This window comes from Notechis scutatus, chromosome 2 (genome assembly GCF_049901735.1).
Source record: "Notechis scutatus isolate UNSWTSFEM ecotype Mainland chromosome 2, rNotScu1.2, whole genome shotgun sequence".
NCBI classification, from domain to species: domain Eukaryota; kingdom Metazoa; phylum Chordata; class Lepidosauria; order Squamata; family Elapidae; genus Notechis; species Notechis scutatus.
Window position 1 is genome coordinate 246,590,079 of NC_142010.1, and position 55,362 is coordinate 246,645,440.

Here is a 55,362-nt window from a genome sequence, read left to right on the forward strand (position 1 = left end):
ATCTTTAGAAATCTATTAGTAGTGCCTGAACATATGTAAAGCCAAAGAAATATCAGAATCTCCAACTAATAGAAGGTGGAGGGTATTATCCAATACTGAAAATGGGAAATTCTAAATTTGAGAACCTAAAACCAGTGGATGAAAAGGATTGAATTTAGTGAAATTTGATGGGCTAAGGCAGGGGTCCCTAAACTTGGCAACTTTAAGACTTTGTGGATTTCAACTCCCAGAATTCTCCAGCCAGCTGGTTGGAGAATTCTGGGAGTTGATGTCCACAAGACTTAAAGTTGCCAAGTTTGGAGACCTCTGGGCTAAGGTATCAACTCAGTCATGACATGGGCTAGATCATGACATTTTTGCCTTTGCTGAGCCAGGGTGGCCTGGCCTGCGCATGACATATCCGGCTTGTGGGCCTCCAGGCCTAAGCTAAGGATTTTTTTCTCACAGGTCAGAGAAAACTTTTGCCTGATTTTGCATGGTATGTGTACCGTATAATCTTTTAAAAGTGAAATCTATAAGTGTTTCAGATGTCCATCTGAAGGAGTGATCTCCTTGATGTAGGTGAGGGGTGTCAAACTCAAGGCCCACGGGCCAGATCTGGCCCAAAGGGTGCTTAGATCTGGCCCACAGGGCTGCCCTGGAAACAGCAAAGGACTGGCCCGTGGTGCCTCTGCCAGCAAAAATAGACCTCCATTTCTGCTGGCAGAGGGTTGCAGGAAGCCGTTGCAGCAAAAACAGAGCTTGGGAGCCATTTTTGCTGGCAGAGCACTCAGGCCACCACAGGTGCCACCGACGCGAGTGATGTCGAGCTGTCCATACCCACCCCAGCCATGTTCACCCTGCCCCCCGAGATGAAACACAACCCTGATGTGGCCCTCAATGAAATCGAGTTTGACACCCCTGATCTAGGTAATTAGCTGTAAGTTCTAGAGGAACAGTGATAGTAAGCTTTTAGGAAAGTGTAGAAAGGACACATTGGCATTTCTAACGATTTAGGCAATGTGGATGGGAAGATTTGCACATATGCAATGATTTAATTGCCATATAATGTGATAAGGGCAAATTCATTATGACTCAAATATATGATTCAGCTTTTTATTAATGAGAAAAAATGGACAGAATTGGAGAGTGCCCTATATAATCAAACATTTTGCTCCCCTCAATGGCCAACAAAGATTTCAGAACTCCATCAGAACCTGTGCTAAATGTTGAATCTCAGCAATGATGTATATTGAGCATAGCATAATCAGTGCCTATATCAGGGGTGGGATTCTGCTGGTTCGGATCTATTCGGGCAAACCTCTAGCTCTGGAGATGATCTGGGAGCGAACTGGTTCACTCCGATGATTATGTGGGCCTGCTCCTGCACTGTACTGACCTTTATCGTCTCAGCTGATCAGCGTGGAAGAGTGGATTGCTGCTCCTCAGCTGTGTTAGTCTCCCAAAGTAACATAGTAGGTAAGTGTCATGCCCTTGTTAGAGTCGGACTCTGAGGGAGAGGAAGAACAGCCAACAGGAAGTGGAGGTGTGGCTCCAGAGGTTATGGAGGAGGCTGGGGAAGGGCAGAGGCTGGCTGGGCAGTCAGAGGAAGAACCAGGCCCATCCCCTCTTCATCCTACGACACGCAGGGAGGAACGGAGAAGGAAACAACTTGGCTTATGAGAGAGGAAGTGGCCATGATCCCCCTCATTGGTTGCAGATGGGGAGAATAGTATATAAGGGAGACGGTTAAAACACAGTGCTGCTAGAAGCAAAGTGTGTTTTATTTTGGGCTGAAGTTATCTTGGTTGGTGTCCTTCTAACGGACTGTGCCTTGAAGCTGGTTATTCTGGTTTGTTATTCTGGTTTGTTGTGGAAATTCCTTCGTTGTAGTTTGTTTTGGGTTTTTTTATTTTCACCTTTATCTGCTCATTGAGTTTGGACTGTATTGCTTTCTTTTGAAGACTATTTTTGAATAAGTTTAATCTCCAACTGAGAAGTATTGGACAGTGGGGCCAAGTTGGAGGCATTAAAGGACATTTATTTATGTTTTGGATTTTGTTACATTTGTGTTACACTCCAGGTCAGCACATTAAGGATTTTTGCATTGGTGTTCACACGCGCACAGGACACGAAGCACACAATCACCGAACTGGTTGTTATACCAGCAGCATCCCACCCCTGGCCAATTTGAGAGTACCATATTGAGTATAATAGTCACCTCCTCCATGAATTCCACTTCTAAAGAAATTGAATGGATTTAAATAAGGTTTTCCACTTACAATTGCCTCGTCTGCCATTCCCAAATTAATGTACAGTTTCTTCTGATTGTGCAGTGAGTCTGGAAATATCCTCAACTCATGATATGATCATTACTCATCTTGGGAATCCTAAATCATAGTTTGTGTAAGGAAGGTGGGAAGTATGGCTTCAGTCAATTCTGCCAATCTATTTCATCTAATAACATTTGAGTTGTAATAGTACCCAAGTATGACTGAAGTGAGCTTTTCTAAAACAAGGAATTGGCAGCTCTTTCAGCTGATGATTACCATCGAGAAAATTTACATATCAGAGATCTTATATAATAATGTAGCCTTTTTCTTTAAATAAAAGCTATTGTAAAATGTTTGAAATTGTAGCCATTGATATTCCCACCCTGAGATGTCAATATTATGAAGGCAAATAATATAAAACAGATGAGTTGAGGTTGATGATTTTGGTTCAGGGCCTATTTTGTTCAACACAGCCAGGAAAGGTTGGTTGATATTCCATTAGCACAGGGCTCTTCAAACTTGGCAACTTTCAGACTTGTTGGACTTCAACTCCCAGAATTCCTCCTCCAGTCATGTTAGCTCAGGAATTCTGGGAGTTGAAGTCCACAAGTCTTAAACTTGCCAAGTTTGAATGAAGACCCTTGTTTTAGAACAAAAGGATTCCTGAATTATCTAACTGCAACTTATTCTACCCCAGAGCTCAAGCAAACGCCTCTGAATAAGATCTTAAAGCAAGGGTCTTCAAAACTTGGCAAGTGTTAAGACTTGTGGTCTTCAACTCCCAGAATTCCTCCTCCAGTCATGTTAGCTCAGGAATTCTGAGAGTTGAAGTCCACAAGTCTTAAACTTGCCAAGTTTGAAGACCCTTGCATTAGCAGAAGCTAATCATTAAAGGAAGCATTCATGAGAGTTGGAACTATTTTTGAAATGGCTTACATATCCTTATCTAAAGAAGACGATTGGTTGCCTAGGTGGAGTCAGTGATAAGGGATCTTCCATTTCAAAGGAAGAGGCAGAGAAAAGTGAACCAAGGAGTTCTTGATTGCATTAGCCAGAACTGAGGATGCAATCTTGGGGAAAAAATGCTGGAATTGTTCTCCTGGGATATTTGTCCTGAAAGAGTATCATTGTTTCCCCACTGTCTGTATGCTTGTTCCTAACACATTTTCTCAACCCAAGAAAATCATCCTGCCCTTGAAACTTACTCACTGCTCAGGAATGTGAGGAATAACACTCTTAATTGTAATAATAGTTATGTGGTAATCCTGTTTCATGTGTGTTTCCTTACTATAATCATTGAAATAACTACATAAGACTTTTCCAACATGGAATCAGAGGTGGTATTCAGCAGGTTCTGACCAGTTATGGAGAACCGGTAGCGGAAATTTTGAGTAGTTTGGAGAACTGGCAAATACCACCTCTGATTGGCCCCACCCCAAATTATTCTCTGCCTCCCGAGTCCCAGCTGATCGGCTGGGTCTTCTTTTGTTGCCCTGCACAGGAGAACGGAGCTGGAAAGCAGGATAGTGGGGTGGGGAGGGAATGAGAATTTTGCAATATCCTTCCCTAGGAGTGGGGAGGGAATGGAGATTTTACAGTTTTCTTCTTCTGCCTTGCCCACCAAGTCACACCCACCAAGCCAGGCCCACAGAACAGGTAGTAAAAATTTTTGAATCCCACCACTGATGGAATCCCCAGATGTCTTAGACCAGGGCTCTACTAACTTGGCAATTTTAAGGCTTGTGGACTTCATCTATGGTGGGCTGAGGAATTCTGGGAGTTGAAGTCCACAAGTCTTAAAGTTGCCAAGTTTGAAGGCCCATGTGTTAAGACTGTAACTCCCAGTATTCCAAGTTTTGTTAAAGTGGATAATTAATCAATTATCAATCTTACATGTGTAAAATTGCAGCTGTTGTCATATCCTCTAATTGTGGATACCAGAAGTGCTTCTCAACTCTGGTCATTTTAAGATGTGTGGATTTCATGTTGTCTAGGAATTCTGGCAGTTGAAGTTCACACATCTTAAAGTGGCCAAGGTTGAGAAACACTGCCCTATGCTATCCTTGGCCTGAGATTTTTGCATGGTATAATACAAATTGCAAAAAAATAAAAACTATATAAATGGATAGAATTTCATGGAACTTTTTTTTTTAGATTTCCACTCACAAGCATTTCTTATTGCTTTGGTGCAAAAAAAATAAAATAAAAATAAAAATAAAACATTCCTCTAACTTCCAGGACATCTAACCCATAATTTACTTAATCAGGATTTACTCAGTCTGCTAGATTAACCTTAGTCTTTGAAGCATAAAAGAATTGCACCAGTTGGTTTCACATGTCCTGCCAGAATTTCCCTAACTACATTTGAGCCCGTCTAGTTATATGAATCCTGTCACTTGCCTGCTTCCTCCCCCCCTTTTTTTTTTTTTTTTTTTTTGTTTTTTTAAAAAAAATAATAAATAATTCAAAAAAAAAAAAAAAAAATTTTTGATGGGGGTCATTAAATGAAGATGATGATTTATTATTTGCTGGCAACACCAAATCAGTTAAAAAGGCAAGGCGCTGCATTCACACAACATGCTAAACTTGGTTAGCATTCACCTTGTGTTAAGTTTACACTTCTTTTGAATGCCAGGAGGGCAATTTAGCAGGTTGTGCCAAACCCAGCATGGGGTGGTGGGGTTCTGGCTAGTTGACAAATCAAGGTATTCTACCAATCTAATAAAAACTGAAGAAATCATCCATGGGATTGATTGATTGATTAATTAATTAATTAATTAACAAGCCAACACGTTGTTTGAACGCAGGCTGGGGTGCCAGGCGGAACCCTGCCAGTGTGGACATTCAAGGGATGCGCGAACTCGCAACCCCTGGAGTCGTTCACACAGCGGGAGCATCACGCGTCGTGCGAACGCAGCTCCTCCTCCTCCTCCTGCTGCTGCCGTCGTTTCGGCTCTTCTTTCCCTCCTCCTCGGCGCGGAAGGAGTTAAGTTTTGGCAGGCGAAAAGACACGGTAAGGGGGAGTCGCCCGAAGCCGAGGCAGGCAGCGCAAACATCGCGGCGCATTCCTGGGTAGCCCTCAGCTGCCAGCATCTGATTAAAACCATCTCTCTCGCTGTGAGTGGCTAACTAAACAGAAGGCTGGAGTACGGCTGCGTCTATTTAAGCCGAGTTGCCGGAGCTGCGTCTTCGCCGGCTCCAGTGTGGAAGCCTCATGAGCTAAGCGGGTCGGGGGTAAGCCGGGTAAGTTGGCAACCGAAGTGAAAGGCACGTCTTTGGGAGCCTCGGAAGGGCGAAGCTGCAAAAAAAATAAGGGGGTTCGCGGTGGGCTGCGCGTTTGGAAACGCCAAGTTGGGTTAGGAAGGGTGGCCACTAAAGGGTCGAAGCTTGGGAGGGAAGCGTCTTCCGCGGCTCTCTCTCTCTCTCTCTCTCTTTTTTTTTTCCTCCCTCGGCCCCCCAAAAGGGAATCTCCTTGTGGATCTATTCCTCCGGGCCGGCCGCCTGGCCGAAAGCGGCTGCTTGCGAAATAACGAGAATCTTTTCTGAGCTCCATCCGAGCTGTGGAGCACCGAGTAGACGCGCATGGATTATTTGCGGGCTATAAAAACCTCTACGGAGACAGATTTTTTTTTATAACCCCTTCTTACGTTTTCTAAAAGCTTTTTTTAAAAATTTGTTGCCTAAAAAAAATAATGGGGGAAGGGGAAGGGTGGAAGAGTGCTCTAAGACTTGTTCCAGGAATCCAGAAACCTCACCAATCTTGGGTAGGAAAAAGGGAGGTAACGAGAATGAATGGAAGCACATAGAGACCGACCCAGCTAGCTTTGTAAATATGGTGTTTTGGTATAGGAAACTTGGCTGAGAAGATTCCCTTTTCTGCATGGAAAATACCACCCTAAGAGTCCAGGATTTCAAATGGGGGGGGGGCATTGATTAAGAAAATAAGTATTGGCACAGCCTTTTAAAAAAACAGATGCTTGCAGCTGCTGAAAAGGAAAACTTGGAAGAGTTGTGGAATAAAGATTGCAATGAAATTTCAGAAGATGAAATTGCAAATTCCTCCAAACTGGAGGGGGAGAGAAAATAGATGGTTAGGAGTTGTAGGCCTTTCCTCTTAATGTAAACCCACTTGGTCATGTGCTAAAAAAAATATGTTAAATTGAGCCCTGGTACTTTGAGTCACTGGACAATGTTCTAAACTTAATAGCTTTGCCTGGAGCAGACTTTCCTCCCAGGTGTAACATTATTCCTGCAGCTCCTTCCTTGCCCAAGTGAAAACAAATAGTAACTTCTCCAAGCAGCCCAAGATGGAATATGTTTTTTTCCAACAGCAAGGGATGAATGGTGCTTTAGTCTGTGAGTAAACCAGTTATGTTGAAATTAACTTAGGCGTGCCTGGCTCATCTTTTGAAGATAAAGTATTGTTACTTTTAGTAGCCTCTGAAGGGCTTGTAGGATTCTGTTTGTTACGTGGGGAAGGCTAAACCTTTCTTATGGGATAAAATGCATATTTAGTATCAGCATCTGGAAGCATTTGTCTAAAAAACCCAATACTGACCATGTTATGTGAAATAATACATAGCCTGTGGTTTTAGTAAGATGTCTTGTTCCCCAGTGGAAGCAAAGATTATCTGGGGATTGCAGGATTAATTGTGGACAGCAGGCATGTTATGAAGAAAGTGGATTTGCCAATTTATCTGTTATTTATAATCCAGCATGTTGTCTGAATGCAGGCTGGGTGTCTGCCTTCTAGAGCTGAGTCCATACCAAGTTAGCTTCATTATAAGGAAAATTGCTTTCCTCACTGGCTTTGTATTTAGGAAGCCTCTAGCACACACCCTAATGTGTATTGATGCTGGCTGCAGGAAAAGCTGCTGGTATCTGGAAGGAAAATTGTCTCCAGCTGTATATAGCTGTATAATCCTGAAAAGGGTTAGTTGAAGCTAGAGCTAAGTATAATTGCCCTGTCATACAATGGTTTCTTGGGCTGTATGAAGCAAAATGAGAGACAGCTGACTCTACCCTCACAGGTGTGATAAGGAGTGCAGGATATAGGAGTCAAGCTATGTTGTGGCTTCTTTTTGATGAAATAAAATCTAAAGTAAGTAGGTTTCATGGTGTTCTGTGTGTAACCATGATTGGCTGAAATGCTTGCTATTCATTCTGCCTGTTTGATGTATAGAGTTAGCAACTACCAGTCAAGGAAAATAATTTTCAGCAATGCTTTTGTGACCTATGATACAAACAATGGAATTTTTCTCTTGGACTGCATGTCCAGGAAGACCTGGAAATTGCTTTGTAAGCAGAAGATTCTGTGAGTGAAAATGTAATGTTTAACTCTGGTTAAAAATGTCTTCAGCGGACTACTGAAGTTGGGAGCAATGTGGGATCAAGGAGTATAATGTAGATGGGAAATGTGATGGATACACTTTTATTAGCTACTTATGAGGAAGCTTGAAGACCTTGTTAGTCTCATTAGTAAGGCAGCCCCTTACAATGGTGGTGCAAAATATTCAGTACTCACTGCATTCTTTCTGTCATGTAAACGTTGAGTCATCTTTTCAGTCCCAGCAAGGGGCTGTAACAGCAAATAAAGATATAGAGGATAACTAGCTTAGCCTGCTTTGTACAGCTGAGATACAGCCAGCAGGAGGGTTTATCGGAAAGCTGGTTTCAGCAAGGTTTTTCTTGCAATCAGGTCTCCCAATATGATACCTTTCAGATAAGAGACTACAACTTCCTGAGGATGCCCAGGTATGGGCAAGGCAGATTATGGATAGTTTAAAATGTATGGATATATGTAATGAATGTGTAAATTTGTGGGATTCTTAAAGCAATGGGGATGATTAGTGCCAACTTCAGGTTATGCCAACCTTTTGGTGTGGAGCTAATTTCCTGGTGAAAGCTATTCAATAGGCAGTTGGCATCAAATCATGGTTATGCAGGCACTTTGCTTGAATGTCTTCATTTTTTAAAGACATTATAGGGCTGTCAGACTGCGTGCCTGGCCACGCCCACCCCTGGTTTAGCGAAGGGGATGTGATGATGTGAGTTTGACACCCCTATTCTAACCTATCATGCTGAGAGTGCCTTTTTCAATCCCTTGGAAAATTCCTGTAATAAATTCCAAAGAATCTCTAAAATGTAGAGATTGCAGCATGTTTTTCTGAAGAGTTGCTTCTACTGGAAATGATTGGATGGCTGTTGTGATGAGGATATGATTAATTTTTTAGCTTGATATAGTTTTTTTCACAAATGTTGCCAAGCAAGGTACATGAGGGCTTTGCTGAAAGGATATTGGATTAGGAAAGAAAGTGAAGAAAGCAGATGAGTCAGTTTGTCTTCTAGTCAAGTTGTGTTTGGCTACAATTTCTACAATCTGATGTTTTGGTTGTGCTGCCTGGAACTTTTGGGGACTGAAGTCTAAATCATTTACAGGTACCTGATTGCTTATTCCTAGGTCTTTCTTATATATTGTGTTAGTGGTTGAAGTCAATGACCTTAACCCATCTGTCCTGGGCCTCGCTGATTTGCAATAGCCCTTAGACTTATACACTGCACCACAGTGCTTTACAGCCCTCTCTAAGTGGTTTACAAAGAATAGAATAGAACAGAATATAATAGAATTCTTTATTGGCCAAGTGTGATTGGACACACAATGAATTTATCTTGGTGCAAATGCTCTCAGTGTACATAAGATACATTCATCAACTTAATAGTCATAGGGTACAATAAGCAATCAAATCATACTAGGAAACAGTATAAATCATAAGGATACAAGCAACAAAGTTACAGTCATAAAGTCAGCCTATTGCCCCCAACAATCTGGGTCTTCATTTTACTGACCTCTGAATCAAATTCCAGGAGTGAGCAATGAGTTAGCCTGCAGTACCGTTGCACCACCAGGCTCTGTACCGTTAACCATGGTATCTTTCTAGATCAGCTCAGTGAGTTGAAATGCATCATGTTGTGATGCTTCCCCCCCCCAAAATTCCGTTGGCTGCTGGGGGGAGTTTTCTCACCCTAGAATTCTGCTTTGCAGGGGTATCAGGGCTGTACCTTCTCCCCGCTTATTTTAAATATCTACAGGAAACTATTGGGAAAGGTCATTCCGCCACATGGTGTACAGTTTTATAGTATTATATTGTAGATCTTTGTCCTTGGCTAAACAGGTGTGGCTGTCAAAGTCCTGGCCTGGCATCTGTCTACTATAGGTCAGGGTTCTTCAAACTTGACAGCTTTAAGACTTGTGGACTTCAACTCCCAGAATTCCTCCTCCAGTCAGCTCAGGAATTCTGGGAGTTGAAGTCCACAAGTGTTAAACTTGCCAAGTTTGAAGACCCTTGCTATAGGTCTTTGGTTGAAGAAACGTCTTTCGTGAAACTTCAGGAGCTATGGTAAAAATTAGGACCCAGATTGTTGGGGGCAATAGGCAGACTGTAAGCTGCTTAGAGAGGGCTGTAAAGCACTGTGAAGCAGTAAGTCTAAGTGCTATTGCTATTTACCAAGACCAGGTTGTCCATTCTTGTTTCTATACTCCCCAACTCGAACTAATGTGCAATTGGGCCAGCCTCCTAGACTCGAGATGCTCCTGATCAAAAAAGTGGCCAGAAGTACTTTTGTCCCAACTTTGTCTTGTGCTTCAATCCAGTTGCTTCCCTTTCTGGATTGGGAGGCCCCACCCATTGCTTCTGAATGGAGTACTGCAATGTTCTTTATGTGGTGCTGGCCTCTAAAGCTGTTGAAAAACTCCCAACAGTCCAGTGATGGTATAGTTATGGATGCACCTCATATACACATATAGCATCACTAACTTTCTAAGCCACATCAGCTCCCTATGGTTTGATAACTTGGGTTCAATTTAAGGGGCTGGCTATTTACCTATAAAACCTTTCCTAATACAGAGCGGGGATATTTATAAGACCTCTGTAACTTTCTATCCTACACACTCTTAAGGATAGTAATGTTTGAGTCCCGTCTTTGAAACAATGCCATCTGATGGGACTGGCCTCTGGAATGATCTCACATGGCTTTTTCCTGTGGATTTTAACTGGGATTGTTTTGTGTTTTTTCTTTTTTTATTGTGCACCAACAGGAGTCATAGCGTTTTGAGTCTGGAGGCCATATAAATTCTTTAAATAACTTAAATAAATGAAAACCATATTATGGCTCAAAAGTGTATGCATCAAAAGATTTTGGCTGAAAATCATTATTTTAACATCATTGGGTTGCATATGTGAACTTAATTTATCTTGTATCTAAGTATTATTAGAACCTGAAATTCAGAGGAGATTATTATTACTTTTGTTATGGGCCTCCTGATGGAGGAAAGGGTGAAATTGGCAAACAAGGTAAACCTATGCAAAGGGCCTCCTGGCTGCAATTGCTACCACCCCTCCAAGATCAAGGATGGAAATGTCCCTAACCCAAGGGGGCTCAGTCAATCACAGCTACTTAGTTTTGTGAGGCTTGAGTTGAAGTCAGTTCCCTATCCAGTTGTTCAGATTAGTACACAGCTGGTTTCACCCATGCAACTTGGAGTTATAGTTGGGTGTCATCCATATACTGATGATACCAAAGCCTTAACTTTTAAATTCAGTTCTTAGTAAAAACCTCTACAACACATTGTATTGTCACTGAATTTTCATTTACGCTATGAAAATCCTATCCAGCAGAAATTGAGCAAAAAATTAGCGACTACAATACATATGTGCCACTTGTCTTAGAGCAATAGCAAACATCCTTTGCTATTGGTAATATACCAAGAGTTATCAGTTTATATATCTCAGACGTTCTGCGTTTATAGAGGAGGATACAGATTGTACAGCAATCTGGTGCAATACTGTTTTTCCTCCAACAATTTGGGGGAGTGTACCTATAACTTAATCTTCCCACAACAACTCTGCAATGGGTTGGACTGGGAGCTGGTCCAAAATCACCAAGTGAGCAACCATGAACTTGAATTTGGGATCTTAAGCCAATGTTCTGATCTCGTGGTTGCTAATTGAATACCCATGAGAAACACACAAGAAGACTGAATATTCTCTTGCATGGTTCCAGTAACATCAAACAAAGGCAGTGAGATAAAAATCAACAACCTCAACACAACAACAAGTGTATAATTAACTTTCACCTGTGAGTGCTGGAACCATCAACGGAGGATTGTAAATTAGTGGCGAAGAACACAATCCATCAATTGCTGTATACTTGACAGAGCAGGTTGCCTTAGTTCTGGGATCTATGTATTGGCCAAGATAAACCTTGCCTCACTAGACTGACTCATGGGTGAAACCAAGAATTTTTTGGCATCATTGCACTCAGCCTTGTGACAAATGCATAGCCTTGCAGACTAGCAAAAGTAACGCTTGCTGTTAAACTTCATACACTTTCCTAGCCTATAACCCATCAGTGCATATTATTCTTAAGGCCTTAATCTAGGGGTGTCAAACTCCATTGAGAGCCGCATAAAGGTTGTGTTTGCCCTGGGGGTCCAGAGGGCATGGCCATCATTTGTGTGGGGTTCCCTGTGGTGGCCCGAGTGCTCTGTCAGTGAGAACGGGCTCCTAAGCTCTGTTTTTGGCTGCGACAGCCTCCTGCAACCCTCTGCCAGCAAAAACGGAGCTTGGGAGGGCTGCCCATGGCCCTCCCGAACTCCATTTTCGCTGGCAGAGGCAGCACAGGCTGGTCCTTTGCTGTTTCCAGGGCAACCCTGCGGGCCAGATCTAAGCACCCCATGAGCCGGATCTGGCCTTGAGTTTGAGATCCCTGCCTTAATCCATGTTCTTTATGCTGTTTTTCCTCACTGGGGTCCTTACTTGGTCCTAGCATCTCTAAAGGGAAAGGATCCCGAATCATGTGTCAGGACGCCATGGACAAGCTTTTTCTGGTGTCCTCTAGATATACTGGGACAGTCAGCATTTATGTGACATCGTGAGATTCCGGTTCCGTGGGCGTGGTGTGGGTGTGGTTTGGTGGGCATGGTAGGGGAAGGATACTGTAAAATCCCCATTCCTTCCCCACCCCACTAACCTGCTTTCCAGCTCCGTTCTCCTGTGCAGGGCAACAAAAGAAGACCCAGCCAATCAGTTGGGACTTGGGAGGCAGAGAATAGATGGGGGCGGGGCCAGTCAGAGGTGATCTTTGCCATTCCGCTACCAGTTGTCCAGAACTGGTCAGAACTTGCTGAATACCACTTCTGTGTAACATGATGGCAAATATCATAATTTCATCTTTTTATCAGAAACAGCTGGGAAGATTTTGACAAAATCCTTGGGTTCACATGGTACTGAGAAAGGGTGTGAGGTTTACTTATTTCTTAAATTTATACGCTGCCCATAATTTCTCAACAGTGAGATTGGCAGCATATAAATTTAATATAAATTTAATAAATAAGTCTCACCCTTTCTCAGCACCTTGGGAAAAAGCCAAGCCACTGAAGCCAGTCCAGAAGGATACCATGGTCAATGGAATTGGAAACTGTTGAGACTCTCACATCACCTCTGTCTCAAACCTACCAGAGATCTTCCACAAGGATGACCCATGCTGTCTGTATATACTCTGAACCCAGTCTGAAAATGGTCCAGATAATAAATTATTGTAGGATTTGATATATCTTATTATTACACAATATGTCTTAGAAATAAACCTCTTCCTAAGGAAGTTTTCAAAATGTCTTAATAGCAATAGCGCTTATACTTATATACTGCTTTACAGTGCTTTACAGCCCTCTCTAAGCTGTTTACAGAGTCAACCTTTTGCTTCCAACAATCTGGGTCCTCATTCTACCCAACTCTGAAGGATGGAAAGCTGAGTCAACCTTGAGCCTGGTGACATTCAAACTGCCAGCAGCCAGCAGAAGTAGCCCGCAGTACTACACTCTAACCACTGCACCACCATGGCTCTTTAATAAAACAAAAAATTAAAAGGAGCATAGAATCGTGCTCTAGTGGCCCTCAATCTTCTGGCCTCAGTTTTTTGGGGAAATATTGTCTTCCATGGACCAGGCACAATCAGAGATGATGTTGGGGACCCCTGCTCTATATAGAGTGAATTTAGGAATTCAAACAAGTTTGGTTTGAATCCCGGTTCTGCTTGTTAACCTTTATAGACATACCTTCTCAACCTAATTCTCCTTGTGTGATGTGAAGATGTGGAGAAGAGTGATAGAAAATATTACTGTTAACGGTAGTTGACATAATTAGTGTATCTGCTGTTTTGAACACTAGAAATGTTGAAATGTAAAATCAATATTGGACTTTGAAGTTGTATAAATTTGAATGAGAACGTCATTCCCTTAATGCTCATATCCTCAGATCTGTTTATGATTCATTGATAGGAAAGGAATACAATTCCGTTCTTCAATGGAAGTATATTTGCTGATGAAGTGCTATGTAGTAAAATGTGCTGTATAAGCAAAAAGGTTTTGAGACAGGATGTTGTAGTTCATTTCACAACATCCCCTTTGAAGTATGTAACAATTCATGAGTTACCCTCTTCTTGACATACCCTTGACTCAAGGATATCACCATTCTTGGATGGTATGAATACGATAGATATACAAGTTTAGCAAATTCTTGGCATAAGATCCGAATACAGTGCTGTATTACTCATTCTATTCCAGTGGAATGCATTCAGTTATAATACTCATTGATGTGCATGGCAAAGGAGGAAAAACTATATATTTGTTACTAAATAAATGTATTCCTTCCTAGCTATTTCTAAATAATAAAAATCCAAGTAAAGAGTTGTCTTTCCTCCAAGGAAGAAGAGGAATTTTCTTGTGTCCTGTACTGATAAAAATAAGTTGGCTAAATTGTCTTGGATACTGAATTAATTCACCTGCCTGGGTTCTCGTAGTGTATTGAACAGTACCCTGATCAAATTGCAAAATAGGCAGCCAGATTTTAACAGTCTATTGGGTATACCTTTCAAGTGATTTAAAAATAAAAACCAATTGGAAGGAGCGAAAATCTCAAGGTTGTACATTAATTGATAGCAATAGATAGAATAAACTGATTTTCCTAATTAAGGTGAGATTTTTCTTTGACCCTGACTTCTAAATTTGCCTGCATCTTTGTCTATGACATCCCTTGTCTATATTTTGGTACAATGTATCAGGTAGATTGTACTAACTGAATTCCCTAAGAAATGGAGATTAGATGGAGGATAGCTTTTGATTGAATAAAGGACACCTTTTTAAAGAATGTATTTAGAACTACTGATATAGCTGCATGCAAATTGCTGAGTAAATGTTGGGTGTTTTTTTTTTTTGTCCTTGCTTTTAAATGTTAATCTTTATCATGATAACAAGGTAGTCCCTCAACTTATGGCTGGTCATTTAAAGATTTCAGAATGCTGATTTCACTAGCATTGAGGACCCAGATTGTTGGGGGCAATATGCTGACTCTGTAAACCGCTTAGACCTCAAACTAACCACTATTGACTTCACCCCATTCCTAAGAGGTATGTAAGGGGCATGCATAAGTGCACCATCGTGCTTACCATCCCTGTCCTATTGTCTCCATTTATCCGTACCTATTTCCTGTATTCTTTATGTTTATACTTATATCTATTATTTTGTAAGAGACTGACACATCAAATAAATAAACAAATAAAATAAAATAAATAAAAATAGAGAGGGCTGCCAAGCACTGTGAAGCAGGATATAAGTCTAAGTGCTATTGCTATTTTCTCCCACAGAGAGGAAGAGGGATGCTAGCGAAAGATATAGATTCCAAAAGATAAAATATGGAAGGCTTTTGAAAGGCTTTGAGTCTCAGTATTCTCAAATGTATGAAGTTGCTTAAAGACCATAATGGGGAGCTCAGATTGCTGATGTTGAGCAAAGCATCATATGGATATCTTTCTTAATGCTGCAGTGACTTAGGTCCAAAATTCTGGCTTCAATTGTGGTTCTCAGCCAAGGACTACACGTATATCATATTCTTCTCAAGGTGACATATATACATACGTGTGTGTGTGTGTGTGTGTGTGTGTTCTGCCTCTGCCTACCAGCATCCATCAGTATTCATCTGGGTAGCATCCTGTCAGTGTGTGAGAGAGTTGAGGGCTGTTTGGAAAGTGAAGCAGTATTTGCTGTGTGAACAAGGAGACAGCAAGGAGCCTGGGCATGGTTTAGCTGTTCTGTACTAAAGCTGCTTGGTGCTGTGAAACTAAAACTGAAACTCCTCTCCTCTGCTTGTGTTTTGCATTTACAACAGATTTCTTTTCAGGTGGGGAGGGGGAGTAGAACTCCTTAGCCTCAGAGCGTGTTACGAAATACTAATGCTCTGGTCATTTTGAAAAATCTTTTCTTAGTGAGCACTTAGAAGCCAAGAGGAACATACATGCCAAATTTCAAGTTTGTAGCCTTTACAGTTCTGATAGTATTCACTCCTCCAGGTTTTGCCCATAACCACAACTCTTTAGGCTGGGCTAAAAATGTGGCCAGAAGTCACACCATGAGGTTCCATGTCTCAGAGTGGACTACAGATACAGATAATCAGAGTTGGAAGGGACCTTGTAGGTCGTCTAGTCCAACCCCCCGCCCAAGCGGGAGACCCTACACCGTTTCTGACAAATGGCAGTCCAGTCTCTTCTTGAAGGTCTCAAATGATGGCGCTCCAACAACTTCCGAGGGCAAGCTGTTCCACTGGTTGATTGTTCTCACTGTCAGAAAGTTTCTCCTTGTTTCTAGGTTAAATCTCTCCTTGTTCAATTTCCATCCATTATTCCTTGTCTGGCCTACAGGAGCTTTAGAAAATAGCTTGACCCCTTCCTCCCTGTGGCAGCCCCTCAAATATTGGAAGACTGCTCTCATGTCTCCCCTGGTCCTTCTCTTTACTAGAATAGCCAAGCCCAGTTCCTGCAACCGTTCGTTGTATGTTTTAGCCTCCAGTCCCCTAATCATCCTGGTTGCTCTTCTCTGTACTTTTTCTAGAGTCTCAACATCTTTTTTATAATGTGGTGAACAAAACTGGATGCAGTACTCTAGGTGTGGTCTTACTAAGGCTTTATAGAGTGGTATTAGTACTTCCCTTGATCTTGACTGTATCCCTCTGTTAATACAATTTAGGATTGCATTACCTTTTGGGCAGCGGCTGCACACTGCTGGCTCATATTTAGCTGATTGTCCACTAAGACTCCAAGATCCCTCTCACAGTTACTGCTATTGAGCCTGGTTTCACCCAGTCTATATATGTACGTTTGGTTTTTCTTGCCTAAGTGTAGGACTTTACTTTTCTATATATTGAATTTCATTTTATTAGATATGGCTCAGTGTTCTAGTCTGTCAAGATCCATCTGGATCTTGGGTGTTAGCTATTCCTGCCAGCTTAGTATCATCTGCAAATTTGGTAAGTTCCCCTTCTATTCCCTCATCTATGTTGTGAATGAAGATATTGAAGAGTACTAGGTCTAAGACAGAACCTTGTGGCACCCCACTGCTTACTTCCCTCCATGCAGACTTAGACCCATTAAGGACTAATTGAGTACGGTTTGCCAGCCAGTTGCGAATCCATCTAGTGGTGGTGCTATCTATTCCACTTTTTTCTAGCTTACTAAGAAGTAGGTTGTGGTCTACTTTATCGAATGCCTTGCTGAAATCTAAATATATTATGTCCACAGTATTTTGCTAATCTACTAATTTAGTCACTGTGTTGAAGAATGAAATAAGATTGGTTTGGCATGATCTGTTTTTAACAAACCCGTGCTGACTGCTAGTTATTACTTTACTTGTTTCTAGATGTTGGCAGAGCTGTTTTTTTTATTATCTTTTCCAGTATCTTCCCGGGTATTGATGTTAGGCTGATTGGTCTATAGTTTCCTGGGTCTGTTTTTTTCCCCTTTTTTGAAGATGGGAACCACATCAGCTCTTTTCCAGTCCTCTGGTAGTTCCCCGGTGCTCCAGGATTTTTGAAAGGTATGGTGCAGCGGTTCTGAGATGACCTCTGCCAGCTCCTTTAAAACTCTGGGATATAATCCATCAGGCCCCAGTGATTTGTTTTCATCAAGATCAGACAGGTGTTCTCTTACTATTTTTTTGCTTATTTTAACTTTTATTTCTTGTCTGTTTTTTACAGTTATGTTTTTGGTGGGTTGAGCTATAGTTTCTTTTTGCGTGAAGACAGATGCAAAGAATGAGTTAAAGCAGTTCTGCTTTCTCTCTGTTGCCTGTTACTTTCTTGCCATCTTCTCTCTTTAGTGGACCGACTGTTTCCTTGATTTTTTTCTTGTTAGAAAAAGACTAGAATCTGGATCTCCCAGTACATCATCTTAATGTTAGCTCACTGACTTTAGAAGAGTATTTTAATAACTGAATCTTACATTAAGGCTTAAAACATTAAAACAAGGGCCTCCAAACTTAGCCACTTTAAGACTTGTGGACTTCAACTCCTAGAATTCCCCAGCCAAAATTCAGGGAGTTGAAGTCCACAAGTCTTAAATGGGCCAGGCCTGAAGACCCCCTGCATTAAAACAACCACAAATTGCTGTAATCCAATGGACTCTGGGTGTTTAAAACAAGTGGTTCTAGACCAAAGATCACCCATTTCAATCCAGAAAGAAATTCCCTTCCTGCACATAGGAAGAAAATGGGAAATGATCAAAACAATCCCCCCCCCCAAAAAAAATACTATGTTCATTATATGCTCAAAAACCATGTAAAACAGAAAAAGGTACATACCTTCTTAAATTCCAAAAAGCAAACTATCTTCCACAAGCTATGTAAATTCTTAGCAAGATGCAGGAAGAGGATAAGTATTCTGAGACTTCCCATATAACTGCCTGTGAAATGTAGACTATTAATCTTGAATACTTGCTAGACAAGTGTTTCTCAACCTCAGCAACTTTTAAGATATATGGACTTCAACATCCATGACTGCCTGGGGAATTCTGAGAGTTGAAATGCACACGTCTTAAGTTGGTGAAGTTGAGGAACACTGTGCTAGGCCACGGAGAGATCAACCGCTGCCTGTCTACATTTTAATAGACCTCAAGGTAGTAAATACCCAGATTCAAGATGGAAATAAACAATAGACCTGTAAATATATCCATGAAGTTGTGGGCTAATTAAGATAGAATTCTTTATAGAATTCTTTATTGGCCAAGTGTGATTGGACACACAAGGAATTTGTCTTGGTGCAAATGCTCTCAGTGTACATAAAAGAAAAGATACATTCATCAAGAGTCAAGAATCATCAGGGACAACACTTAATGATAGTCAAAGGGTACAATAAGCAATCAAATCATACTAGGAAACAGTCAATATAAATTGTAAGGATACAAGCAACAAAGTTACAGTCATACAGTCACAAGTGGGAGGGGATGGGTGATAAGGAGTGATGAGAAGATTAATAGTATAGTAGTGCAGACTTTGTAAATAGTTGGACAATGTTGAGGGAATTATTTGTTTAGCAGAGTGATGGCATTCGGGAAAAAACTGTCCTTGTGTCTATTTGTTCTGGTGTGCAGTGCTCTATAGCGTTGTTTTGAGGGTAGGAGTTGAAACAGTTTATGTCCGGGATGTGAGGGGTCTGTAAATATTTTCACAGCCCTCTTTTTGACTCATGCAGTATACAGGTCCTTGATGGAAGGCAAGTTGGTAATAATTGTTTTTTCTGCAGGCCTAATTACTCTCTGGAGTCCGTGTCTGTCCTGTTGGGTTGCAGAACCGAACTAGACAGTTATAGAGGTGCAGATGATGCTGTATATATTGTAGCCTGGGGTTAATACCTAGCTCTGGCAATCCGGGTATCGATACAATAGGCAGCCTGGTTAGCAATGTTTCTCATGATATCTGATCTTATTACATAAGTAGCTGCCTGTCAACCCTCTTCAGCTTTCTCTAATTAGTGAAGGTGAAACGAGTGTGAGAAGTTAAGGTGAATTTCTGATCTTCCTGTGATGAGTGGGGCAGTTCAGGTCCGTAAATGAAAGGGCCTTGATAGTGAAATGGTTGCCCTTTTGGCAGGATTCTACACCCCTAATCGGTTATGGTTTCAGCACAGGCTAGCTTAAAAGACACCTGTTTCTTCTTGAATGAAAGATGAATACGGGTAGTCCTTGCTTCAGAGGCTGCCTCACTTAGAGTCTGTTCAAAGTTGTGGTGGTGCTAAAAATCAACTTAGCGACCAATTCTTACATTTATAACCTTCACAGAATATCCCTGCTCTTAGATTTACTTATTTGCTCCATTTCAATATGACCTAAAAGAGAAAGAACCCCATTCAGTTGAAGAAAGTAATAAGAAGCAAAGTAAAACAGAAGTAAAATCATAAGCCCTATTGCTGTCATGGGAGTTTCACTTAGCAACCAGTTCACTTAAGAACCAAGTCACTGGTTCCAATTGTAGACGCTAAAGGAGGACTACCTGTACTGCTTCTGAGATGACCACCTGCTTCCAAGAATTTCCTTCAGATAATAATTCCATCTTTCAAGGTACCAAAGTTTTAAAAATGTAACCAGGTTTTCACATTAGAATAAGTCTCAATTTGTTTATAGTGTATTACAGGGCTCTTCAAACTTGACAGTTTTAAGACTTGTGGACTTCAACTCCCAGAATTCCTCCTCCAACCATGTTAGCTCAGGAATTCTGGGAGTTGAAGTCCACAAGTCTAACATTTGCCAAGTTTGAAGACCCTTGGTTTATTGAATAAACTCTATTCCGAGATATAAATTATGGTTTACAGAAAACCACAATGACTTGGGGTCATGCAGCCTTGTAAGCCACAGCCAAATTACAGTATGGCTGAGCTGTACGTTGTCACAGCCATTATCTTTCAGTGTTCTTCAACTTTTGCTAATGTTTAACAATGAGATATCTTTGCATCTACAAGGGTCAAAAAAGAGCTTGAAAACACATGGTGTATTTCTGTCCCTGATCTTGTTGGCACATTTGTAGCATGAATGTAAACTCTGAAAATAGAACTTGACTTGCCAGTCACAGAGCGACCCAGCTATTCAGTCACATCCAACTTTCACACTTCCTTCTCTTACACTTCCTTGGGGTTCTGTCAAGCAATGAAAAGCAGGACCAACACAAGGCATAAAGCTGAACAGGGCTTGGGTGGAGATTTATGTGATCTGCGTCATAGTAGGTCAAGTCTGGCAGGCATAAATGATTGTGCTATTGTACAAGGCATAACTAGTGAGCAGCTCAGACTATGGCTTGCCATTTATAAATGTCATGCTACTTTGGCTCTACACAAGCTTTGCAATGAGTGATGGAGAGTTCTGTAATTTTCTCTTTTTGACAAGAAGTTCCAATCTATTAGTTGGGTATACATATTTTCCAAATGCAAAATCCACTGTACTATGACAATGCTTTGAAAGCATTGCTGCTACAAATTGGGTGAAAAGTGAGAGAACTCGTGGTAATTTTAATGTGAAGTACTCTGTTTTGAGGACAGGAGGCAGAGAAGTAAATTTCTCTGACAAAACACCGTATCAGCTTGGAAAATGGGGTCAAAATCAATGAGTGGAAGCTTTTCCAGAAGACCTACTCTAGAAACCTGGCACCTGAAAATATGTGGCTGTTTTTCCTTCCCTCAGGGGGTGAAAAGTTCTTTTCCACTGCTGGTTTTTTTTTCCTGTCAGGGCCCCCAGGAAGCAAGAGTTCACATAATAGCAACATTTAGGTAAAGCAGTATATATTTTCTTCAAGGGACAATTATGGTTGGGCTTTCATATATTTGTTTTTAGAATGGCAGATAATAAAATTAAAGAAGAAAATGTCTTTATCCTCTGATAACTGTCCACAGGTTTGTATATTAGTAGTAGATTAGTACATACTGATCATGGAAAGAAGTCCATTCCTTTACCTCTGTGGGATTAGAAAAGATCTAAAGAGCTCTGTGAGTAATTCCACAACAACGTTCCCAAGCTGCTGCTCATGTCAGGAGTTCTGGAAACTGTAATCCAATACATCTGAAGGACATAAATTGAGGTATGTTTTGAGTTTGAAACATTCTAACCTGAAACAGAAGCTGAAATGGTTTTTCTAAAACTAGAGCAGAATATTTTGACCTTGAAATGTTTGTACACCTCTAGGCATTAGATTACTTGGTATTCAATAACTTCCATACTTTTATTTTATTTTTTTTAAAGTTGTCCTCTGGTGCTAGAAAGTTTGAACATAAAGTCCTAGGATTGTTGTATTATGGATCTGGAACTTCCTAGGCATCTGTTATAAGAATGAAGATAGCTTCAAGAGCGATCTCTTTCTTGGAACTACCAGTTCTTCGTAAAGAATATATGCTTACTTGCATATTTCCCCAAGAACTGAAGTTGTGCTCAAATGCAGTTGCAATCCATCTTTATATCCATTCTGCAAGTTGCTTCATATCTAGCTGTGTACCTACCATTATGGGGAGTTGCAATCCAACACATCTGGAGATATCAATGGAGATTCTCAGTCATCCAGGTCATGGTTGTCCCAAAGGTGCTTTTTCAAAGGCAGCTGGATTTTTTTTCCTGAAGATGTTTTGCTCCTTATCCAAGAAGCTTCTTCAACTCTGGGCTGAATGAGAAGTGAAACCTGTTCAAAGAAAAGCAGGAAAGGTTCAGTTGCCTCTTGAAAAAGAACCTTTGGGGTATCTGGAGATAGTAGGTTTAAGAAGGTGATTTAATGAATAATTTTATTATCTAATGAATAATTTTGAAGGAAGTTCTGCTGTCTTGGTGAATATACTATGGCATGTTAGTTGACTATAATGGTTGAATAGAAAACTCACATTAAAAGAAGATTTTTGTAGTCTAGATGTTTGTGTCCTATTGGCAAGATTGCAAAAGGTATCTGGAAGAGGCAAATGAAATGCTGACTTGGATGCACCTTGACCCACAACTGGTCTTGTGTTCTAATGGGATAGTGCCCCTGGTTCATGCAGTTCAAAAGCATCTATTCCAGAGTAAATGATCAAGTGCCTTCTAAATGTTATCTAGATTACAGCTGTGGATAATCCATCAAATAGAACAAGTGGTTGAGGTTATGGAAATGTTTATACAAAATCTTTGATGGACTGCCCTTTGGCATTGTGTCCTTGGCTGAAAGTTTTCCAGTGTTCTGAGAGGCATCTTTTTCATCTCTAGCTAGAGATGCCAAAATTTAACCCGAGACCTTCTGCAGGCGAAGCATCTGCTGTGGCTCTTCTCCTAAAATACTGAGAGTTTCCTTCAGCTGGTTGTTCTCTGAACGAACTATCTGACACCCCCATACAATTAGCATAACATGCCTATTATTGTATTAAGTGTTTTTGTAAATTATTGCTCTTTTTTTAAAAAAAACAACAACTAAAACCCACATCCACGTTGCTCAACTATCAGTTTGGCCTCATTTGTTGCTTCATCTGTATGGAACCATGTTTGGCTTCTTTGTAACAGCAGGATTTGAAGATACTTTTCTGATGTATCTTGTTGGTGATTCTTTTTTCCTGTTCAAGACAAATGGAAAACATTTCCTGTTAGATCTATAAATGTGACTCTCTTGAGTTTGTAAGACTTTATCACAGTGTTAAAAAGAAGATATCCATCTGGTTCAGTTCCAGGCTGGGAGAAAGACACTGATTGGAAAGAAAGTTTATTGGTGAAGCAGAACCACATGTGATTCTGAGCAGTTGACCACATGGAGTTAAGAATGGGTGGCTTTTACACCTTCTCTGGTCTGTGTATGTGAGCTTCCTGTTCCTGTGCAAGAAACGTGTGTTCTATTGGCTGTTGTCAGGCTCCCATGAGGCCATGTAGGGGTCATAGCTGGCTCTATAGGCAAAGAACAAATCCTAAGTGTTTGAGCTATTGGTTGAAGTTTGTGAGGATGATGTAATGATTGAAATATCTTTAGGAGATTGTGCAATGTAGTGAGGTCTGTGTATTCTGCTAAGTGGTAGTGGGTTAATCCTATTATGTCCTAAAGGCTCATGTCCTATTCTTAATTCCATCATCCTGGAGCTGAAAGTCTTTTGTTTTGTAGATAGACTGACCCAGTCTTCCTTAATGGGCACAAAATATCTGCTGGGAGTGGTGGTGGGGTTATTAAGAGTGAGTCTGCTTCCTGCCTTTAAAAAAACATGTTTCTCCATTTCTCATTTAGGAAAATACAATATTCTGCCTTTTTAATATTCCTCAAAATATTTCATTCTTTTAGGAGGGTGGGGTGGCATCCCACAACAGGCTCATACAAAATGCATGTTTTCTAAGCCTTATTATTGAAAACAAAAATATTACAATAGCTGTACTGTCCTCACACATTTATCTTGAGGTAATTACTGTTTTATGTATGTCCATTGCCTGTTTCCTTCTGTGCTGGTAGTTATATCTAATAAGACAAGGTAATTTTTTTTGTTCTGTTGGATTATCAGATGCTTGAAATGTTCCAGTGGAAAGCTTCAAACAGAGCTGTATAGATAGTCCTCAACTTACGACCCAATTTGTTAAGTGAGTTTTGCCCCATTTTACGACTTTTCTTGCCCCATTTGTTAAGCAAATTACTGCATTTCTTAAATTAGTAACATGGTTGTTAAATGAATCTGGCTTCCCCATTGATTTTGTTTGTCAGAAGGTCGTAAAAGGGATCACGTGACTGTGAGACATTGCAACGGTCATAAATGTGAGTCAATTGTCAAACATCCAAATGTAAATCACGTAACCATGGGGATGCTGTAATGGTCATACGTGTGAAAAATGGTCATAAGTCGTGTTTTTCAGTGCTGTCATAACTTCAAATGGTCACTAAGTGAACTGTTATAAGTCAAGGACTCTCTGTATTGATCTAAGCTCAGTAGGAAATGTGTCTTTGTGAATGTCCTTTCTGGAAAGGCTTTAGTTAGGATGTATTTTTTATTTATTGATTGATTTGTCAAAATCTTACAATACAACAGAAACAAGAATAAACATATAAATTTAAATAAAAGAAATAGGAACTAATAATTGGGGACAGTAGGACAGGGATGGTAGGCACGATTGTGTGAGCTTATGTAACACAAGCTTTCCCATTCTCCTAAGACTTCTTCAGGGCATGAGGTTGAAGAAGGCTTTTCTAAGAATTATTATTTCCCAAAAAAGCACTTTTTTTTTTTTGTAAATTTTATTGGTTTTTAAAGACAAACAAAAACAAACAAAACATAAAAACATCCAACTTTCTTCCATAAGTGTACAAGCAGTGTGTCGGTTGGTTTACAAATTTTTTGTGCATCCATTTCATAGTCTCGGTTACAATTACATTGCATAATAACTCATCAATCAAAAATTGAATACCCTAGTATCATTATTAATCAATCATTTGACTATAATTTTGTTCATTCATACTTTGCAAGATAACTATAATTTACTTAACTTATTTTATAACAATTCATATAATCCTCCCAAATGTATCTAGAAACATTTTATAGATATAATAATAAGAAAAAGAAAAGAAATACATCTTTATAATAGTGCAACATTTGATGGGTGTACATTTCGAGAAATAGTGCAACATTTAATGGGTGTATATTTCAGATTATTGGCAATCTTGGTCGCAACCTGAAAGCCATGTGCTTATATTTTAGAAACAGTCGTTCCTACTAAAGTATTCTGAGATTGAATGTGAGTAGTTTACAAAGAGAAAGGAAGTTAAACCCAGCGGGTATCTTTAAGGATAAAAGGCTTCAATATCATTTGAGCCCTCAATAGAGATTTTGAAATCCTGGCTATGCAAGGACAGCTTCCTCTTTTTGCTGATGCTGCTTGAAATAGTGAAAAAGCAATGCTCCCAAATGAGCTGGAATTCAGGAGCAAAAGTCTTCCTTAGCTGAAAGAGCATGGCAGGATCAAAGGAATCACAGGGACTAAAATATTAACTTGTTAAGGCTGCAACCTTTGCACTCCAAAAACCCATGTCAGCATTCCAGTAGTTTCAGCTTGCAGGGAAGAAAACATGGTTCAGTCTTGGGTTGAGTGGGGATTCTCTTGCAAATACGTTTTCTGTTCCAATAAAGGAGAATACAGTATTTGTAGCTCAGGGTTGAAATGAGGTGTCCTTGGTGCTCTCTTGGTTGTTTTCTTGCAGATATTCTTGCTAGCACTGACGATGTTAACCTAGTTTGGGTGATGAAACATCTGCAAGAAAGCCAAGCTCAGAGAACATTAAGGATCCCTCACATGTCTGATCCTTGCTAAAAGCACAGTGGGGACCCACATGGATCCCAGTGGGACAAGTGCTTATATATCTCTAAACAAGAACACGAATCCGCAAACCAAGCTATGATTCCCTGCCTGAGGCGCTGAATGTGCTAAGGGCCATGTTTCCTGGCTGTATTTTAACTGATCAAGTATCTTGTGCCCATGTGTATTTAATTTGGATGTTTTTGGTGTTTTTATTGTTTTAAAATGTTCTTAGTCTTTTTCATTGTAATGTGTTTTCTGAATTGTAAGCTGCCCGGAATCATTGACTGAGATGGGTGGCTATAGAAGTTGAATAAATAAACAACACAAATTTTGCTGTAACTAAATAAAAAATGTTTTAATGCAAAGACTATACCCGATGCTCAGTCCTCTGTAGGATGCTGACCATTTACTAATTGATTGTAATAAGCCTTTTCAAAGCCTATATTTATATTTATATTAGTTATAATGGTCTTTTCAACCAAAGACTTTTGGAAAACAGATGCAGCTATGGCTCCCTATAATATGTATATATTAATTTATTAGGGTCAAATACAGCTTCATTCCATTATTCAGTAAAAATAATGAAATTAATCTTTCTCATGAGAAGAACTGGAAAATGGAAGATAAAAACACAGAGCTGGCCTTGGCCAAATTGAAAAAAAACTATGGGGTCAGCCTTGTGAGGAAGACCAGGTCAGAAAACAGATTCAACAAGAAAACTAGGACTTCATTGAGATAGGCTATCAAATCAGAATATTGCAAATCTGCCTGTATTTTCCTTCCCTCCCTGTAATGTCCCAGGAAATCAGGGAAGACAATCTGAGTCTTCATATATTACTGTATTATTAACACCTACTGATGCTAAGGAGTTTTACTCCCCCTCCCCACCTGGAAAGAAATCTGTTTCAAATGCAAAACACAAGCAGATGAACGGAGTTTCAGTTTTAGTACAGAATAGTGGAGCTAAGTCACACCCAGGCTCCTTGCTGTCTCCTTGCTCACACAACAAATACTGCTTCAGTTTCCAAAAAGCCCTCAACTCTCTCACACACTGACAGGACGCTACCCAGATGAATACTGATGGATTCTGGTAAGCAGAGGCAAAAAAATTTCCCCTTATTTTCCTCCCCAAAATCTAAGCCCAACCACATAATTTCGGAGTTAGTGGCTTCAGGTCTTCTCCCCAGTTCCTTGTACTGAACAGAGTCAGTAGAGGAATGGGAGATCACAAAGCAATGTCAGAGCTGTACAGTAGACTGAGGAGATAAACAAACATGCTGGAAGCATGATGTTTCCACATTGCTGCCAAGAAAATTACATGGATATATGCCCTTGTAGTCGCCAGGAATTCAGTTGAATCCCTGAATGTTTTACTGCCAGATCTAATAAAATACTGTATAACAGAACATTGAAACTCCTGGGTTCTTAAGAAGCAAGGTCTGATGTTTTTTTCACCATTTTCTTGGTTGTAATTCAGTCAGAGATCCAGGAGAAATGAAGCAATGGAAACCAGTTTAAAATACAAAATATCTATCACAATTTCATCATACTTGTGGTTAATAGGAAACTTCCCTGAGTGAGGCAGGACACAATGTTATAGTTTCCGGAGATTAATATTTAAGGCTGTTCAAAACTCCAGCAGCTGTAACGCTTTTTATCCCCATCCTAAATACTTTGAAATCCAAACATAGACTTTCCAAACTTGACTAGAAAAAGCAGGACTATTAAGAACATTTGATTACTTCTGAAACTTTTAACTAATACTTTCAACACTCTTGAATTGAGTACTTCATAATATTGCATAGCTTGTGACAATAACTTTACAGACAAACACATCCTGAGAGTATAACCCATTCAAAATATTCAACAATCTTTTATATTATTTTAAGATGCTTGTCAAAGGAAATACTTTTAATCAAGCAATTATTGTGGCATAATCAGGGTGCAGATGACCTTTTTATTTTGGAAATGATGTAAACTTCCTTGTACCATGCAATATAGTAGACTACAGACTATATGGGTCTACTTGCTTTATTGAAGTGCCTTGAATTCAAAGTGAGAAAGCATCACTTAACTTACCAAAGTTAATATTCTGGAGAGCCTGGTTTAGTTTATGAGTCATACTGTTTGGCAATAATGCAAGTTACTATTTTGAAAGCAGCAAATTGGGAAGGACTGGTTTGATAGGAATAAATGAGATGATTCTGCAACTGACGATTCTATGTTAGCCTCATTGGAAAAGTAGAAAGATATGTCCAGGATGATGCCATCTGTGAGTTTTGGATTTAGTGGTTCAGCTGTGGCTACTTCTTAGAGCAAATGTCAGGATCCCATATGACCATCTAGAGCAGGAGCGTCAAACTTGTGGCCCATGGGTTGGATCATCACATGCTGGCCCTGCCCGGTTTACCGAAGATCACGTGATGCCGCCGTGACGATGTGAGTTTGACACCCCGATCTAGAGAATGATAAGGATCAGGCAGCCATCACCTAATCTGGCATTCAAAATCAACACCTGAGCTGTTGAAAGGAATTATTGGGTTGATATTACTTGCTTATAGCATTACTTTCATAGACAACAGAGCATACTAGGTCACAAGGATGATGTTTAAAAATCATTTTAATGTACAACTATGTTTTTCTAAAACTACATGGTGCATATACTCCGAAAGATCATTTAGTCTAAGGTCTGAATTTACCTTAGTGCTCTGCAGTTTGGAGTATAGCTCCCAAGAAACTATTCTCATGAAGCCACATTGCTTGATGAGGATGATGAGACTTGAAATTCACAGTATCTAGCAGGCTGCTTAATATTTTGGTTTGATTGATGAGTTGCTCTGGAAGTCATAAAATAAACTGAATGGGGGGATCTTGGCTTCATGGATAGCCCATCCCTCTTTCCTATGTCAGCCAGTTCCCTTCAGACCACATGTGGGATATGAGATCTGTGTCAAATCTTCGAGATGTTCTGATACAGTTTGCTATCTTAATCCCATGCCAGAAGGTCTTTATTTTTATTATTCCTCTGGATGCAATAATTGCTGATGGAAAAGCAATTGAAATATTTTGACAAATTTTTAACAGATGAGGTAGTGTTCTGGCACTTTGCTTCATTATAATGCGAGTTATGTATGTATGTATGTGTAAGACTGTCCAGTACAGTGTTTCTCAAACTTGGCAGGTGGAAAACGTCTAGACTTTTAACTCCCAGAATTCTCTAACCAGCATGGCTGGCCAGGGAATTCTGGGAGTTGAAGTCTATACATCTTCCAAGGTAGAAACACTGATCTTGTCACTATTTCACCACTAGTTTGCAGTCTGATGTTCATATTACAGTTTGTCCCAAAGGAAAAGGTATAATAATGACACACTTTTTCTGAGGTAAATTGTTCAGATCAAGAAGCAAGGAGAACCCGAGAGGCTGTAGAATGATGGGAGATTTATTGTTATCATTATTATGTTTTAATTACTGGATGCTGCCTTTCTGAACAAAGCTATTACCTGGTAGCTTGCAGCATCTTAAAGTTACAATTCAGATATTAAGTTTTCATTGAAAACCTGCAACTGGAATATACTTCTGTAGCCAAATAAAGTTAATTAAATTCTTTAGGAGAAAAGTTTAAAATGTACACACACACACACACACACTTCCTGAACATAAAATAATGCCATTAGCCACTTTGCAACATCATAATAAACTCAAATACCATACTTAAAGGTACAGAAACAGTTTTTTTTTAAAGAGAAGTATTTAAAATATTAGATAACACAATCCTAGCTGCTCACCATGATGTAGGAACAATGGAATAAATGGGAGTAGGACACATCTGTCTAAATGTGTATTTCCACTAGGAGAGATGATTGTTCAGAAACTTTGATTGGATCTTGCAGTGATAAATTTAGAGAGTGGAGAAACCCTTTGGAGAAAAGAAAACAGTCTGGTTCATTTTCAGTGTGAATAATTACCAGGACCTATTTAAATCCTAATTTAATCAAGTCCATTAGACTTTTAACCTGATCAGTTTAAGAATTATTCTAACATCAAGGAACTGATTGTGTAGTTTATTAATGAATTTGTAAATGAATGATATCAAGATCTTGTGTTTTAATTGTTACTATCAGGGAATTGCAGGATAGAAAGCTTTTTAACACCATTGTAATTATTATGGAGATATCTGACCTTGTCTGGGGTTGGAAATTAAATAGCAGGGTTGTTCTTTATCTGTACTTGGATGGAAGGTTATCAAAATGTCAGGGCTGTGGACAATACTGGAACAAACACAAAATACTGAAAAAAGGCAACAGCCAATCAGTTATATACTGTTGTTAAGACAATTGCTTTGAGGTTCCATGAAATCACCATCAAATCAAAAGACAAATCATTTTTCCCTGCAAAAAAGAAGTCTAGCATTCAAAGTCATATTTAATAAGACCTAGAATTGGAAGAATTAATGAAGACTGAAGTGAGATGGACACATATTCTATCTCAACGTAAAGCATCTTATATAGCTTTCTGATTTTTTTTGGAGCTCCATGTTCCGAAATTAGAACATGGATCCAGAAAATCTACTATAGAGCTTGTTGAGAGTGACTCTGAATCTGGATTATTTTTTTTACCACTAATTCTGGGGTACAGTTGAGCTGCATTTTTTTGAAGTAGACATGTTTCTGCTCCACATCCTGCCACACTTGAAAGGACTGAATTCTTTGCTGGTTGGGGATCTTTGCCTATTGCTTGCTAGAATGTCCATATGATAAGAATATCATGAGGCATCAGGGTTCAAAAAAGTTCAGTATTATTGTAAAATATGCTGAGCTTTAAAAAAAAAATTGGAAAATGCGTATAAAGGAAATCTTTACAAAATGTTTTATATATGGCATTTCCTGCCATCAAGATTAGCAAAGATGTTTAAGGATAAGTCTGCAAAATGTTGGAAATGCCACGAGACACTCAGCTTGTATTATCATACGTGGTGGATATGTCAAAAAGCAAAAAAATATTGGACAAAAATCCATGCATGGCTGGAAGAAATGAGCATTATTGACTTGAAAACAGAGATATTTTTGTTGGGCATTTTGCCGGATCAATATGATAGAGGGAATGTATATTTGATTTTGCATGTATTGACTGCAATTAGAATTGTATTTGTGCAACAATGAAAATGTGAAGAGAGTCCCAACTGATGAAAATGGGATTTAAAAAATATTAGAATGTGCAGAAATGGATAGGCTAACACTTATAATCAAGGAAAACAATACTTTATCAATGGCTAGCTGAAAAAAACGAGCTATATACAGGGAAATACCATAGATGGATAGGATCAGTGATATAAGAAAGGCATGTTGAATTGGTTAAGTAAATAATATTGTTATTATAATTGATACTACTATAATCAACATCAATGCAATGAATATTGTTGTAAACATCTTGATTATTATATCCTAAAAATATTTATACCCAGAAACACACTGTTCAATTGAAATTGGAATTTTTATATGCTATAACAGTAAAAACTTGGAACAAAAAAAATTGGAAAATGGAAGAGACCTAAGTCATCCATTTTAGTTTATGGCCTCATCTGCCTTTCAACAAGATCTGATTCATTTTTCTGTTGACTTTTAATGAGAGACACAGAGAGAGAAAATGGAGGTTTACCAAATCAGACATTTACATTCCCAAGTGGAGATCATTAAACAGCACAGATCCACTCTTGAGTTGCTCCTTCCCACTTGAAGCAACACACACTGAAATAAATCAATTCATTTTCTCTTCTGAAGGTCAGAGTGGTATGCTTGTCCTCTGAGGACCAGGAACTGGAGATCAGTTTTATTATTAAGCCCGGTCTTTGTCTTTGGAATTGAAGCTGGACTCTCAACCATGTCAAGTGACGCAGAAACAGTCAGTGTCAACAGTCAACAGCCAACTGCCCAGCAGCAAACACCACTCAAACCACAGCCTTCCAAAAAAGAGAAAAAGAAAGGTAAGGTATAAAAGTGAGTCAAAAGGCAGATCATTTCTGAAGCCATCTGGAAAAAGACTTGAGGAAGCAGCCTGGTTCAGATCAAAATAGGATGGAGGACCTGAATCAGCCCATACTCATAATTTGGTGCTTGGGATTGTCCAAATGATGGGATATACTTCTCTGATGAAGAAAATGCATGAAGGTATCTGTGAGTAAATAGCAACTGGGAAAGCAGAAAGTAGGAAGAATCGTTTGCAGGGGATGCTTGTAAGAGAGGAAAATACTGTATGTGAAAGTTACAACAAAGTTCATGGCAAATGTATGTTAAGCATTTGCAAATTGATGCAAGAACAGAAAATATACTCTGGAAAATGCGATGTTAAAATGAATAGATTTGGTGGGTAAGGTGGCCCAGTTGCTTAGGAATCTTTAATATATTTTATAGGGTACAAAAATGACATTGGTCTCTTAAATATCTATGTGAGTAGAATAGAGTAGAGTTGAGTTGAATCGAATCAAATTCTTTATTGGCCAAGTGTGATTGGACACACAAGGAATTTGTCTTGGTACAAATGCTCTCAGTTTACACAAAAGAAAAGATACATTCGTCAAGAGTCACAAATAATAATAATAGTCATAGGGTACAATAAGCGATCAAATCATACTAGGAAACAGTCAATAAAAATTGTTAGGATACAAGCCACAAAGTTACAGTCATACAGTTATTAGTGGGAGGGAATGGGTAAAAGGAAGGATGGGAGGATTAACAGTAATATAATAGTAATGCAGACTTAGTAAATAGTTTGACAGTGTTGAGAGAAATATTTGTTTAGCAGAGTGGTGGCATTGAGGAAAAAAATGTTCTTGTGTCTAGTTGTTCTGGTGTGCAGTGCTCTATAGCGTCATTTTGAGGGTAGGAGTTGAAATTAGGATTAAGAATTGAAAACAAACTAATTGGAATCTTGCATTAGACTGCCATCTTATGGTCTTGCCATACATCGCAGAATTCTTTGACTAAAAAGTGGTCAGCCAACCAATCTTGGCTCTTCCAACTTTTATGTGTATGTAACCTTCTGTTCAGAGAAATTGACCCTTTGTGCTGCTCTATACACAATTATAGTTCAAATATATTTATGGCTAGTGCAACACGAAAGAAAGACATGCTGGATGTCTCCTCATTGCATCCAGAAGAAGAGTTAATAATTTATTAAATACAATACACAGATGAGGGGCACTGGCTGTTATAAAATGCATACTGTACTCTGTTATCTATAGCCACAGCAAGAGTTCAGATGGGCTTACATGAATTAAACTGGCTTTTCAGGATTGGAAAAGACAGAGGAATTCCTTTTGGCCAGATTTCAAGGTGATGGGGTAAAGTACAAGGCCAAATTGATTGGTGTTGATGATGTTCCAGAAGCAAGAGGAGACAAAATGAGCCAAGATTCAATGATGAAATTAAAGGTAGGTTTCAGTCATTCCTTGCAAGTCTTATTAAACCTATAGATATGTCATACCTATATACATAGACATAGCATTTTGTCTAAGAAGACCATCTCTAGCATTGAAGATGATGGATTGTCAGTCCTTGGTGGTCTCTGAGCTTGGTGGTTTTTTTGTAGGCATTTCATTACCCAACTAGGTATGACCATCAGTGCTCTGATAGGGATGGTGATGGGTCATTGACAATGGACAGGATGTGCTTGCCAATCTAGATTTACCACAATTTTTGTAGCTATTTGTTATTGTAACCTGACCCAGACGTAATTTGGAGATGGGCCAAATGTCATGTTTTTGACTTTTATAAAACAAGTGTTTGGAGGAGAGAAAAATATCTAGAATTTCCACACAGGAAAAAAAAATGGAAACCTTGCTAGAATGAGTGTTCTGAGTTTTGTATAAATTATATTCAGCTTTCTGCCTTTTCTTCATATTTTCCATCAGAAAGCTTTGTTTACTGGGGTAAGTAAGTAAGGTTCAAGACTTGTATAATTTCTAATATAGGTCAAAAATGTTGATAAATTGGGATGCAGCATAATGAACTATCTCTTTTTAAAAGTTATAGTTCATTATGCTGCATCCCAATCTGCAAAAATCAAGGGATGTATTGGATCCAGCCAGTCAAGGGAGGCAATTTCTTAACTTGGTGGCTTCGTTTTTCTTTGGATGGAAGCACTATTTTTACATGCTCTTTTAAGAAGAAAAAAAAAAGTGAAGTGAACCAATTTGAATAATGACATTTTAAAATTTATTTTATTTATTTAATTGATTCATATAATATGCTGGCTTTTGATTAATAGGGAATGGCAGTTGCGGCCCGTTCCCAGGGACAGCACAAGCAGAAAGTATGGGTGAACATATCTCTTGCTGGAATCAAAATCATGGATGAAAAGACTGGGGTGAGTTCTGTGTTCCATAGGGGAGTCCCATCCTGTTTAGAGATCTACCTGCTCACAAGGAAAGGCTAGTTTTCACTCTAAATCTTTAATACACTCGAGCACTGTGTCTAAACTGAAGCTGGAGTTGCTTCAATAAAGTGAAATAGGCATGTTAGAATGGAGAAACTAGTTATGCATCTGGATTAAGTATAACCTATTCTTAGCTTTAAAAAAATTACCTGCCTACAAACTCTTGCTGCACTTTATGAATCTCCATGTAAAATTGGATTAGCTCTGATTTGAAAACGGCAAATGAGGAATTAATATTGAGGCACAATTCTTGTTAGGTCAAAGGAAAAGCAATTACTGTAACATCTTCAATCTGAGCTCTTGTCCTATACTCCTTGTTCAAAACTGAAACTAATATATCAAATACTTTCGACCCTCATAACAATATCTGGGGTTTCTGGTTCTGTGATCAGCATATATGACTTATTCAGGAGAACTTAGCTTTCTAGACCTTGGGTACTGTTAATTCAAACTACATGTTAGACTATGATGCAGTTTGCTTGCTTTTTGCTTATATAAATGTATAAACCCCCTGTATTATTTAAACAGCCAACTAAACCAAGGTTAAACAGTGATATGTGACTCTGTGTTTTATCTATCAGAGTAAAATAATATTTTGGAATTATTAAACATCAGCTAAAGTGAACAAGAATGGCAACAGTCTTGATTAGAAAACAGGTTAACCACTTTAAGAGGTATGGACTTCAACTCCCAGAATTCCCCAGTCAGCCATGCTGTCTGAGAAATTCTGGGAGTTGAAGTTCACATCTCTTAAATTGGCCAAGGTTGAGAAACAGTGGGTTAAACAATTAAGCGTGATACGCAAACTTGTCAAATTTCTTGTCCTGAGCTCTGATTACTTCAACAAGGGATTATGCTATTCATGGTCATTTCTATGTCACTTGGTTTGATTCTAGGTTATTGAACATGAGCATCCAGTCAACAAAATCTCTTTCATTGCTCGAGATGTGACTGACAACCGAGCCTTTGGCTATGTCTGTGGGGGAGAAGGGCAGCACCAGTTCTTTGCCATCAAAACTTCACAACAAGTAAGAGGATAATAATGCAAGAGTAAGGATTGGCATAGATGGAGGCTATTGTCCCTTGCTGCCACTTGCCAATACAAGAAAGGGAAATGCAACAACTTCCCCCAGTCAAAAAAGATTGTCCATCTCAGGTTTAAAATAAGTTCTGTGACTTAGCTGCACGTTTTCCCTGAATGTGCTCTATCCATACAGATGTTCTGTGGACAATCGTTGCTAATGAAATTCCTACCTATTGGATTCAGAGTGCACATGCATAACGGAGCAACACTTGGAAACAAGATCTGTGCTTCATTCTGGCTCAGAATTATGGCCCAGGTCCTTAACTCCTTAGATCTCCAAGAAAGATTATCCTAGAGAATTGTAGAATTGATTAACAGCTGGGGTACTACACAATTCCTTTTAGTTCTCCAGTCCCGAAGTGATCTTTTCTCCTTGGATGGTGCTTAGTACAATCATTTATATTTCTCGAAACTGTATATCTGCCAGTTTAAGGAACTTGTAATCCAAGCCCTTGAATCGCCTGCTTTTTAGAAAATCCATCTCACTTGGCTCTCTCTTTTCTTAGGCTGAACCTCTGGTTGTAGATCTGAAGGATCTCTTCCAAGTGATCTATAACATGAAGAAAAAAGAAGAGGACGATAAGAAGAAGGTAACGCTGCTTCATAGTAGACTCGGCAGGTTTCAGGCTACATTGTAATTGGATATAGAGCTGGAAAATGCTTCAGTTGATTCCCCGATGTTTGCTACATCTTGAACTTCAAACTAAATTATAGGGTTGTATGGTATCTTCAAAGGGGCCCTTGCTTGGATAAAAGTCTGAGCACGTTGCTTGCGAATAAATGCTGTGGTGCTTTGCTCTTAATTGGTGGCCTGGATGTGGTGCTTCAATTGACAACAGTGGCTTTTGTCAACTGTAGTGGCAAGGGAGGGGAGGAGCTAGGACTCTTCCAGTACTCTCATTGGCTGCAGAGCCACAAAGCGGCATCTCATTGATTTAGCAGCCTGCCATTCACACTTAGGAAAATGCTTTCTTTTTTCAAAGAATGAATGTTTGTTGCACTGCTGGGCCAATATTGCTGCCAGTCTGGGTGGAGGAGTAATTTGAGAGGCCTCTTTGATTGGAGAGCCCCAAAGTGCCCCTTGTCCATATCCAATAGCAACCATAGCTTGTTGCTAGAAAGCACACACAGTACCCAGATACTGTGCCTTGAATTTTAAAATAGTTGAAGATAATGGTGCTAATATTATATTGTATATTACACTTGTACCTAAACACTGTTTAAACAAATAGTAACAATCACAAGATAATATAAAACCAGTGCCAACAGTAAAGGTAGTCCTCGATCATAGCTGAGCCCAAAATTTGTACTGCTAAGTGAGCCATTTATTAAGTGAATTTTGTCCCATTTTATGACCTTTCTTGCCACAATTGTTAAGTGAATCACTGTAGTTGTTCATTTAGTAACACCGTTGTTAAGTGAATCCGGCTTTCCCATTGACTTTGCTTGTCAGAAGGTTGCAAAAGGAGATCATACGACCCCTGGGACATTGCAACAGTCATAAATGTCAGTCAATTTCCAAGCGTCTGAATTTTGATCACATGACCTATGGGGGTGCTACAATGATCATAAGTTTGAAAAACAGTCATAAGTCACTTTTTTCAAGTGCTGTTGTAACTTTGGTCACTAAATGAACTTTTGTAAGTCAAGATTATGAATTGGCATCCTTCAGTCTCAAGGGACGGTGGTATCGTGCTATGAAACCGGTAACTGCCACTTCTCGTGTTGTTTCAATGCTGTATGCAAAGCTGGAGTGTCCACTCCAGAGCACGAGGCCTGGGTAATTTAATATGGAGGATAAACTGTTACCCAAGCAGCAGATCTCCCCCTCTCCATGTCACTGAAATTGTTTAATGGAACAGCAAAGCCGATACGATGAGTTCCAGCTGCGTCGCAGGAGTTACCAGAATGTGATTGTAAACAGTCACGAATTGCTTCCACGACTCCAGCTCCGGATTTTGCCTCAAGGTTGACTCCTGAAGCCTTTTCCAATAACAGATCTAGCCACAAGGCAATGGAGGTTTGAAATCAGAGTTTCCCTTCTTCTAGAAGATGGTTCTACCATTTTATCTGCCGTTGGGGCATAAAGCCCTCTTCCGCCTTCAAAACTGTTGACCATCTTCTCCTGTAACCCTGGAAAGGGGCCCTTACGAGGTGTTACCAGCCGGGCCATCTGGACCAAGATTTTTTAAGGAGGTATTACTATTCCAGCACTCCTCCTCATTCCAGGACACCCAGCTCGTCTCCATTTGTAGTGTCCATTATCAAGATTATATACCTATATAACCAACTTAAAACACCAGGATGCTGGCTGGGGAATTCTGGGAGTTGAAGCCCACATGTTTTAGAGTTTAGAGCCCACAAGTTTGAAAAACACTGAACAACTTTTCATGAATATTCTTGATGCAAGTTTTTCTTATTATTTCAGAATGAAGAGGCCAGTAAAACTGAGGTAAGAAAGATGTGTCTTATGGGGCAAGTTATATATCAGAGATCATAGCGATAGATTTCTTAAACCTGACTTAATTTTGTTTTCTTCCAGAATGGTAATGATGAAGCAACTACTGATCAAGTTGGCAAAATAAAGTTGGTATGTAGAATTTTCTAACTTGAAGAGCAGGTTAATAGGCTTCTGAGTGGTGGTTAAACCAGAATAGGTTGCATTATTGTCACAAACTTTGACTGAACTGGTATAGCTACCTTGTCTCATAGCTTAATGCAACAACAGCTTGGTTTTTTTCCAGCATTCCTGTGTCTGCTGTTGTTTGGATTTGAGTGACTTATAGATTGAAGTGTGGAATCCTAACTGTTACAAACTTTGTATTTTAGGGTGTCGACCAGATGGATCTATTTGGAGACATGTCAACTCCTCCTGACCTCAACAGTCCCACAGTGAGTAGTAAATGATTACCGCCTCCAAAATCAGGAAATTTTTTGAAAGTCCTCTTGAATGTTCTCCTATCATTCCTGGATGATGAAGTGATCCTCTATAGATGTCCTCTGTTCAAAGGATCTTGATGGAGAGACCTTGAACAAACTGCAGATTGTGCTATTGATGGATGCCAGAGGCTGATTATTGCTTTGTATATAAGGATCTAAGGAAGAATACCTAGCATAAACTGAATTCCCATAAAGTATCTTTGCATAGCTTTGGCTGGCTTGATGAATAATGATAACTTTAGTACAGAAACACATTGCAGCCCAGAAGATTATAATAAATGAGTATAAAGAAAGAAGTTTGGGGGAAGAGATACGGAAACATTTAGCAGAGTTTATTTGAAGAAAGTACCTTAATGCACTTGATAATTAGTTAGAATTTGGAAAGCTCTTGATCAAACACTGCTATGACCAAGTCATCATGACATCCAACACTGTATATTCAGGGCTATTTTGATAGAAGCCCTTATAGCTTCCTCCTCCTACCATCGTTTCATAATCAGGTATGGATAATCGTGGTCTCCAGTAGGAATGTTTTCAAAACACACAAAGCCAATTCAGTTGATGAATGTGAAAAGGCATTCAGCAACCTAAACCCAAGGCTCCTTGTTATAAACTGTGGCTTTTTGGTGGCTCAGTCTACTGTCTGTATTTGGAAGAGTCATCGTTTCTTGTTAGAATGAATTAGAATTTAAAGTGTCTCTAATTTTGCTTCTAGCTATTTTGCTTCTAGCTCATGCTAACTATAAATGAGGCCTACTCTGATGTTTAAGCTTAAGTCATTGAAAAAACAAAAATTGTGGTTAGAGAATTACCGAAACGGTTGATATCATGACTGCTTTTTTGTATATTTATTATTTTAGTGAATTGTTGTGTGCTGTCCATAGACACTTTTTGTGAGATGGATGGCCTTATAAACGTGATCATTCAATAAATAAATAAAACAGGGGATTATACAGGCTTGTTCCCAGCTGATTGGCTTGATGTATTATTATCCATTATAAATCCCAACCGAGATTGAACAGCTGGCTCAATAACTTCACAGTAGGGTGATAGTTAAAAAGAAAAAGGAGCAGCAAAATGCCTTTCTTGTCACAGACGCACATTTTCTTTAAAAAAAAAAAATCCATTTCAAATCTGCTTGCTTAATCATTTTTTTTAATCAAGAGCTCATGAGACTACTTGCTCACATGCTAATCTGTCTTCTTTCCCAAACCTAACAGGAGGAGGAAAAAGAGATCCTGTTAGTGGATTTAAACTCTGAGATTGAGGCCCCTCCAACTTCTCTCAAAGGGGAGGACCTTTTCTTGAACGACATCACGCCTTCCCTGCCATTGCCAAAGCTACAGCCGCCTTTCTTGCCTGAAAATGCTTTTTCTGCAAACCTCAGCTTCTTTCCTACCCCCAGCCCTGACCCTTTCCGCGACGACCCTTTCACACAAGCTGACCAATTGGCACCCCCTCCTCCCCTTGATTCTTCTTTAAAACCTTCCAGTCAGAAGATGGAGAACAGTGGTGTGAATGGGGACGTAGACTACTTTGGGAAAGAGTTTGATCAGATTTCCAACCGGACTAGCAAGCAGGAAATGCCGGCCAGCCAATGGCTGCTTGAAAGTAAATCGGCACATTTAGCGGTGAAGACATCTGACGGGGTGCCGGAGAGAGAACAGAATGGTTTCGTGGCCAAATCCCCCTTGAGTGTCTTTGCAGAAAGCTGTCCCAAAGGAACGCCTGTGCAGAATGGGTTACGGCTAGACTCTGATAGCAGCCACCTGTCAATGCCACAAGACTCCATCGCGATTAGCCCACCTCCACAAAGTACAAAGCCAGGAAGAGGAAGGAGGACTGTTCAGGTGAACGTTGGGGCATGCACAAAGTGGTAATATGCATGTTTTCTACTTGGAGTAGGTGAAGGAAACTCTTTCCCTCTCTTCCTGAAAGCTCTGCTGGCAAGAAAAGCTTTCCTTACCTTCACTCTCTAAATGCTGCAGCCACTGTGAACTTAATTTTTTTCACTGTAGAATCATCCTTTCCTAACCTTGCTTTCTTTCTCCTAACGCTGCCATATATTTGTATCTTGGGTAAGTAAGACACTCGGAACTAGCTATTGCATGCCTTAAGCGTATTGTTTTGGAAGAAACACAATATTTTCTTTGTATAGTTCTGGTATGGGATGATCAACCATGTACAGTAGACCTCAAAGGTCTGGAAGTGAAGTCAAGGAGATACATAAACAACCTTGGTTTTCTCATATAAAGTGAAACTACTGCAAGATAATCCTCCTGAAGGCCACACCTTGTCTTAATTAGAGCTGCAAGAACAATAGACCCCAGCAGTCTAGTACTAACGAGAACCATCTCAACTATAGGCTTGGACTGAAAGATTTTTCAGGAATGTAGCATTTTCATTTTTTTTAAGAAGACATGTATGAGGATGGGGCAGGTGATTAAAACTAGGAATGTGCATGAGATTTGGCTGAATACCATCAATACAGGCTGCTTGAGACTGATTTTTGAAGCTCTGTGAGGCAAAAGCAGCACAGACACGGGTATTATGGATTGGAGGTACAAGGAGTACAGCCGAGTCTGCAAAAACTTGCAATCTGCAAAACCAAAACTGATTTACCTCATACCTGATTTTTCTCTGCCCAATAAAAAGCAGAGATAAGATGATAAAACCAAAATTAAAATAAATGAAGACCTGTTTGCAGAGGAAGTGCAGAATGAGCTTCCCCGAATCTGGATATTTGCTTATACACTCTGCGTGTACCTATCTGAAATTAAGTATAATTGATATTTGAGGAAGGAATTGTACGTGCAAACTTATCCCATTCTTTATTTGGAAAGATAGGTTGATTGACAGACTGAAGTTAGCTTTTCCCCCCATTCTAATGATTATGCTTTGGATTTTGGACTTAGAATCAGATCATTCAGGGTATACCCCAGTTAAAAGCCTATCTTAAAAATGTAAGTTTTAGCATTAACTACTGAGTGATAAAAAACTGTACTAGAGTCAGTCCAATAAAACAAAATCTTGCTGGAGCAAAACATTTTGTGTTAAAATAAAACATTGCAACATACAGCCTGCTGAAGTTCTGAGATACAAAGTTCCACACTTTTGTCTCCCAGGAAAAAGTCTTATTGACCAAGTCTGTCACCATTAGACTTCTGTTGGATGTTGGATTTGAGCAGACAAAACATACCTTATTGTGCGACTGATGAGTTGGCTTAAGTTGGCCAAAGGTGCTGCTGGGGCTTATTTCCAATAGAAAAAAATGTATAAATATGTAACTCTGGTTTGAACTATGGACATCTTTGTGCTCTCTGAGCTTGGTTGTTTGCTTGTATACATTGCATTACCCAATTAAGTAATGTCATCAGTGTGAGTAAATGTGAAGTTTGTTATCTGTTTATAACAGCTTCCCCTGCCAATTTTGGTGGGAGATTACTTTCCTCCTTGGTGGTTCTTTGATAAGAGTATTGTTTTCTGCTTAATTGTATGCCTGGTGTTTGCTGCTTATCTGAGCGTTGTTAGCTGCTGGAAGAAATATGTTCTAGGTTGTTTGTTTCCTTCTTGGATTTTTTTACTCTTTGTTTTGAACTGTATGCAGTTTATCTCCATTTCTCTACTGATGATTGATTTGCCAAGCCTACAAGAATTCCTTAGTATTTTCCAACTGGGTTTGATATAAAGCATGAGTATCCATCCTTTTGGCCTGCCTGGGTCATACTGAATGAAGAGGAATTGTTTTGGGCCACATATGAAGTATAAATATTTATAAATCACATAATAATGTTAAAAGTTTGCGAACTTGTGGGGCTGCAAGTTATTAGCTGTCCAAGGCGGCCATGGATTGGATATGCTTGATTAAAAGTGTAATGGTTTTGCCAGTTGAGACTATGGTTGAGCCTGTCCATGTGATCTGAAATTAATGAATTTTTCATTAAGGGGTTTATTTCTTTATTAAATGTGGAAAGCATCTTTTCCTATAAGAGCTGACCACATACCACCTGAGAGGTAGGTTTGGGTCTAGGTTGCGCTTAGACCCACTTGGCCATGAGTTTCTGTGGTTGATTGGATCATAGTTTCACTCAAGTTTTCCAAATCCTTGTCCCAAAGCTTTGCTTACTATTTTACACTGATTAATTATCATTTTATTGCAAACTGGTTTGACTGTTCCAGCATTGGATGTGCAGTGGCATTAACGCTAGCATTTAACTAATTCTAATCATGTTCATTTCTTCAGGAATATATTTAAAATATGCTTCTGAGTTTATATACAAAAGCAATTAGTTCCCCAGATGTCACTCTTTTGCGGCTGTTTATTCAGTTTGTGTGTAGCCCAGTGCTTCTGCATTAGAGAGACTACTTGTCAAAAGGACACAGAATTGTTCTTTGCGATAAAATGCTCTTGGCAGTCGATGTTGCACCATCATTTACAGGAAGTTGCACATGAAAGCTCTGCAAGCCACAACTGTAAACATTGCAAAGTTTCCCTTTGTTGTTTTTCAGATTTTTAGAAAAGATTTTACCCTATTAAAGGAGAATGGGCTTGTATTAATTTTTTGCATCTCTACACCTGATGTTTCTTAAGCATGCCACCCTATTTAATATGAACTGAAAGCATTTGTCTGGGAGTTGATCACTCACACCTTACGTTTCTAGCTTGGTTTTGCTGCTGGAATGTCACAATGTTGCTGAGCAGATTGGGGTGCTAGTAGCATAAAGCACGATTGAAAACACTTAACTCCAAATAACAGAAGACTTCCTGTGCAAAAACAACAGCCTTTCTAACGAAGGCTCCCTCTGGTTTCTTTCTAGAATGCAGCCAGCGACGTGTTTGGTCCTGATATTTTTGCTCCTGGATATCCTGTAACAAACACTCTGACTACTGCAGGACAGCCTTCTGGTGTACAAACTAACCCACTAGATCTCTTCAAAACCAATCCTCCTACAGCAGCTCCCATACCTGGACTAGGTTGGTAAAGATTGTGAAACACAAACGCCTAGCTACATATTAGCTGAATATATTGAATGAATTATGTACGTATTCTTAGTTTATGGTCCAGGGTATTAATGCGAACCCATTAAAAAGGGGGTTTGCAGGGTAAGCAGTAATCCTGGGAAAGAAGGTCAAGCAAATCTCAAAGATGCTATTTTCCAAAAGGCAACTGGGAGACTTTCAAGAAGAGGTTGGACTCCCCATTTGTCAGAAATGGTATAGAGTCTCCTGCTTGGGCAGGGGGGTGGACTAGATGACCTACAAGGTCCCTTCCAACTCTGATTATCTGTTATTATTAACATGATGTTTCGATTCTCATCCAAGAAGCTTCATCGGTTCTGGCAGGGTGGTGGGGGCAATGAAAGGATTAGTTCTGAGAGAATGGGAGATGGGGTGAGAAGGATTATATTTCTTTGCAGTCAAAGCACCTGGATGACTGAGAATCTCCACATTTATGTCGTTAAAATCAATCCTTATTATCATTTTTGGAAAGACCTCTGGTCATAAAGGACACTGTTGGATACAACCCTGAAAGAACTATACAAAAGCATTTTACTCATTTCTGCATCAGCCAGGAAGGCCCACAGAATTCTTTCCTCAGAAGTTTGAATGGCAACAAACTGCAATGTTTATGTGATGGAGTGCTATTAAACTCCTGGGGAGTTGTCCTATTAATTGTTTTTATTCATTCAGGGGTTGTTGTTGTCTGTTTTCATTGAGAAGTTCAGGTCCTTGACTCCCTAACAATTATATACTGTACTTCCAGGCTAGAGGTTGGGAAAAGTAGTACTGCTCTGTGAGGCTATGGTCCCAAATTTAATAAAGTGACTTTGAAAGGATTCCAAGTAAAATGATAGCGAATATAATCTGAAAGCAAAAGGATACAGCATATTCTCTGCTTGGATTTTCAGAATTTTTAAGTCCACATAACAAAATCACCAGATTTTTACAAAACAATTTACTGTGGGTTAATAATTCCAGCAAACCCTGCTGAGAAAACCTTCTTGCAAATAGATGGGATAAAAACTGAAGGAAATTGAATAGAGATGATAATATAGGGAAGAATATAGTCAGCATTTATGAGGTCATATTGATAATGTGTTTTTTAGTTGTTCAATGATGAGTTTATTTAAATGAGTCATTTTATTCTCTCCAGGTGGCCTGCCTACATCAGTATCCCCAACACCAGCATGGGGTCCCCAGTCTACGGCTTTCGGTCAGCCAACCCCAGTGTTTCCTGGATCTGCTCTGAGCGCTCAGCCAGTGAAATTCGCACCATCTCTTGGTTTTGGTGCTCCTCAACAAGCACCTGGTTGGGGCCAGCCAGTTCCAGGCCAGATTCCAGCTCCTGATCCCTGGAGTCAATCTGTGTGTGTTTCTCCATCCAATGCATGGGCACAGGCACCTCCTAGTGGGAACCCTTTCCATATCAACATGTTTCCACCTTCTCTGGCATCTCACCCTCCATCTATGTTGCCCTCCATGTCATCTACTAGCCCTCTTCCTCAGTTGCCTCCTAGAACTGCACCACAGAAGGAGTGCAGTGTGAAAAAAGAAAGCGACGCCTTCACTGCTTTAGACCCTCTGGGTGACAAAGAGATAAAAGATGTCAAGGAGATGTTCAAAGACTTCCAGCTGACAAAACTACCCGCTGTGCCTGCCAGGAGAGCAGAGCAGCAGCAACCAGGTAACAAAATAGAGGTTCCTCAAGGTGTGACTGATCACGATAACCTGGAAGCTAGCTGGTCTCATTGAGTAGCCTTCTAGTTCCATATCAAACCTCTTATTGACCATAGATTTATTGAGTGGCCTTGAATAAGCCATTTCACTTATATTAGCTAAGTGACTTAGTGTGGTATGTGGTGGCATATGATGCATCTGACTTTACTTTTCAATTCAAGTAAGTCTGGGGTAGTCTGTGCCCAGTAGAGAGCATTAGAACTCTACAATATACCCATGTTCCCAATCTATGGAAACATTGTAGAATTCAATACTCGAAATTCCCCAGTCACTGCTCAGAATTCTGGGAGTTGTTGGCTACCAGGTGAGGAAGGGTGTTGTATGTGCTGTCTTAGGTTGACAACAAATGTGATACAACAATAATCAAATAAATTACAGCTTTGACTTGACACCAGGAGATCTGTTAAAATAAGAAACATGGCTGCTTTCCTGAGGCAGCACAAATCTCTGTCATCCACAAAGCCATCTTCCTTTCTAGAATTCCTGGCTTGCTAAAGAAAAGAAAAAAGGGCTGTCTGGGACTTTTCTCCTTGGCTCTTTATGAAGCTAGGCAGAGTTAACCAAAGTTGTCCCGCAACAGTGGCTACTAAAGTGCTTTCATCTGTCTGGGAAAAAAAGCACTGAGCATTTTTCCACAAATAAAAGTAGAAGTAAATGGTGTTTAGGGAGGAGACGGGCTAGGAAAGTCAGTCAGGAATTTTCTCAAAAGCTTATAATAAGCCATTTCAAGGAAGTCAAAAACAAAAGTTGCAGAATAATTATAATATGCTGTGAGAATAACCTTGGGAGACAGTAGGAAAAGCCACAGCCAGGGTAATGGTCAGAAAAGGGATATCCCAGCCCATAAAAAGAACAGGAGTAGAGAAACCATGTCAGAAGAGTGCTCCAGAGAGTTATAAACGCAGCACAAAAAATCATCGGTTGCTCTCTTTCTTTTTGGGAAGAGATTGCAAAGACCAGACTCCTCTCTGGAGCACTAAAAATCTCCACAGGCCGTTCTCATCTTGGCCATTCATATTTCGAACTGTTACTATCAGGGAGACGTTATAGGTGTCTTAAAATGAGGACTAATAGACTGAGAAACAAGTTTCTTTTCCAAGGCAATAATTGTCTTGAATCAAACAGCACATTTGTGATCTGGTCCTACATATACAGTGGCATTTTTAAACTATTTAACTTGCTAAATGTTTTAGATAGGTTTTAGACTGGGTTTTTAATTATTATTATTACTTTAATTATTTTAATTTTTAAACACTTGTGGTGTGGTTGTGATGTGGTGTTTGGGGCACTGTGCTGGAGTGGCTTTCAATTTCATTGTATTCATGGAATGCAATGACAATAAAGGTAAAAATTCAAATTCAGGAGATCCTCCCTAGTTCCCTAAGGAAAGACAAGGGAGAGGAGAAAGATGGTGTTATTTTGGTTTCCTGTCTGGACTAACTTGAAAGGCTTACACTAACACTGTATAAAACAACAAGGTCCCTGAATCCAATGTTGGTTTGTGTTGATTGCATGAAATCCAGGGATTGTGCATGTGATGTTGGTTTCTTAGTTAGTCTTGACATGGAGTTTGCAGAAACACTTGTATTCTAGTGTACGTATCCTCAATTTGGGTGCTGTTTCCTGTGAAGTTCATATTTGATGCCAAACATGTACTTCTTTGCTCTATAATAAACATCTTGGCGAACCTTTTATAATGTAACTAGCTCTATACCTGTGCTTTGCTACGAAACTATGTGATTGGGCTTAGTTTTTGGGGAGGAAAATAAGGAAAGAAAAATTGTGCCTCTGCCTACCAGCATCCATCGATATTCATCTGGTTAGCATCCTGTCAGTGTGCAAGAGTTGAAGGCTGTTTGGAAAGTGAAGCAGTATTTGCTGTGTGAGCAAGAAGGAGACAGCAAGGAGCCTGGGCATAGTTTAGCTCAACTGTTCTGTACTAAAGCTGGTTGCTGCTGTGAAACTGAAACTGAAACTCCTCTGCTTGTGTTTTCCATTTGGAACAGATTTCTTTTCAGGTGGAAAGTGGGAGTAGAACTCCTTAGCATCAGAGCATGTTAATAATAATATATGAAATACTAATGATCTGATGGTCATTTCGAAAAATCTTTTCTTAGTGAGCCCCTAGAAGCCAAGAGGAACATATATGCCAAATTTCAAGTTTGTAGGCTTTACGGTTCTGGAGATTTTGCGATGATGAGTGAGTGGTATTTCGTTTTTATATAGAGAGATTTGGATATCTTAGAAGAGTGTTCTTTTGTTCAACATAGGGCCTCCAAAGCCTGTTCTGAGACAAAATGCTTCCCCGCTTATTTCCAAGCCTGCTGAAGACCGCTTTGAAAATCCTTTCAAGATGGATCCTTTTGCTTCTCCCTCACAAGGTCTAGTAAGTATCCAGACTCCCTTTTATGGGTTAATTGTGGGCTAAGGAAAAAAAAACACGAACATAAAACTTTGTGGCTTAACTCAGTGGTCCAGTTCACACAAATATTAAGACAATGGCTGGATTGCCATAAAGAGTTAAACCACAAAATCCATGTTAGCCTAGTTTAGAACGTTGTGTGAAAAGACAAAAAGAAAAAAAGAAATGTTACATATAGCTAGGATCAGGGGTGGGATTCTACCAGTTCACACCTATTCGCTAGAACCGGTTGTTATCATTCTAAGCAGTTTGGAGAACCGGTTAGAAGAAATTACTGGCCTAATCCTGTAAGGAAGGCAGGAAGGAAACATTCTGGTGTTGCTTACAGAAATTGCCTCTCCGTTAACCCTCATTACATTCTTGGCAGGACCAAACTTCCTGTCTCAGGAACTTCTCTGGAGGTTTTTTCCCCTCCTTTGCTGGTACTTTGCTTGTGTGGAGTGACCATTCAAAGTTACAATGGCACTGAAAAAAGTGACATGACCATTTTTCACACTTATGACTGTTGCAGCATCCCCACAGTCACGAGAGGCCAGGCGAGGAGATTTGTGGCTCAATTTGAGTGATGTTGAGTTGGCCACGCCCAGCCAATAACATGACCACCAAGCCACGTCCACCCGGTCACATGACCACCAAGCCATGCCCACCAACTAAGCCACACCCACAGAACCAGTTGTTAAAAGATTTGAATCCCACCCCTGGCTAGGATCCAGTGTTTTCTTTCGAGTTGAAAGAGCTCCTATAAGTTGTTAAACTGAATAACAAAACTGTGGCCTCTAATTGGGAGGAGCCAGAATGGGAGTTCCCATTAAAGTAGAAAGACTTTAATCTGAATGTTCTTCATAGTACGTTAAAAACAAAGTTCTGATTCACAGTAGCAATGCTTTATGGAGAAAGGAACTTCTTTTAATGGCCTAAGAGACTTTAGCGTTAATCAAAGGTTGGCCCACCATATTTTTCAAGCCAGATTTAGTTACATAATCACGCACAACGTTTTTCTGTATCGGCTGGTCTTGTAGGAGAAACTCAGTAGCTGACGGATGGGTGGAAAAATACAGCTCATACTTATGGTTAGTATCTAATAGGCTGATATTGGAAAATGCTACAGATACTTTTAATGAGACAAGATTCAGGAAAGGCCTCTTGGTTCTTTTTTCCTAAAATGATGATTTTAGATATATGAATAATTCTTAGGCTACCTTTGATCCACAGCTAATAAGTTGGGTATATTCAGCTAGATGTGGGTAGACTATATAGACTTCCTTAATGCTGCACTAAATGACCCATTAAACTGGACAAGTTTTGGGTCTGAAGAGACCAAGCTACTGCAGCAAATGTTTTGAAGTCCTCCATATCCTGCAGTTTTTCAAGGTGCTGAAATGCCTAAACTGAACTGTGTTGCTTGTCTTTCATTTTTGTAAGAAATCTACATCTCGATTTTCTAACATGTAATTATTATGCTTAGTTTTCCCCTGAGTAATATATAATTATAACATTAGTTGCTAGGAAAGTAGTACTTAGTTTGCTTCTGTGTGTCGAAAAGTTCTAAAAATATAGGAGTCTTCATGTACCTTTGGCTTGGAAAAGGTTTGTCTGCAAAAATATCTTCAAATCATGGCAAAAGTTTTCTTTTTCCTTTTCTCCAGATTACAGCTCAACAACCACAATTGTCTTCTGTTCCTTGTAATGATCCTTTTGGAAATCCATTTGCATAAATTAGGTTGGTAAGTGATATTTAATGTAGTTATTACTTTTTAGCAAATGATCAGAACATGGCAGAAGAGAAGTAAATGTGTAAACATAATCCACATAATTATATACATGGGGAAAAGGCAGTGGCCTCATAATGAGATGTCCAGTTCAGATATCCAGGCAATCTGCTCTGGCATTGCTTTGTGCAGATCTTCTAGGAAACCAAAGAATGCACATCCTGGGAAATCTTGCACAATATGATTAATTGTTTGCACTACAATCGCTATAAAGGCAACCTTTCCATTCCCACAGATACAGGGAAGAGGCACTTCTTCCAGTATCCTACCTATTTCTGCTCAATTTCATCCAAAGAGGGAGGGAGACGGGTCAAAATCAGGTGGCTTGGTAGAGGGATCATTAATGGTCAGGCCACAAGAAGGTTTCTTGGACCATTCCTGTCTCCAGGCATTCTCAGGGTTAAATTGGGTAGAGGTTAAATGAATAGCTGTGTATTATGCTGGCCTATTTAATTCTTGTGATGGGCTGTGCGTTGTCCTGGTGAATAGGGAAGGCCTTGTTGTTCAGCTTCCTTGACCTCAGCCAACCAAGAATTTGTTGTCTTCTAATGAGGGGAGGTATAATATTGCTAAGTACTGGTAACCAGTGCATGGGAGTGAGATGCAATGTGCCAGAAATGATACGCATTGTCTGGCAGAGTTGGACATCAATCATTTGGGTGTGGGTGCTGTTAAACCACATGCTGGCACAACATTCAGCTATGGAATAAGCAGAACCAGGGCTGTTATTCCTAGGGTGTTAACATCAGCACGCCAAGATTTAATGTACTTAATGTATTTTAATAATGTATTTAATTTAAATTGCTATATTTAATTTACTTAATGTCAGGACAATCGTATTTAACTTGGCTTTTGAAAAACCCACTGAACTCAACTGAACAGTCAGCAACATTTTAGGGCCTAATATATCAACATGGGCTTTTGCCTGATGGCAGTGGGAGCCTCCTGAAATTGAAACAATTAAAAATAACTAAAATTGTGTGTGCTCGTGTGAGAATATAAGATTCTCTTACGTAAGATTTCTAAATTTCAGTGTTCTCCTTTGAAAATTTATGAGATTTTATTTCAGATTTGGCAATTTCACATGACTGCTATATCTTATTTAATTAATACATGTTGCAAGTATTATTTGGATACAGTGGGATATCCAGACTGTCAACTAAAAAGATACCCCTTTGCTCTTTTTGGCTGCCAGCAGAAAGAGAGTGGGGGAAAGCAGTGCATTCCTCAAGTGCTTAAATAATCGCCCCGGCAACCCAACGTTGTTGGAGCGTAATATTACTGGAGGGCATGATTAATGACTCTTAGCTATGGATGTGTCCCATTGGAGAATATACATCCAGGGGATGGGGGAAAGACCAGGGTCAAGGGGGAAGTGAATTATGTATTTTAGTATCGGCTGTATCCAGCTCACGCCAACATGGCCACTACTCATAAATCAATTTTCTTTTCTGCGAGAGATGCGGCTAGAGACTTATGATTTGAATGGGGGTGGATTTGTTGGAGTCCTGACACAGACATTCATAGGCATTATATTCTTCAATCCCATTCTAAAGTACTCCACAGTTAAATAAAACAAAAGCAATACTTGTACATACATCCAGGTAATCACCTTTTAAACAAAATTTGTTTCCCACAGCCCACCAAACGTGAAAAGAAAACAAGTGTTATGGAATGCAGCTCTGAGATGCTTACGGTCCATCTCATTTCTCTTCACCACAAGTGGGTGTTTTTGGCAAAACTATAACTGGATTGCTGGGTCAAACAGATACAAGGAACTAACTGGACACTGAGCTTACTGTCTTCAGTCTGCATTATCTGCCTCATTCTTCAACTTTTGGATTCATTCAAAAGACCTTGGAACTTCTTAAGCCAAGGAAGCAATTTGCTTGAGACCAAACTGGAACTGCTGGTAATTTTCAGCCCATGTGGATCGAAGAAAACACTCTATGGTGTCTCTTATTTCCTCACTTTCTGTTCTCATCAATGCTTAGAAGCACTAAAAGTGAAAAACAAAGAGAAATTAATGGTTCTTTATGGACAAAGACACACAGATTTGTACTCACTTCTGCACAAGGGAAGACCATGATGTCAGCAGCACTGAGTTGCCAAGAACAAAATAAAACAGTCAAGTGCTATTGTAGAGTTTTCCTACTAATATTATTAGAATTTTTTTAAAAAAACCTTCTAGCACTCTATGTACGGCCCACCCAAATGTCAAGGTGAAAGAATATTTAAATTATGAAGTGGCAAATATTGTATTTTATCCTAACTGGTGAGTTCTAAAAACGCAATTGCTAGCTCTAAATTATGCAAATTGAAACATCTTTGAGGGTATCTTGTCCAGGATATCAAATGCTGTTTTCCTAGAACATATTTTGTTATGGATTGATCTCTGATAAGATTCTCAATTTTGGAATCAGTGCTGAAAAAAAGGGTAGATGCAAAAATAAGTGAGTTCTAAGTTATTAAACTGGAAAACAATTGTACTTTGAACAACTAGTCTGAACAAAATGATATTCATGTCAATTATGATATGGCTAGAGGCTGATGATTCACTCTTTAAACAATAAGTTTAATAATAAGTTGTACAAAACTATTAACAGCCAGATGTCTCTCCAGTACAACAGTTACCAATATAAACTTGAAATGGTGTCGATGTTTAAATGTTCAGGTGAATGCAACATGGTGATCTACTTCCTAAAAAATACCAAGTATCTAGTGATCCAGCTCTGTATAATAACTCTATTGCACATTCCTGTAATACAACGTTCTCCATGTAAGACTGAAAAAACAGAACTTTCTTCTGGACTGTGTTACACTGTAAAAAGTACTCGGGTGTTCTGGCAATTAAATGTAACTTCATTTCAAATTGGCACTCAGAGGAAATGTTTGATGATTAAATATTTTCTTTACTTGTGTATGGAAGAACACCTGCCTGTTGGACTAATTTCAGTTTAGTGATCAGATAAACTATTGAGTAGAACAATTTAATGAAACTGGGATTTTTAATTTGTCTAAAATGTAAGCAGCCACTGAATGCCAGATGATGGTGCTATTGATCCAGTGAGTTGGTATGTAACTCGACGTTTTGTATAAATTAATTTACAGTACAAAATAACCAAAGAGTTGAAAATGAGGGTATCCCCTCTCGAGTGCTTATAGCTGTTGATTCTTTTACTAACCAAGCAGCTACGTAGAGTCTTAGACAGCACTTAGCAATAGCACTTAGACGTATATACTGCTTCACAGTGCTTATACAACCCTCTCTAAGCAGTTTACAGAATCAGCATATGGCTCCCAACAATCTGGGTCCTCATTTTTACTGACCTCGGAAGAATGGCAGGCTGAGTCAACCTTGAGCCTGGTGAGATTTAATTGTCAAATTGCAGGCAGCTGGCAGGCAGCAGAAGTAGCCTGCAGTACTGCACGCTAACCACTGCACCACTGTTGGTTCTTGATGAAGTAATACGGCTTTTTAATAGAAAGGTTTCTTCACCTTATATGCTAGTATCAGTGTGGAAGTCCATTGTAATAGAATGTGCACCTGCAGCAGTAGCAGAAGGGGAGGATTTGGTCAACTCAGAGCTTTCCCAGCGAGAGTGTTCAAGACACTGCATAGTCCTGAGCTAGATGGGAGAGAGACGGAATAGGTTGGCAAGATTGATGTAAGGCCCAAGCTCTGAGATGAGATGATCCGAACAAGTCTAATCCTTTATTGACTTACACCTAATAGACAGAATCTTGCCAAACTAAAGTTATCCTGATTCTAGATATGAACCTTCCTCCCACTCCCCACCACCTTCCTTCCAGCTCAGGACTGCTTAATCTTTTGATCCAGGCTCTTTCTGGGAAAGCTCTGAATCCTCCCCTTTTGCTGCTGCAGGTGCTTATCTCATCACACTCATGGAACAAATAAATCCTATTTGGACATAATAGTCTTATACTTCTATACCAATCCCATGGTGCTTTACAGCACACTCTGCATGGCTTACAGTGTCGGCACTATTTGCATGTTGCCCCCAACAATCTCAGCCTTCATTTTACTGACCTCAGGAGGATGAAAGGCTGAGTCAACCTCCAACTCCAGGCTGTGGGCAGAGTTTTCCTGCAATAGTGCACTTAACGCCTGCACTACCAAGGCACTAATAATGGATAGGCAAACTTGACCAGCCATGAACAGTATTCCACTCTCCTTTGATAGTCCATAGTATGCATTGGTAATGGGCAAGGTTGCATAGAAAAGTCTGAACTACTAAGGCAGGGGTCCAAACTTGACAGCTTTAAGACTTGTGGACTTCAACTCCCAGAAATCCTCCTCCAGTCATGTTACTTCAGAAATTCTGGAAGTAGAATCCACAAGTCTTAAACTTGCTAAGTTATGGGAAGCCCCTTATGCTAAGGTGTGTGTGTGTGTTTGTGTGTGAAACTTTTGTTTTTAAAAAAGGAAAATTGTAGGGAATATCCATACGGATATGTATGGAATTAAGGTTAATAAGGCTTTTGCAATGGCTGTTGGAAGATTATATTCAACTGGGCAACCATGGAGTATAAATAGTCAGTAATGCAAAAAGAGGAGCAGAGCACAGCTGAAAGCTGAATTTATACAGAGAAAACAATTGCTGAGATTATTTTTGCTATTGGTTCAGATGACCTAGAAATTTCAGTGGAAAGAAAACACATGGGCAAATGCATATTGCAGTAGGCAAATAAAGGTGGGAACAAAATGCCTAGTTCCGAAAATTCATGGACCATCTTCGTATTAAGGCAAAGGCTGTGATAAGAAATGAAATGGGATGATATATTGATATCTTCTAAGGTTGCTCTGAGACCCAAATAATACTGCAGCAATAAGAATCTGGATATTGCTAAATGTCTATGGAGATTCTCGGTCATGAAGGTGCTTTTTTTTTTTTCCAAGAGGCAACTGGACTTTTTGGTTTTTCTTTGAAGACATTTTGCTTCTCATCCAAGAAGTTTCTCAGCTGAGAAGTGAAACATCTTCAAAGAAAAAACAGAAAGTCCAGTTGCCTCTTTGAAAAAAAAAAAGCACCTTTGGGACTAGAATCTGGGTACTATTTGAGTTCCTTACATGATTTTAAAAACAAAAGTGATGGACTGGGTTGCAGAACTGAAAGCTCAGGTGAGCTAACTCTGATACACTGAAAGGTTAACTATTGTGTCATATTAGACCTCTTCAAAACCAATCCTCCTACAGCAGCTCCCATACCTGGACTTGGTTGGTAAAGATTGTGAAACACAAACGCCTAGCAATATATTGAATGGATTATGCACGTATTCTTAGTTTATGGTCCAGGGTATTATGCAAACCCATTAAAAAGGGGGTTTGCAGGGTAAGCAGTAATCCTGGGAAAGAAGGTCAAGCAAATCTCAAAGATGCTTTTTCTCAAAAGGTAACTGGACTGTTATTTTTCCCCTGGTGGTTCTTCCTCAGGGGAGACTTTCAAGAAGAGGTTGGACTCCCATCTGTCAGAAATGGTGTAGGGTCTCCTGCTTGGGCAGGGAGTTGGGCTAGATGACCTACAACGTCCCTTCCAACTCTGATTATCTCTTATTTTCTGTTATTACTATTATTTTGGTTTAAGACAGGGTGTCCAACCTTGGCAACTTTAAGACTTGTGGACTTCAACTCCCAGAGTTCCTCAGCCAGCTTTGCTGGCTGAGGAACTCTGGGAGTTAAGTCCTAATCTTAACACAGGTTGGACACCCCTGGTTTAAGACATCAGGCTAGAACCAAGAGACTGGATTCTAGTCCCAATTTGGGCATGAAGCCAGATGGGTCATTCTTGCTCAGCCATGGAATGAAGCTGGTGAAAACACACTTCTAAAAAAAATCTTGCCAAGAAAACTACAAGAGTTAAAAACTGACCTGAAGGTGCGCGCACGCGCGCGCGCGCACACACACACACACACACACACACACACACACAAGGCCACTGGGTGAGTTCATCCATTGCCATGAAATGAAATATTATTGGTTTGCTAATGGTACCCAATTGTACATATCTGCCCCTGGTGAATTAAGTGATTATTTTACCCCTGCCTGGAGGATATGAGGATATGAATTAGGGAACTGGCAAGCTTGAGCTGAACCCTGCCAAGATTGGGTGGCTTTGGGGCCTGCCACCTCTTGGATCATGCCATCCGTGATGCTGGATGGCACTGCATTGCCCCAGGCCAACCCAATGCACAATTTGGTTTTCTTTTTGGACTCGCAACTCTAGCTCCAAAGGCAGGTGGCAGTCGTGGCTACAGGAAAGCCTATTCACAGCTTCGTATTGTGTGCCAATCACACCCGTTCCTACATTGGGGGGGGGGGTTCCACTCACAATCACACCCTAGTCATCTCTCAATTGGATATTGTAATGTGCTCTTTTATGGGCCTGCCCTTGAAGAGTGTTTGGAAACTTCAGCTGATGCAGAGGTGCAGGCAATAATGTGTGCATAGAGCAGTGGTTGCCAACCAATGGGCCAAGGACCACTGGTGGTCCGTGAGAAAATTTTGGTGGTTTGCAGAGAATGCAATTAATCCTGGCTGCACAGGAACACAAGACTGCGCCGCCCACATGGC

At 39.7% G+C, this 55,362-nt stretch overlaps 1 protein-coding gene across 6 annotated transcripts; it reads left to right on the top strand.

The window, feature by feature from the left end:
- Window positions 1–5,265: 5,265 nt before the first annotated feature.
- On the top strand, window positions 5,266–51,701 carry DAB2 (DAB adaptor protein 2). Of its 6 annotated transcripts, none has more exons than XM_026666432.2 (15): window positions 5,266–5,495; window positions 31,164–31,366; window positions 32,673–32,812; window positions 33,649–33,747; window positions 34,713–34,844; window positions 35,407–35,490; window positions 37,329–37,352; window positions 37,443–37,490; window positions 37,730–37,792; window positions 39,061–39,690; window positions 42,659–42,815; window positions 43,996–44,526; window positions 46,850–46,965; window positions 48,648–48,725; window positions 50,410–51,701. In XM_026666432.2, the coding sequence occupies exons 2-14, from the start codon at window positions 31,264–31,266 to the stop codon at window positions 48,714–48,716; spliced, it is 2,196 nt and encodes a 731-aa protein (XP_026522217.1). In that variant the 5' UTR covers window positions 5,266–5,495; window positions 31,164–31,263; the 3' UTR covers window positions 48,717–48,725; window positions 50,410–51,701. The 6 variants fall into 6 exon arrangements, with proteins under 6 accessions (XP_026522217.1, XP_026522219.1, XP_026522220.1 ...); XM_026666434.2 differs by having other exon boundaries at window positions 48,648–48,721; XM_026666435.2 differs by lacking the exon at window positions 39,061–39,690.
- The last annotated feature ends 3,661 nt before the right edge of the window (window positions 51,702–55,362 follow it).

Bases quoted from the DNA above. Each gene is read 5' to 3' on its own strand.
- DAB2 (XM_026666432.2), top strand. From the start codon at position 31,264: ATGTCAAGTGACGCAGAAACAGTCAGTGTCAACAGTCAACAGCCAACT. The intron at 31,367-32,672 runs GTAAGGTATAAA...CTGGCTTTTCAG, and splicing joins CAAAAAAGAGAAAAAGAAAG to GATTGGAAAAGACAGAGGAA. The intron at 35,491-37,328 runs GTAACGCTGCTT...TTATTATTTCAG, and splicing joins AAGAGGACGATAAGAAGAAG to AATGAAGAGGCCAGTAAAAC.